Source organism: Lactuca sativa, chromosome 3 (assembly GCF_002870075.4).
Source record: "Lactuca sativa cultivar Salinas chromosome 3, Lsat_Salinas_v11, whole genome shotgun sequence".
Taxonomy (NCBI): domain Eukaryota; kingdom Viridiplantae; phylum Streptophyta; class Magnoliopsida; order Asterales; family Asteraceae; genus Lactuca; species Lactuca sativa.
The window spans coordinates 315,291,180-315,363,268 of NC_056625.2; the positions used below are offsets into that span (position 1 = coordinate 315,291,180).

General features: G+C 37.2%; 3 protein-coding genes across 5 annotated transcripts in view; 2 read left to right on the forward strand and 1 right to left on the reverse strand.

The window, feature by feature from the left end:
- Positions 1-8,899: 8,899 nt before the first annotated feature.
- Positions 8,900-31,528, reverse strand: LOC111900342 (exocyst complex component SEC10a). The gene is made up of 26 exons (XM_023896217.3): positions 31,338-31,528; positions 27,605-27,677; positions 16,217-16,273; positions 15,891-16,121; positions 15,720-15,794; positions 15,232-15,333; positions 15,066-15,116; positions 14,836-14,941; positions 14,372-14,485; positions 14,145-14,236; positions 13,439-13,604; positions 13,255-13,331; positions 12,561-12,659; positions 12,308-12,398; positions 12,117-12,202; positions 11,900-12,046; positions 11,727-11,780; positions 11,024-11,137; positions 10,694-10,786; positions 10,454-10,600; positions 10,092-10,189; positions 9,753-9,837; positions 9,603-9,661; positions 9,419-9,517; positions 9,258-9,341; positions 8,900-9,168 (listed from the first exon to the last, which is right to left on the reverse strand). The coding sequence occupies exons 3-26, from the start codon at positions 16,271-16,273 to the stop codon at positions 9,099-9,101; spliced, it is 2,397 nt and encodes a 798-aa protein (XP_023751985.1). The 5' UTR covers positions 27,605-27,677; positions 31,338-31,528; the 3' UTR covers positions 8,900-9,098.
- A 29,498-nt stretch (positions 31,529-61,026) lies between these two features.
- Positions 61,027-62,975, forward strand: LOC111900341 (uncharacterized). 3 transcript variants are annotated; one of them, XM_042900453.2, is made up of 3 exons: positions 61,325-61,465; positions 61,668-61,909; positions 62,376-62,975. In XM_042900453.2, exons 2-3 carry the CDS (start codon positions 61,833-61,835, stop codon positions 62,788-62,790), a joined length of 492 nt encoding a protein of 163 aa, XP_042756387.1. In that variant the 5' UTR covers positions 61,325-61,465; positions 61,668-61,832; the 3' UTR covers positions 62,791-62,975. The 3 variants fall into 3 exon arrangements, with proteins under 3 accessions (XP_023751983.1, XP_042756387.1, XP_042756388.1); XM_042900454.2 differs by having other exon boundaries at positions 61,330-61,465; positions 61,725-61,909; XM_023896215.3 differs by lacking the exon at positions 61,668-61,909 and having other exon boundaries at positions 61,027-61,465; positions 62,376-62,951.
- An 8,747-nt stretch (positions 62,976-71,722) lies between these two features.
- LOC111900340 (protein ABIL1) overlaps positions 71,723-72,089 on the forward strand; it is a 5,213-nt gene continuing 4,846 nt past the window's right edge. Inside the window, exon 1 of the mRNA XM_052769614.1 lies at positions 71,723-72,089. This exon is cut by the window's right edge and continues 8 nt beyond it. Within this exon, the coding sequence (XP_052625574.1) occupies positions 72,014-72,089 (76 nt within the window). The 5' untranslated portion in view covers positions 71,723-72,013.

Consider the following 72,089-nt stretch of genomic DNA (forward strand, 5'->3'; position numbering starts at 1 on the left):
ATGCCAATTTCTCCAAGTGTGATTTCTGGTTGCGGGAGGTCTAGTTCTTAGGACATCTCGTTAACCAGAAAGGGATATTGGTCGACCTGGCCAAGGTTGAGGCGGTGATGAGTTGGAAGGTGCCGAGGTCACCCTCCGAGATCAGGAGTTTCCTAGGGTTGGTAGGGTATTACCGGAGGTTTATCAAGGATTTCTCTAAGATCGCAGTGCCACTCACCAGATTGACCCGGAAGGGTGTTGCTTTTTCATGGGGCCCCGAGCAGCAGGCCTCCTTTGAGACACTTCGTCAAAGGTTATGCGAAGCCCCGGTATTAGCCCTCCCGAAAGGGATGGAGGACTTTGTGGTATACTGTGATGCATCGATTCTTGGGTTAGGGGCGGTGCTGATGCAGAGGGGGCATGTGATAGGATATGCATCGAGGCAGCTGAAGCCTCATGAGATGAGATACCCCACCCATGATCTAGAGTTGGGGGCAGTGGTGTTCGCCCTCAAGATTTGGCGTCACTACTTGTATGGGGTTCGGTGTACGATATACACGGACCATAAGAGTTTGAAATATTTGATGGATCAGCCCAACCTAAACATGCGACAGAGAAGGTGGTTGGATGTGGTCAAGGATTATGATTGTGAGATCTTGTACCACCCGGGCAAGGCTAATGTTGTAGCCGATGCACTGAGCCGCAGGGTGGAGAGCACCCCGCTGCGGGATGTATGTTTGAGATTGACCGTGGTAGCTCCAGTGTTGGACGCCATTCGTGGGGCACAGGCCGAGGCTGTGCAATCTGAGATGCAGAAGAAAGAGCGGGTTGTTGGTTTGGTTTCAGAGTTCGTTACCGATGGTCGGGGGCTTATGACATTTCAGGGGCGTATCTGGGTGCCGTTTGTGGGAGGAACGCGTACCATTTTGATGGAAGAGGCTCATCGGTTGAAATTTTCGATCCATCCCGGGGCCACTAAGATGTATTTGGACCTGAGAAAGGAGTATTGGTGGCCCTGTATGAAGAGGGATGTTGTGTGGTTTGTTAAGAGGTGCTTGACCTGCCGTAGGGTTAAGGCCGAGCACCAGAGGCCGCATGGTAAGTTGCAGCCATTGGAGGTTCCCGAATGGAAGTGGGAACAGATCACCATGAATTTCATCACCAAATTACCAAGGACTGCCAGAGGAGTTGATGCAATTTGGGTGATTGTGGACAGGTTGACGAAGAGCGCTCATTTTCTTGCTATCAGCGAGAGTTCTTCAGCAGAGAAATTGGCAGAGGTGTATGTGAGGGAAGTGGTATCTCGGCATGGGGTGCCGATCTCGATTTTTTCAGACCGTGATGTGCGTTTCACTTCCAGATTCTGGAAGAAGTTTCATGAGGAGTTGGGTACTAGACTGCATTTTAGTACCGCATATCATCCCCAGACAGACGGTAAGAGTGAGCGGACGATTCAGATGCTCGAGGACATGCTCCGGGCATGAGTGTTGGATTTCGGGGGTAGTTGGGATGCATATTTGCCCTTGGCAGAGTTTTCCTACAACAACAGCCATCATTCGAGCATTGGTATGCCGCCCTTTGAGCTGTTGTATGGGAGGAGGTGTCATACCCCCATTTGTTGGGGAGAGGTTGGACAGCGAGTGATGGGCAGTACAGAGATCGTGCTTCAGACGACAGAGCAGATCCAGCAGGTCAGACAGAGGTTGTTGACCGCTCAGAGTCGTCAGAAGAGTTATGCAGACAGACGCCGGTCAGAGCTTGAGTTTCAGGTCGGCGAACTTGTACTCCTGAAGGTCTCTCCTTGGAAAGGAGTGATTCGATTCCGGAAGAGGGGCAAGTTGGGGCCCCGATATATTGGTCCTTTCCGAGTGATCGCGAGGGTAGTCGGGTAGCCTATCGTTTGGATTTGCCAGCAGAGTTGGGGCAGATTCACGACACTTTTCATGTGTCGCAGTTGAGGAAGTGTATAGCCGATGAGTCGGCAGTAGTTCCATTAGAGGATATTCAGGTGGATGCGAGCCTGAATTATGCTGAGAGACCAGTGGCCATCAGGGATCGGAAAATCAAGGTTCTGAGGAACAAGGAGGTACCCCTGGTTTTGGTTCAGTGGCAGCATCGGAAGGGGTCCAAGATGACTTGGGAACCGGAGCGTTAGATGCATGAGCAACATCCAGAGTTATTTGCAGAGCGAGACTTCGAGGGCGAAGTCTAGTTCTAGTGGGGGAGAATTGTAACAGCCCGGATTCCCAGGTATTATTCATTTATTTATTTTTGGTAAATTGTGAGGAGACTCGGCGAGTTGGAGCCTAGACTCGCCGAGTATGATCGCGAATGCCCTGAGCCGCAAGACAATGGTGGCCCCGATCAGGGATATATGTCTGAGGATGACAGTAATTATGCCATTGTTGGAGCAGATTAGAGAGGCACATGTTGAGGGCCTAAAGGAGGAAAGACAGAAGTGCGAGAGGATCGTGGGCCGAGTAGCTTCTTTTGATTATGACAGTCGAGGATTGTTGACCCTTCATGGGAGAGTTTGGGTGCCGTACTGGGGGGAGTATGGCAAATGTTGATGGATGAGGCCCACAAGTCTCGGTTCTCCATTCACCCAGGGGCGACAAAGATGTATAGAGATCTTCGACCCAATTATTGGTGGCCCTGCATGAAGTGGGACGTAGCTTGGTACATAGAGAGATGCCTGACCTGCAGGAAGGTCAAGGGGAGCACCAGAGACCCCACGGCAAGATGCAGCCATTAGACATTCCCGTGTGGAAATGGGAGGACATCACCATGGATTTCGTCACTAAGCTTCTGAGGACTGCACGTGGAGTTCATTCGATTTGGGTCATAGTTGATCGGTTGACCAAGAGCGCACATTTCATACCAATCCAGGAGAGCATATCGGCCGAGAAGTTAGCCGATACTTATGTGTGAGAGGTTGTGGCACGTCATGGAGTGCCTATTTCGGTAGTATCAAATTGAGACGTCTGGTTCACTTCCAGGTTTTGGAAGCGGTTCCATGATGAGATTGGGACTCGTCTCCTTTTCAGCACCGCTTTCCACCCTCATACAGACGGACAGAGCGAGAGGACGATTCAGACTCTCGAGGACATGCTTCGGGCATGTGTCCTAGATTTTGGTGGCAGTTGGGATACGTACCTCCCATTAGCGGAATTTTCGTATAACAATAGTTACCACTTCGGTATAGAATGGCCTCCCTTTGAGATGCTCTACGGGAGGAAGTGTAGGACCCCAATCTGTTGGGGTGAGGTCGGTCAGAGAGTCATGGGGAGCACTGAGGTGGTGCTTAAGACCACAAAGTTGATACAACAGGTTCATAGACGGCTCCAGACTGCTCGGAGTCGGCAGAAGAGTTACGCCGATAGGAGGCATTCTGATTTGGAGTTTCTGGTAGGTGATATGGTTCTCCTAAAAGTGTCACCCTGGAAGGGTGTCATCAGGTTCCGGAAGAGGGGCAAGCTAGGCCCCAGGTTCATTGGTCCATTTAGGTTTTTGGCCCGGGTGGGTCGGGTTGCTTATTGGTTAGATCTTCCAGCAGAGCTTAGCCAAATCCACAATAATTTCCATGTGTCTCATTTACGGAAGTGTTTGGTGGATGAGTCAGCAGTTGTACCGTTGGAGGATATTCAGGTTGACAGCAGTCTGACATACATCGAGAGACCAGTTGCGATCTTGGATCGAAAGACGAAGACCTTGAGGAACAAGGTGGTTCGGCTAGTGAAGGTGCAGTGGCAGCACCGAAAGGGTTCGGAGTGGACATGGGAGACCGAGGAGGAGATGAGGGAGCATTATCCGGAGTTATTTTCATATTCAGTAGCAGCAGACTTCGAGGACGAAGTCTAAGATAAGTGGGGGAGAGTTGTAACGCCCCGTTCCCGGTACGCATTTCAAACATTATTCCTCTTCTTATTTTAGAAGCTACTCGACGAGTCAGTGGCCCTAACTCGTCGAGTAGCAGCGGGTCAGCACGTGAAGTTGGTGTGGCGACTCGACGAGTCCATATTCCGGACTCGGCGAGTCCGCCAGTCTGGATGAAGCCCTAATTTCAGGGTGTGTACCCTTTTTAAACATCATTATAGCCCCAAGCCATCCTCCTTCACCTCTCAGAGACTTATTCCCAAAATCCTAGCCTCCTTGAATTGTGTGTGAGTGATCTTTGCCCTTGTGAAGGAATTTTTGGTGCATTGTTGAGCAAGAAGAAAAAGGAGAAGGTAGAAGAGCTCAAGGAAGAAGAAGTAGATCCAGATTATACTCCTCTTTGGCCATCCTTTCTGGTAATAAAGCTTTCATCCTGATTATTGTACTACTAGATCTAGTTTGTCCCCAAATCCCTAGTGATGGAGCTTTGTAACCGAGCCATATCTCGGATCTAGCGTCTCTTGAGCTCCAGGAGCTCAAGAAGGCCATCTTTTGGCAGCCATGTCTTTGTTCTAGTCAAGTAACCTCCCATAATAGCCAAGTTTGAGTGTTATTGCTTCATTGCCTCTTAGATACACGTAAAGTTAGCAACTTTACGTGTTCAGATAGTCCCAGAAACCCAGATCTATGAATTGGATGCACTAAAGCTGAGTAGAATCGACTGAATAGAAACTGCATGCAAAGGACTCGGTAAGTCATTCTTTTGACTCGGCGAGTCAGGTCACGAGTCCTAGATTCCCGGTTCAGTAGTAGCAAGTTTGTTTAGAGAGTGGAGTAAGGACTCAGTGAATTAAGTCATGGATCTGAGTGTAGAGGGACTCGGCGAGTCTACGCCCTGACTCGGCGAGTCCAAGGCAATCTCCTTACCCGTAACAACAGAATCGACGAGTTGTTCATACAACTCAGTGAGTCACAGAATGGATGTGTTCTTATGTTGAAGGTGAACTCGACGAGTTAATCATGCAACTCGGCGAGTGGGATGAAGGTTGGCACGATATCAATTAGGAAGGGGAACTCGGTGAGTAGAGTCGGGTAAGGAAATAGAAGGAAAGATAGGGACTCGACAAGTTGGCAACCGAACTCGGCGAGTCGGGTCAATGGGTTGTTGACTATGACCAGGGGTAAAATAGTCATTTTACCCTAATATTAGTTATCAGTGTTTGATTAAGTGTATTTTGGGAATTGTAGCCGGGGAGTTACCGGAGCAGCAGTCAGACAGTTCCCAATCAGCTTTTCAGCAGACAGCCTTACGAGGTGAGTTTTCCTTTTAGTAGGAACGGGTCTCCGGCCACAATGTCGGCCTGTTTAGTTAGTAGTAGTTCCGGACTACGGTCCAATGCAGTAGTTCAGTATGCTTGATGTCTTTGTGATACAGGCATGTTATGTGTTCCGGACTATAGTCTGATGTAGTATGCAGTATATATGTTTATGTTATATGCTTGATTATGTTATGCTATGATCAGTCAGTTACGGACTTCGGTCCGATGAAGTGGGCGAGGCCCTAGTTAGTTCCGGAATCCAGTCCGATGTAGTGGGCAAGGCCCTAGTTAGTTCCGGAATTCGGTCTGATGCAGTTTCGGACTTCGGTTTGATGTAGTGGGCAAGGCCCTAGTTAGTTCCGAACTTCAGTCCGATGCAGTTCTGGACTTCGGTCCGATGTAGAGGGCGAGACCCTAGTCAGTTCCGGACTTCGGTCTGATGCAGTAGGCAAGGCCCAGTATGTGCTTATATGTTATTGTATAGTATGTGGTAGTTTAGGGGAGCTCACTAAGCTTCGTGCTTATAGTTTCAGTTTTTGGTTTTAGGTACTTCAGCTAGCAAAGGGAAGGGCTCTGGATGATGGCAAGGCACACACCACAGTTTAGCTTGGGAGTTAGACTCTGATATTTTGATATGATCTTGAAACTAGTTTTGATTCGATAAATTTATTATGACATTTTGAGATACACGATTCATGGTTTTTATCTTTTGATATTTGATATTATGGTTTAATAAAGTTTTCAAACAAAAATTTTTGGTTGGTATTTTTGGGATGTTACATGAGGGATGTGGAAAGTCATGCACATTAGGGTTTTCATGGTGTAACCCTAATGTAGCCACACTATATAAGAAGCTCTTTGGTTCATGAAATCGGCACCTAGAGTTCTTGTATGAGTGCTAGCCGATTTTGAGTGCATATTATCTCCTCTCAAGTTCTTCCATTTGTTGGTGGTGATTTGTGGTTCCACTTGAGGCATTCACATTATTGGTGCTAGGATCTTAAAGCTTCAAGTTTTCAACTACACTAAAAGGTATGTCATCTAACTGGATTTTTGTAGTATATTTACTCCATTGTATGCTAGTTAGGATGATGCTTTGGAATTTTGAAAGTTTGCATGTATATTAGAGAAAACATAGATCCAAAGCATTTAGGGTTTGCATGTACACTATAGAAGTGTTAGAATGCTCAAAACTCATCACATATATGGGGATATTGACTTGGGTTGGTTGGAATGTGATGTAAGTTATATATGTATGTGATCATTACACACTAAACATCCGGTTAGGTTTCTAGCTTTATTCTATACATTTGTGTATTTTAACAACACGTCATGATCTGAATTTCCTAGTTGATGAAGCGAAGGCTAGATGGTGCTCCATGGACATTTATACCGACAACTTTCAGCACAGATGTAGAGGAGTGACATGACACAGATTATGGATCCATTTACCCAACTTGGCATGAGTGTGATACGATATAATTGTGTTTCAATTACATTACTTGAGTAATAGTCACTTATAAGAAAATGTTATCTGATGATTACTTAATTCCAACATTTTGTATAGATTTACATCCCTATCAATATATCGCATGCCCACTGGTTTTTAGGAGTTTTGGATTTCCATACATTCACATTGACTATATACAATAGTTACTGTGACGACGACTATTTTCATAATCTTTATATTGGTTTATAGTTATGTGATTTGTATCCACAAACCCCTAGTGAGTTCAAATATTAGGATACCAAACTCACTAATGTAATCCCCCTTGAGAGTTTCAAACTCATCATTATGAAGGGTGGAGACGTACCACAACAGTCTAACGATAAAAAAAAAAATTGTGGAATGCTCTTATATTGGTTCCTAGATAGGTTCCTGACAAATCTGTAAGAATAGAGGGTTGCACCAAGACCTAGGCCAATTCATATCGAAGGTGATTTGCAAAACTTGTATGGGATACCAAAAAAAAAGTAAGGGTTCATTTGGACACTATTATTATCTCAACATATTTAAGTTTATGTAATTATTATTTTTTTCAAATAGTTTTAAGGGTTGTTTTCATACAATTCTGTTTTATATGTTTTTTTAAATATCATATAATTGTGGCCACTTTAGAATGTCTTTCCAGGATTTCGGGCTTAACTCTAAATGTGTTGTTTCAGACATTATGGTCATTTTTCGAACACAAAAATATAATTTTTTTTTCAAACGTAACATTTATATTGGTTAGATTATTCAACTACCCAAGATTTAAAATTAACTTCATCATAATAAGTCATTAAAAGTTGATTTGGAGGTGTAAGAATCACGTTGTATAAATCATGGAAGCGTGTTTGTGGCATAATATTGAATTTGTGTTGAGTTGAATATTTGACTCAGCTAAGTAGAAATCTGCCGACACTCATTTGGTTTTAAGGAAATTAAGTAATCTAACCATTTTTTAATGTGTATTTGAAAAAAATAACTTTTTTTTTTTGAAAAAATAACCATTTTATCCGAAATGAGACATTCCAAACCAAAAAAAAAAAAAAAATTGACCAACTCCGGAATGGCATTCCGGATTGTGGACTAAAATTTCGGAATATGAACAGTACCCGGAATGCCTAATTCCAGAGTATTGTTCATATTCCGGACTAAAATTTTGGATTTCAAAAAAAAAAAAAAAAAAAAAAAAAAAAAAAAAAAAAAAAAAAAAACCTCCGGATTTTTAAGAATAATTCCGAAATTTCAAGAAATATATCATTTTTTTTCTTAATTTAACACAATATTAAACAAACATAATAATATAAATTATATACAATATGAGTGTATAAAGTTATATATTTTATTGAAAGACGATGACACTAAATGTTACGTAATGTAGCATTCGGAATCCAAAAAAAACAAAATAATTTCTTTGAAAATATATATATATATATATATATATATATATATATATATATATATATATATATATATATATATATATATATATATATATATATATATAAAGAACCTGAAAAAAAAAGATGAAAATACTCTGAAATATAAACAATACTCTTAGGCATTCCAAAGAAATTGGTTATTTTTCAAAACTGATAAAATATGGTTATTTTCTTTGAAAACCTCGATTATAATAGTTAGTTTACTCATTTTCCCTTGTTTTTATCTGTTTAAACTTTGGTTGCTTCCATTAACCTTTACAAACTTAGAATCATGTAGAATGAGTTTATTTATTTATTTATTTTTTTATTTTTTTTAATACTTTAATTAAGGAAATCAAAAGGTAGTTAGTATAATCACTTGATAAATGTTGAGTTTTTGGTATCAACTAATCATCTAAACTTCAATAGGATTTGAATAGATTGTTTACATCAATTAAGGTGACCTCATTGCCAAGAACACATGTCTCATAATATAATACGTATATGTTCTCATTTTTGTGATTTATTTTACGATGTGAGTACCTAGTCGAAATACTATATGTCAAAAGCTATTGCATTCATGGAATGCGTTTTGTGAAAAGATTTAAAAATGTGTAAAAATTTGCCTGTTTTTTCAATGTCTTTTAATCATGATCACGTGCATCTATATTAGGATGAAAATTGAGACTTTTGTGATCTGGAAACTTGAGAATCACCAAGATATCCAAATGCGAAAGTTGTAAATGATTTCCAAGTAAACCTTCAGATACGAATGTTATGAATAGTTTCCATTGAAACTTTCACCTATGGTTTGGTAATTTATATAGCTTAAAATAATTAAATCAAAATGTGTGCAAGCAATTACTTTCATACAACATAATGTCCCAATCATACACCCAAGAAACTTAATAAAATTAAAACCCAAAACAAGCCGCTAAGAAATTACAAATGAAATAAAAATAAAAAAGCACTTGTTAATTATCATAACTTTATAGCGGCTAATTTTTAAGTATTGAGTTAATGCCAAACAGAACTCAGCTTGGATGCGAGTCTCGCGCTTCTATAATCGTCTCTAAGCTGAACAAACCTAAAATTTGTATCCAAAAAAACAAACACAATTAAATTAGATAATTATACTAAATGTTATGAAATACCTTTTTATGACATATGTATTACCTTTGGGCATCTTTTTTGATGCTTGGTGTCCCCTCAATAAGACTTGCCAAACTTTCAGGTGCAACAATGAAGATATTGGCCAAGCTGAAAATCATCGAAAAGGTCATATTAGTAATTTAACACATAAAGAGAAATATAAAACAAATGTTAATTTAGCTTACATGCTTAATAATTCAAATTTTTCATCAACAGTCGGAGTGTTGAAGTTTCGTAGAAAATCCCCGTATTCAGTGATGTCACGTTTAAGCTTTAGTCCTCCACTAAATAAAGAGGAAAAAAACGCAAATTAAACAAATGTACTTTGATTGATTTGTTAATTATAGCATTATTATTATTGTATTTTACCTGGCATTAAAAGAAAACTTGAGCCAGTGAGTTGTGACTGCTTTGTGCACGCGGTTTCCCTATATAAATTAAGTAATTAATTGTGGTTATAAAAGTCAAACATCTGAAGAGAAGAAAGTCAACGAAACAAGGGAGAAATTTTGTGTTTACCAATTCAGATAGGAAAGATTGTTTGTTAAGACCTTCTAGTGCTGTGAATGCTGATTCAAGCATACGCGACAGATATGCTACAACTCTGTTAATTAATAATAATTGTAATTTATTATAAGAATATAAATAGATAAGGGCATTATTATCGTGATATTATCCTTGTTAACAAACTTTTCATATTTTTCAGAATAAAAAGGGGCAAAATCTAAGGTTTTTTCGTAATAATTTCCATTTTTTTATTAAGGCATTGTACTTTTATACTTTGGTTTTTCTTATAATAGCAGTGAAAATTGTTTTATATAAAATGTTGTTTATTTATTTAATGGAAGGAATATAAACCTTGTACATGCAACTGTAGGCCGATGATCTGCCATGAGATTATCATCTGCTGACCTGTAATCAGTCGGCTTTTGCTCAGCTGAAAGCACCCGATCCACCTACACTCCACAATTCACTCATTTTTTTTTTTTTTTTTTAAAGTTGAAATGAATAAAGATTTAATTCTAAAAGACATACACCTACTTATTTATATTATATACAAAAGTAAACTGCAAAGATGGTCATTTTTGCAGTTTAGATCCAATTGATGGAATCTTTTTCAATGTTTGATTCCCAATTCTGTTAAATTTATGAAAACGACCAATTTACCCTGACTATTAATTTTCATCTTTGGATCGTATAAACAAAGTTATAATCCAGACCTCAACAATTAGAATATCAATGCATTGTTGGAGGCCTTTACAAGCAGAACTTTCTGCACTGGACATAGCTGATGCCATTTCCTCACATGAAGAAGCATGTGCACCATCCACAGGTAACAAAAGCCTTGAAATGGTATTACCAAAATACTGAAAAAAAAAATCCAGATTAGGTTTTTACAATTCAAGATGTTAATTAACAAGGGAAATAAAATAGTAGTGATCAATGATATTAGATTTAACCTGTTGAATTATAGCCACACTGCTTCCACAAGCTTGTAAAGCAACCATGAAAGATTTAAAACTTGTTTCACCAGCAGAAGCTGCACCTTCTGCCTACATGTCAAATTTTGTTTGTGTATGTATTCATACATGCATGCAGGTATATATGTATGTATGTATGTATTTATGTAAGTAGTTATGATTGTGTGTGTAGGTGTGTGTAATTAAGGGATGATATATATATATATATATATATATATATATATATATATATATATATATATATATATATATATATATATATATATATATATATATATATATATATATATATATATAGGGGAGAATTACAGCGGAAGGTGCAGCAGCAACTTTTCGACCCAAATGGAACCTCTGATTCATAGAAGCAGCTTCCCTGAGGCCTTCTCTAGCTCTATCAAGTCCTTCTGTTGTATATTGTCTAACCTAAAACATGGAAAAATAGAAACAAAAGGATAGTTATTATTCAAAATTAATTTAACAACCACATATATAATGTATTATGTATTTGATTATAGGCTTTAATGTCACATTATAAGCTTATAAACATGTAACTGTCTTTACAATTACACAATTATGTGGTGCTGACATCTTTTTTTTTACAACTTGATTAAACATTATAAATGTTTAATATATATATAAATAATTTATATTTTATTTTATTTTAAAACTTAACAAAGATGACCACCATATGATATGACTTTTAACAAATTGACCATGTTTTTTTTACCGATCTCGCTATTGGTCAGTTGCGAGTCATGAACTCGCTTTATTATTGGCCCCACCACAAAAAACCTTAGAGAATTAAAAAAAAAAAAAAATCATATTTAGCAAATTTTATCGTGAAATTGTTAAAAACTGCGAAATATGAACAATTTCACAATTTTCTGGGATTTTGGAAAAAAAGAATTCAGTTCTTTTGCATCTTTTTGAGCCTTTTGTCAATAAAAAATAATTTCACAATTTGTGGTTATGTTAAACCCCCATGATTATAGTATTTATATTCACAACTTACTTGTTGTAGAAGGCAACTAAACACAGCTTTCGCATTGGCTGCAAGAATCGCAGGCTATATAAACACAAACAACCAAAACAATTACAAGTATCACTATCCATATTAGGTAACATAAAAAAGGGGCAAACACCCCCTCCAATTATGTGCATTAATGTGACATAGACATAATTTACCTGAGATGAAAACAAATTGCATCTTGAAATTGCTTCTTCGTTCCAACTCACAAACTCATTTACCACTGTAACAGATATATGTTGGGTGGAAGATGATACTGGAGTTCCTCTTGATGGAATCTGTCCCTCAGCAATCAGTTCCTCAATCTGCCACGTGTAATTCATGATGTCATTCATGTCTAAGAGAGAGAGAACCAGAGAGGTGTTTTAAAAATACCTTTGCTTTGTAGTGTTGTTTCATGGAGGCTTTTTCACATTCAAGGTAGATATCTTTGTGCTCAAGGAATAGAGCTTCTGTTAGTCCTATACCCATAAATTCAATTTTTTTTTTTTTTTTATAATAATGAATTCATCAAGAAATATCAAAGATCCCATAAATTCAAATTTACTAAAACTATAATCGATTACCTTCAACATCCAAGTCACCACATCCCACATTGCGGAGATCTCTGGCAAGTTCCTGTGTCCTCTCATATCCCACTGCTAGAATTCTAAGATACTGAAACCAAAAAAAAAAAAAAAAAAAAAGTATATAACTGTGTATAGTGTTGTGTTATGTGTAATGTGTAAAAGACGGGGATGCCCTCCACATCCTCATCCTCATCCTCATCACGAAAAATAGGCCTAGAAACAAATGTGACAAGTAAGTTAGTATACTTACTAGCAATAAGCCACCTTGTTTCATAGGAGGTGGATTTAATAGAGATGGTTTTACTAATAGCTTCTCTAGAAGGTTTGGAATTCGGTCCTCCATTACTCTCTATCACATTAACAACATCAAGTGAGTTACTTACAAAGGGAAAACACCAACAAGTTACAAGTATATAACGAACCTAAAATCCCTAATATGCCCTTCATAGACACCTATGAGGAGAAGTGAGGGCATTTATTAAAAGGACCAAAATACCCCCATTATATATCTTTAAATTGATAAGGCAAATTATAAGAAAAGCATTATATTTCGGGTATATATATTTGCAGTTTGACCACATTTTTCCAAATTTATCATTTTTACCTGCCACTGATTTTTTTATATTAGATTTCACTTGTAATTTTCCGAATTAACCATCTATCATGTCAAAATGGTTAAATTGAAAAAATGCCTGAAACCATAAAACTTTTATGGTTTTATTGGAGAAAAAAAAAAGTATTAGTAGTTAAACCACAAAATTTCTGTAATTTGTTTACTAATATGTGAAAATTTTAAAATTATGCAATCTTTATTATTTAAGTACATTCCATTTCCTACCAAATAGACACCTGAGGTTACAATTCATTTAAAAGATTCCATTCATTTTATTAAAAACATTCTACAAACCAAATGCACCATATATAAATATTTTCGTTACAATTACCTGAACCAATATTGACATGACATCATTAGGAGAAGGAAATACAGCCCTAATGGTAGCCGATTCTTTTCTGACAGTATCTGTAATAAAACATTCATAGCAATTATAAGTTCCATACATAAAACACCCAATCTATACATTTAAAAAAATTAAAAAATTAAAAAAAAAAAATTATAAATTTCCATACCTATTATCTGTCTGTAGCGTGTTGAAAGTGCATTGTCAACTTCAGTGGAATCACGCGTGTAATCTTGATCACCAAGAACTAACCGCGAGTCTTCATTCATGACTTCAACATCAAACATTGGTCTTAAACCCACATAATGTTGCATCGCACTTGTGCCTCTGTTAAACTGCACCCACATATTAATTAATATTATTACTCAAACTTCCTTTAAAAAACTATTTCATAATTAAATTAAAGGATAATTACTACCTGGAGTTGATGATGTGGATTTTAAATTTACATTCTTGCCATCAGTAATCCAACACCAAAATTGGTGTTTTACTATTATATTTGGTGTTCAACTGTACAATTTGCTCCTTTGGGTTTGAATGATGTGCATGTTTAGTTTGCTTAATTGTAAAATCATATGTTAAATTTAATATTTGTTACTAGTCATATTGTGTTATATACTAAATTGATGATAATTTGTGATATATACTTATAAATTTAACCTGTATGTTTCAACTAGCAATCTTAAGTTATTGTAAATCTCATGTTTTTTATTTAATAAAAAATTTGTTTTAGTAATATGATGATCAATGACGAATAATTTATTTTAGTTATAAATGTCTAATAATGTAATATATTTTGTTATTCTAATAAAAAAAATATGGGTCAAATTTGTAAAAGCTAATAAATTAGGAAAAAAAAAAAACAAATAGAGTACCTGTGAAAGGATTTTTGCACACTCTCCCATATTAGTCAATTCTCTTCTCTGAGATGCAGCATCGAATCGAGTCAACAGCTTGTTCTCCAATTCTACATATATATATTCACCATAAATACACTTCACTTGTTATTGATACAAACAAAACCAAACAAAAAAATCATGGTTTTTCACTTTTTTTTATGGAAAAAAAAAAAGAACTTTAAAATTTAATAACAGTTGGAGACCATTGCAGTATTCTTGCAGATTAGTAACTGCAACCTCCAGTCCTTTACTAGCAGTTGCATTCCCTGATTCAAGGGATACACCATGCCTTCCAATATCTTCCTCAGCAAATGAACCTAAAACGAAAGACAAAAATAAAAACACTCAATTTCCAAAAGAATTTACTACATATAAAGTTTTTAAAGGGTTTATGTCATGTTTTAAAAGGGTGCTGATTTGGCATACTTTGTCCACGTGGCAGATTAGTCATTTTAGTTATTTTTTTAATCTCCGAAAGGATAACCAACCATTTTGTATTTTCACTATTTATTTATTATATATTATCTAAAAAAATATATACTAATTAGTCACTTTATACAATATTATATATTTATTGCATATATATGCTAAATTATGACATAAACCCTTTTTAAAAATAGTTAAAAGGAAATATTGTTAGACAGTTGTAAAAAGAATGTCATCATACGTAATTTTTGTGCAATAGAAGCAGCCTCCCCAACACGCTTGTCATCAGAAAACAGTGACGAAAGTTGTAAGAGGTCGTCTTGGCTACTGTTGAATTCCATCAGATACTGCATGACAAAAATAAATTTAACTTTTAAGGTAATTAAAACCTGAATGTTGAAAAGGGTATATGGGTAAATATTATATATTTAATGGTCAAATGTGACATATATCCTAATCAACTTAATATACCTTTATGAGCTCCATTGTTTGGCTAGCAGTCTCACGTTGTGAATCTGCACTCTGGTAATAACAAAAGAAAGTTGAAATAAATATTTTGACAACATGAGAAAAAAATGTTACATTTATTGAAAATGAACAGAAGCGTTGATTGATTACTTCATCTAATGAACTTCACCTGTAAATGATCCCCAATCTTAGCAGCTGTCTGTCCAACGCTAGAAATACGGGAATCCAATCTTGCAAAACTACTAAATATTGCGTCTACACCTTTTTCTATCTAAAAATCGAGATATTATCAACATCTTAAGAAGGAGTATTAAACTCAAAGATCAAATAATCAGATAAAAAAACATCCCAAAAGGTGGTTTCAATATTGAAGCAAGCTGTTGATAAAAAGAGTCGTACCTATGGTTTGGTTAAAATTTCACGTTTGGTCCCTAACTTTCTTTTGTACTCGGATCATCCCTGTGGTTTGATTTTATTGCGTTTTTCGTCCTTATGGTTTGGTCAAAATTTCACATTTGGTCCCTAGCTTTATGTATAGGGACGATCCGAGTGCAAAAAAAAAGTTAGGACCAAACGTGTAATTTTGACCAAACCATAGGGACCATTCCAGTAATTTACTCTTTAAGAAAGAGAAACAAGGTTAGATGAATAAGTTACCTCACAGAGTGTCTTCGTATGTTTAGATTCTTGGGAAACAACATCCTTCTTAAGCTTATGTAGTCTCCCATCAATCTATAATAAACATGGGAATTTGTGAAAGAAAAATAAACTGGTGTTGTGTATGTAGTACATAAATACATGTATGAAAAGTATAAAGTCAACAATTACCTGTTTCTGAAGTTCGTATAATTGCGTACAAGAATCCTTAAAGATTAACAATAAAGCATCTACTTTAGGAAATAAGGGACTTGAATGCCCTTTAGCTGACTTGCCACTTGGCACTGCATCATTTGTTGTAACACTTATCAATCCTTCCATTGAGTGAATCTCTTCATCACGGAAAGCTGGCAACATCCCATTTACTAACTTTGCATATAATCCATCAAATGAGAAATCCCCCTTCATAAAAATTAAAAAAAAAAATAGAACATTACAACAACATAATTTAGTCAAATAAACTCATAGTCATGCATACACAGAACACGAAGCTTTACCTTGAAGTCTTCTAGGTCTAAATCAAGTGACTCATATTCATCTCGAGCCTCTTTCATCTAAAATCCAGAAACAAACATTTAACATTCAGCCTTTTGTAACTTTATTACAAGAAAGCAGAATAACTGATAGTTTAACTAGATCATCGCAAATGCCTTTACTAATTGATTGAAGAATGAACTGAACAAGAGATTTAGATTCCAAATAACTGATAGTTTAACTAGATCATCGCAAATGGTAACAATTTATAGAAAAAGTATACATTTGAAATTTTGTGGAGTGGTAACACCAACTCTAAATTCAACGTAAAATTGATACTGATTTCACCTCTATTCCACAAATTAAGCGGAATTGTTCACCCAATGAGTTCCTATGTGATCATGGATCAACGACTCCATTTCAGATCGAAACTTAATAACATCAATTACTATAAGCTGGTGAAAACGAAAAACACTGGCGAAATCATTTGATCAGATAATGATCAAATGTGTAATAGTCATGATGTATATCCATTGAACGAGTAGAAAGAAACCAAAAACAAGTTTCATATGGAAATTATGTTGAATGGTTTAACCTCCTGCATGACGGGAGAAGGTGATTTTGATATTTTTTCCTTAAGAATTCTTTTTCGGGTTCTTTGATATTGAGAATTTAGATCAAGGGCGGGTAAGCGAAATGGAAGCAGAACGTCCTGTTCTTGGTGGCGTCGTGACTTTTAGCATGAAGAATGTGATGGGTGTGTGTGACGTTGCACCTCCGAAAATAAGATAAACAAAAAACATTGCATGTTTTAATAGAGAATAAAAGAATTTATTATTTGAATATTTATAATTTGACAATCATATTATATTTTTAAATCAATTAATTTTTCTACTTAAAGAGTTAACTCTAAAACAATATAAGATATGTAACACTCCAATGCAATCCACCCTCCAAGTATTTCATTTTTGCAAAAAGGGATCTTCTGTACGTTGTGCATACATATGTGTACGCTAACATGCAATGGGTGGTTGAGGCTCGTACGTTGGGCGTACGAGCATGTATGGGGGGCGTACGTCGCCAATGACCAAACCCTAATTTCTTGGTTTTGGCACTATTTAAGCACACTTATATCATTTGGACTAAACCCTAATCAGCCTCCATAGCCTCCTTCCGTCCTAAAACCCTAGTTTTGCAAGAGAGTGTGAGTTTTTTTTGTCTTAAAGTGTTCTTGGTGTCCTTTCTTGTGGGTTTTCAAGAAAAAGGAAGTAGTGTTCAAGTCTTCAACGTGGGAAGAGCTTGACGATCCTGCATTTAGAGTATCTTGGGAAGCTTTGGAAGGTAAAAAGCTTTCTCCTTGCTTATCCTTGTTGGTTATTGAGTTAGGGTTTTCTAGAAGTTCTTTTTTGAGTCCATAAATCGTCTCTTGGGAGTTTGGGCAACTCCAGAAGTTAGGAAAGAGAGATCTGAGGTCCTTTGGCTTGATTATATCATAAAAATGCAATCTTGATGACTTCTAAGGCTTCATGCATGAGTTAAGACTCTTGGAAAGGTCTTAATGAGATAGATTGGGTTGTTAGGAGCATATACGACATGCAAAGGCAATGCAGTTTATACGTTGGGCATATTATGTTGTGTGCTGCGCATACAGCCCCTTGACCCAGTATGCTAAGCGTACAGAAGAGGTACGTTGGGCATACGCTCTCAGGAAGCTTTGGGCCTTTGGCAGACTTCAGACCTTTGGGTCCTAATGCTTTTGGGCCTGGACTTGCTGGTATTTGGGCCTGAATTTATCTTTGGGTCAATGTTGGTATGATTGGGCCTATTAGGCCTTGTGGCCTAATATAGAGTTGGATTTTGATGCTAGGCCTATTAGTGAAGGAATGACCTTTGGGCCATTATGGAGGGACTTGGACTTAGGATTTTGGGCTCTTTGATTAGGTTGAGTTATAATCCTAATTAGGTCTATTTGTATATTTATTCAATGTGAGATTTTGGGCTGGTAGTGGAGCAGCTATTGTTTTTAGCAGACCGAGGTGAGTCTTCTCACTACACCAATGGGTCAAAGGAGTTTTGTCATGACGGTAGCCGTCAGGAGTAGTGATGTTTATTTATGGATGGGTGTGTGATCATCTGTCTATGATTAACCGTGGAACATGGTTTAATGGATGCAGAGTGTGGCGTCGACTGGAGAATGAGACCGTAGGATAGTAAGAGAAAGTACTGTAAGGCTGCAGGGAGTTACAACATCCATGAGTTAGTACGAAAGGGTGTGGTGATACTACGGGGAGTCGTAGTATTCACCAGTTAGCAAGAGGGTGTAGTGACACTACGGGGAACCGTAGTCTTCACCAGTCAGCAAGAGGGTGTGGTGATACTGTAGGGAGCTGTAGTATTCACCGGTTAGCAAGAGGGTGCGGTGATTCTGCGGGGAGCCGTAGTATCCACCAGGCAGCGAGATGGTGTGGTGATACTGTGGGGAGCCATGGTACTCGCCAAGCAGTGAGGGAGCATTATGGAACTACGAGGAGCCGTAGCTTTCACTGGTCAGAGGGAGAGCGCTGTGGAATTACGGGGAGCCGTAGTTTTCACCAGCCAGAGTCGTGGTTATCATAACCGAAGGGAATTGGAGAAGTGGTGTACGCATGGATTGCGAATCTTGGGTCACGAGTTGAGTACCAGATTGGAATTGAGTGGTTCCAATTTTGTTGTTGAATTCGACTATCTAGCTTCAGTCTGGATTCGGTCATGTGTTTAGTAGGCAAGATGAGGTTTCGGATTCGTAGATGGGTTCATTCTGAGAAGTATTGTTCTCCATCAGATGTAATAGACCAGAGTGAGTTAGTTTGTCAGTATGGGAAGAAGCGCAAAACGCATGGAATCAGTGGTTAGTAGACGACAGGGGTCGAAGGTGAGACGATTTCAGATAAGTTGTAGTATTCTCTTGGGGTAAAGCGAACTACGTGACTTGTGTGTCACGATGAGCTGAGATAGCTATTGTGAGCAAGAGGTTTGTAAAGTCATTTTATTAGGTGTACAAGGGGTAGCCCTTGGAGGTTCAACCTTTGGGTCGGGAGCTGACCTGGTACTCAGAGTTGGGAGTGTGTTATCCGAGTCTGTTATTCGATGAGCGATTATCAGGGTGATATTCTGCATGGGCGGTCTGTCGGGGAGATAGACCACTATAGTTTCCAATTCTAGAGAGTTAGAGGAGTTACCTTCACGGAAAAAGGGGTCTGTCCTTCTTCGGCTTGGGAAATGTCTATTTGGTTTCGGATGCCTTGGGAGAAGGATCATTGAATGTTAAGAGATTTTCCGGTTGTGCTTCTCGGGTTATTTATTTCGATCTATGCGAAGAAAAGGAACGATTTCGAGGGAAAAATCTAATTTAAGTGGGGGAGAATTGTAACATCCTGCTCCAGATTGTTTTGTGATTTAAGGCCCGTGGGCCTTAATCCGAGTATGAGAAGGTTTTGAGGCTTTAAAGGAGAAAGTTTTAGGCCTTTTTGGGACATGGGTAAGGTAGGTTGTGTGATAAAAGAGTTCGGTTTGTGCTTTAGAGCCCAAATGTATTGTTAAAGGAGCTGGTTCGGGCTTTTCATGAATTTTGGATCTGATTTCAAGTAGGCTTCAGGCGGAATAAAGTTGATAGAAGCGTAGGGCTTCTCGTTACCTTTTTGTGGATATAAGGATCGTCGGAAACAGATTTATAAAGAAGAAGTTATGGCCTTCAGAAGTTTTGAGGTTTACAGGCTTAGCCAAGTACGCTGGGCGTACAAAAAGCGTACGTTGGGCGTGATTTTGGAGTACGCTGGGCGTACTGACCAGGGATGGTCGCGAATGTTCTTCGGAGTACATTAGACGTACTATATGTACGCTAGGCATACGCTGATCAGACCTGAATGCTATTTTAGGGTCTTGGACCCTATTTAAGCTCCTTATCTCATAACCTAACCCTAATATCTTCAGCCTCCATCCCTCTAAACCCTAGAACTCGACCCTAAGCCTCCATTTGAGTGATTCTTTGGCATTTTGGTGATTTGTTGAGTTTTTGGTGCATATTGTGGAAGAAGGAGTTCCTTGAGGAAGCATTGCTTGGCTTGGAGCTTGTGGATCCAAGCCCTAATCATGTTGATCTAGCTCCAGAAAGAATAAAGTTTGAATCTTGGTGGCTTTCTCATGTGGATCTAGTGGGGTGATCACTTGTTGTGTTTGGCTTTTGAAGAAGAAGGAGCTTTGAAAGAGAATAACTTGAGCACCTAGCTTTTGGATCTATGTTCTTCTCTTGTTGGTGCATCTTCCAGCGGTATCAAGTTTTGAAATTGCTTATTGTTGTGCTAGTTTTTTGTTTTGGGTCCATTTTAGGGTTTTTGTTCCCAAAGCTTGAAGCTTTATGAGTTGTTGATCTCCAAAGCATAATATATGTCCCTTTGAGTATAGATAGTGGTGTTATGTCACAAAAATCCAATCTTGGACGTTGGAATCAAGCCATGCATGAGATAGGAGGTTTTTGAGATAAGGAAGTGAGTGTTTTGGGTGTTTGTGACCTTTCCAGGCAAGCAAAGGCTTAAAGTCACTGACTTTATGGAGTAAGTGCCATTAGGGAGTCCAAATCTAGGGATTGAGGTAATGCCTTAACTGTTTAAGACCAAATGAGTAGAAAGAGTGAATCTGGGGAGTACATTGAGCATAATTCATGTACGCCCCGCGTACTGCCCAGTGTCCCCGATGGCCAATATGTATTCATGAGTAACATTGAGCGTACCAAGAGAGGTACGCCCCCACGTAACCTCATTGTGGACTTTTGGGCTTAGTCTCATTTTGGGCCTTGAGTGTTGGGCCTAGAGTTTGGACTTGTTGCAATAGAGTCTTGGACAAGAGGATTATATATATGTGCTTTGGGCCCTTGAGTTGGGCTTGCCATTAGATGTGAGAGAGTTGGGCCTCGGGAGAGCCTATTTATTATTGGGCCTTGGTAGGCCCAATGGGTTTTAGGTCATTGATGGGTTGGTTAGTGGACTACCTTTAGACCTAATGAGCGAGAGTTGAGAATTAGTTCCTAATTGGGATAATTGTGGGTTTGGCACAGAGTTAGAGGCCAGTGTGTGGCAGCAGCGTTTATAGGGACTGTTCATCATCCGAGGTGAGTCTTCTCACTATACTTTACCTAAAGTGGTAATTACGTGTGGCCAGAGGGTCTTTTGTGCTTGCCTGGGTTATGCATTTTATGTGTAATATGTGTTGTATGCTATAATATGTGATATTTAGATCAGACCGGAGGGTCCAACGAAGTGTGCTATATTATGACCAGACCGGAGGGTCCAACAAACTATGAGACCAGAGGGTCCTCACTTAGACCGGACCGGAGGGTCCAACGAGTAGTGAGACCGGAGGGTTCTCACCCAGACCGGACGAGAGGGTCCAACGAGCCATGAGACTAGAGGGTCCCATTGAGACACATTGGACCGGAGGGTCCTACGGAGTTATAGCCTCGAATGGCTAATATGTGTATGTGGTATTTTGAGGAACTCACTAAGCTTCGTGTTTACCGTGTTATGTGTTATGTGTTTCAGGTTCTTATCAGGATCGCGGGAAAGCGGCGGCTCGATTGTACACACAAGAGAAAAGAGTCATGAATGAGGATCCTGGATTTTGATAATTACTTTTGAAAACTATTTTGAAATATGTTATGACATCGACACTTGAGATTTTGAGAATTATTATATGTGATGTTGGTAATTTAAAATCAAAAATTTTGTTTGAAAATTTATGGTGTTACACCTGCATTTGGGGGAGTGAGGCACAATATTTTGGAAGAGGCGCATAAGTCCAAGTTTATTATCCATCCGGGGGCCACAAAGATGTACTGAGACTTGATATTGAGCTATTGGTGGCCCTACATGAAACGGAAAGTTGCTTGGTTTGTGGAGCGGTGTTTGACTTGTAGTAATGTCAAAACCGAGCATCAGAGGTCCCACGATAAGATTCAGTCGCTACCCATCTCCTTGTGGAAATGGGAGGAGATCACCATGGACTTTATCACAAAGTTACCCAGGACATCGCGGGGTGTTGATTCTATTTGGTTTATTGTGGACAGCTTTACCAAGAGTGCTCATTTTATTCAGATTTCCGAGAGTATCTCTGCCGAGAAGTTAGCGGATATCTCTGTGCGGGAAGTGGTAGTCAGGCACGAAGTGTCGATATCTGTAGTCTTGGAGTGTGATGTTCGTTTCACCTCCAGGATCTGGAGGAATTTTCATGAGGAGTTAGGTACTCAGTTGCTTTTCAACACAGCTTACTACCCTCAGACTGATAGGCAGATCAAGCGGATGATCTAGACTCTTGAGGATATGCTTCGGGCATGTGTTTTAGACTTTATAGGGAGTTGGGATACTCACCTTCCACTAGCAGAGTTCTCATACAACAACAGTTATCATGGTAGTATTGACCAATCCACGTTCGAGATATTGTATGGTCGGAGGCGTAGGACTCCAGTTTATTGGGGGGGGGGGGAGGGGGAGGTTGGCCATCGAGTCATGGGAAGCACTAAAGTGGTGCTTAAAACCACCAAGTTGATTCGGTAAGTGTATGACAGGCTGCGAGTTGCGCAGAGTTGTCAGAAAAGCTATGCTAACCGACATTGATCGGATCTCGAGTTTCAGGTGGGAGATTTTGTGTTGCTGAAGGTCTCACCTTGGAAAGGTGCCATCCGGTTTCAGAAGAAGGGGCAAGCTAGGGCCCCAATTCATTGGTGCATTCAAGATTTCTGCCCGAGTTGGACGGGTTGCTTATCGGTTGGATATTCCTTATGAGCTCAGTCAGATCCATAATACCTTCCACATGTCTCAGCTCCAGAAGTGTGTAGCTGGATAAGGCTACAGTTATTTCATTGGATGATATTCAGGCAGATAGGAGTCTGAACTATGTGGAGAATCTCATTCCAGACTTGGATAGAAAAACTAAAGCTCTTTGTAACAAGGTGTTGAAGCTAGTAAAGGTGCAATAGCAGCACCGGAAGGCCTCGAAATGGACTTGGGAGCCAGAGGACAAGATGCGAGAGCATTACCCAGATGTATTTGCGACAATGGACTTCGAGGATGAACTATAGTTCAAGTGTGGGAAAGTTGTAACACTCAAATCCAGGTATTCCATTGTTCACCCTCAAAGTATTTCATTTTTGGCAAAAGGGACCCTCCGTACGCTGAGGGTGCATATGCATACGCTTAGTGTACGCGTGAGCATGCAATAGGTGGCCGAGGCTTGTATACTAGGCATACGAGCATGTACGCGGGGCATACATGGTCAATGACCAAACCCTAATTTCTTGGCTTGGACACTATTTAAGCACACTTATATCATTTGGACTAACCCCTAATCAGCCTCCATAGCCTCCTTCTGTCCTAAAACCCTAGTTTTGCAAGAGAGAGTGAGTTTTGTGTCTTAAAGTGTTCTTAATGGCCATTCTTGTGGGTTTTCAAGAATAAGGAAGTGGTGTTCAAGTCTTGAACGTGGGAAGAGCTTGAGGATCCTACATCTAGAGTATCTTGGGAAGCTTTAGAAGATAAAAAGCTTTCTCCTTGCTTATCCATGTTGTTTATTAAGTTTGGGTTTTCTAGAAGTTCTTTTTTGAGTCCATAAATCCTCTATTAGGAGTTTGGGCAACTCCATAGGTTAGGAAGAGAGATTTGAGGTCCTTTGGCTGATTATATCATAAAAATTCAATCTTGATGACTTCTAAGGCTCCATGCGTGAGTTAAGACCGTTGGAAAGGTCTTAATGAGATAGAATGGGTTGTTTGGAGCATATATGGCATGCAAATGCATAAAGTTGCCAACTTTATGCCTTAGGACCCTTAAAACGTCTAAGATCTGAAGTCTGAGCGAAAAGTCTTCATGCATTAAGGACTTAATGGAGTTGGATGCAATGAAGTTCGCACGCTAGGCGTACTATGTTGTACGTTGCACGTACAGCCCCTTGACCCAGTACGCTAAGCGTGCATACGAGGTACAATGGGCGTACCCTCTCAGGAAGCTTTGGGCCTCCGGTGGACTTCAGACCTTTGGGCCTTAATGGTTTTGGGCTTGGACTTGCTGGTGTTTGGGCCTGAATTTATCTTTGGGCCATTGTTGGTATGATTGGGCCTATTAGGCCTTGTAGCCCGATATAGATAGGACTTTGATGCTAGGCCCATTAGTGAAGGAATGACCTTTGGGCCATTATGGAGGGACTTGGACTTAGGATTTTGGGCTCTTTGATTAGGTTGAGTTATAATCCTAATTAGGGCTATTTATATATTTATTCAGTGTGAGATTTTGGGTTGGTAGTCGAGCAACTATTGTTTTTAGAAGACTGAGGTGAGTCTTCTCACTACACCAATGGGTCGAAGGCACTAATGCCAGCCCATTACCTGACATGAGATTTAATGGTTTTGTTATTTGGTATGTATTAAGTTATGTGAAGACCATAGGGGATCCCATGGCACTTGGTAAGACCATGAGAGGGAGCCCATGGCCCTTGGATGTAAGACCATGGGGGTAGCCCATGGCATCCCAGTTGAAGACCATGGAGGGAGTCCATGGCAAATTTATATGTATATGTGCATGGCATTTTGTGGTTTTGTGTTTTGTGTATTTTAGGAAACTCACTAAGTGTATGTTTATAGTTTTGTTGGATGTTTCAGGTACTTCTGGTTCTAAGGGCAAGGGTCGGGCTTGATGGCGAAGTGTGCACTCTCCAATATTTCCGCACTTATTGTTTAGATACTCTGATCTTTTGGACAATGTGTTTATGTAATAAAATCTTTGAATAACAAATATGGTAGTGATTTTTAATTATTAAATGAAAATTTTTATTTGAATTTTTGGGGTGTTACAAGATATATTGTTTTATTTTAGCAATTGATATGACATATACTTTTTAACCATTTAGTATAATAAAAATATTATTTTCAGTAATTTATGTAATGTTATATAAAAGATAAATATGTTATGCCGTTACGCAAATTTTTAGTTTATTTTTTGAATTTTTTAATTATGATATTTGACAATTAAAAAATTGCTTATAAACTAGTTTTAGAAAACATATATTTACACTAGCATTTCAACCGGTTTGTAGAGTTTTTATAAAATTCTTTCTGGTATCCTTAATTTTAATATTTAAAATTTGGTTAATTAAGTAATAGGCAATTTTGTATTGATATAATTAGTTGAACTTTTCAAACAAATAAATTAGAATGTTATCATTGTTATTTTGACCCTAAATTCATATTTTTTTTAAATGTCTTTTGACTTAATTAACCATCAAAGTTACAAAAACATCATCATTTTTGTCATTTATGCTTAAAACATAATAATTAAGCCATTAAACTTTAGGTTTTTTTTTTGGGTTTTTGGAACTATAGCACAAAAAAGTATGACCAATTTACACAATTAGTCACTCAAGTTTTTTTTATACACAATTAGGCACTAAAGTTATCATTTACGTGTCAATTACACTTTTTGTTCCCTGGTACCAGAAGAACCGATAACTTTACAGATGTGGCACCAATAGTATCTTCATTTCCCCACATCAAGGCACATCATTTTCTCCGGTGAAGGTTAAAACCTATGCACAACACCTTCAAGGAAGAAAACTATGTTGTTGAACCAAAAATAACTTTTTTATTCACAAACTTGTTTATTTTATCATCGTTGACTATGCGATTTGGAAGTAAATTAAAATACACAAAGTAGAGAAAAAGAGTGGAACTCTTGTGCAGATAGAACGCAGAAACAACATCCGAGCAATCGCCATTACATCCAATCACTCAGCCGGCTATCCAGGTCCTTCGTCCAATCACCGTCGTCTTGGTCCGTCATTGCAGCACTCTTCGCATCCTTTCTTTTCATCTTATCGTCAGTCTTTGCCTATGAGTATGATCACAATGTTACGTAACGCCTCTACCCTAAAATCTATATTTCGACCATGAGATTTCGATCTTCTTGATCTTTGATTTAAAATGTCATGGTTTTGCAATTGATTGTTAGATATCTGAACGACATTTGGTTTATTTTGTTAGTAAATCTAGCTCCGGAAATGTGATTTGAATTGGGTTAGGGTTTAGATCTCTCATAAAAAATTGCTTTTCTTGTCTCTCTTTCTGCCAACGCGTCAAAGACAAGATTCAAATTATTATCATACTTCCAATTTGGGAAAAGAAGCACAAAATCAAACGACAATATAACAAGGTTCAAGATTCGAAGTTCAAGTGGGCATCAATTTCAATTTCACATACTAAGGTGAAGGGCAAAGTGTTTATTTTAGATTCGAACTTGACATTTTTTTGTACCGAGTAGTGGTAGAGAGCATCGGAGGTGAGGCGTTTCAGGGAGGTGGTGGCGCTGGAGATGAGGCGTCATTGGAGGTGGAGAACGACAGCGGGAATAAACGAACAGATTTTAGAGCAGAAGCTCCAACAAAGTGTTTTTTTTTTTATATATTATGATTGTGAGTTAAGGAAAAAAACCATATTGATTTAGATTTGATTTTTTATTTTGAAAAAATTAAAAAAAGTCACCTAGATTATAATCTAACCTATAAACCGGATAAAATTTGGTTCGATCCCTTAATTTTACGGTCATTCTTAACTTTAGTGACTAATTGTGCATAAAAAAACTTGAGTGACTAAATGTGTAAAGTGACCAAATTTCGTTGTGCTACAGTGTCAAAAACTTTTTTTTTCATTTTCCCATTAGAACTTTTTATAGTAGGTTTATCTGCTTTTTTTAGAAGAAAGTTTTTTTTACTCTCTCATATGTAACTTAAGAAACCACCCGATATTGATTTCTCCTTTTTTCCTTCTTGAACCCAACTTGTATGTTTCCTTAAAAAATCGATGTGCATGGTTTTGTGAAGGTGATGAAAAAAAAGACCATGGTTTTTTCCTTGCTCGACTATTACCTTTTCACATAGGTTAAGAATAGAAAGGTACAACCATCATCACAAAGCACCATCATTTTTGCAAATCATAGACCCTTTTCACAAAGCACTCCTTTTTTAACAAATCAAAAAACTTTTTCACAAAGTACAACTATTTTTATACATAAACCATATTCAAAAAGCAAAAACCTTTCCACAAATCACAAACCATTTAACACGTCAACCCTTTAACAACTTTGTATATCACATAAGACCATTTAACACGTCAACCCTTTATAACCCTTTAACATGTTATATAAAATATTTAAAAACATTTAACACATCAACCCTTTAACAACTTTATATGCCACATAAGATATAGTAAAACATCTTAACAGATTGCATGCACATAAAATCACGTAGATGTATAGTAACATAATACATGAATAACACATAGCAAATAAAACAAATTGTTTTTATAGAGGATGCGTGTTTAGGAAAATCTATGTACTCACCTTAGCCTCTGCAATATGGTTTCACCTACACAAAGTCTTGTAGTGCCTCTCTAGCTAGCTCGTCAATGAATCCCTATATCCAATTACAACTTTATTAATTTCAAGTTCAACACCCTATAACATCTTGTTTAGTTTACGTCAACTAATTAAGTTAACATTTGCTTATTTTCTGTGTTTATGATCATAACGGTCCATATGATCTCTTTTAGTTGTCGAATAAACTTAAATACAATTATAATTATATCGGGTTTAGGCTTTACCACCTTAGATTGTTTTATTTTTTTGAACAACAAATATAATATAATCCTAAACTACTTCTAAATCCACCTATGTCTCAGACAAGATTTGAACCCTCGAACTCAAGGAGAAAGGGAAATACCTTAGATTATATTTTAATAATCAAAGCCTCATTGTGGTCTTAAAAACTCAAAAGTATTAAATGGCATGGGCATAATATAATCAGGTTGAGACTTAGATTATAATTTTGATAACATAACCCTTGTTGTGATGATAATGCTTAGATTATTATATTCTTCTTGTTATTGATCAAAATTTTGTAATAGTAATCATGATTCAAAATTTATAAACTTCTTTTATGGATTATGTCGATAGGCCCGACCCAATACATGAGGAAGTTAGGCTAAGGCCCAGGACATCAAACTAAAGGGGCATAAATTAAGTCCACTAAGTTATTGCATGTATATTACTTTGGCCCACAAATTTAGTCCAAGAAGCCAAGAAGGCAGTCGACGTTTGGCTCTAGAGGCGAGAGCGGAACTTCTTGAGCGCCAAATAATTGAAACCTAAGAATCACCCAAAGAAAAACGTTTGAGATGCAGAGATCGAGGAGCCCTTTAAGGCACTAAAGTCTAAATCGAGTTGGGGAGATTGGGAATCTGTTTACCATCCTTCTACATCCTATTTCTACTCATTATTCTCATTATATTCTCTTTAAACCTACTCCAGCACTTAATCGACCATCTAAAATTCTTAGGGGGTGTTTGAGATTGTTTTTCAAAATAGCTTATTGATTTATTGGTTTTTTAAAAAAGCTAATAAGTCAAAAAAAAATGTTTGGCAAACTCAAAATCACTTTTCAAAATAGCTTTTCTGTTAGCTTTAAAAAACATTTTTTAAAAAGCATGTAAAACTTGGTTTTTTGAAACTTCTTTTAGATTTTTAATCAAAATAACTTCATAAATGAGTTTTAAAGCCAAACACTGTTTAGTTTATTGGCTCATTGGTTTTTTCACAATAAAAGTTGATCCAAACACTTTAAAAAAAACTATTTTTTACCACTACAATAAGTCAATAAACACTTTTATATAAAAGCATTTTTAGAGTTCAAAAAGCACTCCCAAACACCCCTTTAATAATCTCAAAATCAAAGTATTGCGATTTCAGATTTGAAGTTGGAGTTCGATTTTTGATTTTTCGATTTTCTTAACCAATTAACTATTAACCAAAGCAAACATCTTAGGGCAAATGACAATGAAAGTAGAAATCCAAGGCCTTGTTGGATTTTTCAAACTAATGTCTCTTGAAATGATTTCGGTGAGTTTGATTTTTCTTAATCTTTTTCTAGTTTTTTTCTAAACCTGCTGCCATCAATCTTCGCCTCTTAATCTGGTTTTTGTGGATAGTGGTTGTGGTTTGATTTTTACCTGTTTGAGTTCAATTATAGTAGAAATCTCGATTTCTAATTTCTCATCAACTGACTTGGGTTATTGGGTGAGTTTGATTTTTATTAATGTGATTTTAATTTCTCCCTATACTAGTTGCTAAGGTTCAATTTCTTACTTTTGAGGTTTGTTTTAGGAGTTAGGTTTCTACCTGTCTAGAGTTTGATTACAGTAAAAAGGACCTGTTTGAGTTCGATCAAGTCTAAAGGTCTGATTTCTCATCTTAGTTTGATATTTGTTGGTTTATGTCTGAATTTTGAGATTTGCTTTAGGTAAAACTTCTGGCTGCTTGCTTTAGATATGATTTCTAACGATATTTTCTAAAATATTATCTTATGTTTCTGTGATTTGGGAGTCATAGTTTTGTATCCATTACAAGGGTGTATGAATAAATTTATTGTTAGAAATCAAAATGTTAGAAATTCTAATGATCTCACATTCCGACTCTTGTTCGGTTGAAAAGTAAATTTGAACAAATACAACAATTTAAATCATATTTGGTTTTTTGTTTGAGTGGTCTAGATTAGTTTCATTAGTTGATGATGAATTAAAAAATATTGTTTATTCTTGAGTCCAATTTACAAATGGTGAAGAATCTGATATTGATGGATTAAGTTTATTTAATGAGTTACAAATTTTGCAGAAAATGTTATCGGATGAAACATACAAAGGTGCAAGTCCTTCGGCCATCTATTCAAATAATGGAGTATGCAAGGCGAATGAATATGTTCCCTAATATGTTGGTTGCAAATAAGCATCTATTTACAAAATATTGAGTGTTGTAATGTAAGAGACGTTTTTGCTTAAAAAAAATGCATGAAGACATTGTTTTAAATTTTAGGTGATTTTTATAGGTTTTTGTTTGTATTATTTGTTTGATTATAAAGTTATTGCATTTTTGTATTTATAAATTTTTTATATATTATATATGAGTATAAAATTTCTTATATCGTCCCAAGTATTAAAAACCAATGAACCGGTCATGTACATAATAAAAGATTCCACATACTTAGAACCCTATCGTATTAATTCTAATATTCAGCAGAAGTCATTTAGCTACTTGGCATTGAAAGTATGAATTAGATAGTGAAATTAATAAGGCTCATATTGGTTCAAAATTCGCATGTGTGGCCTTTTAGGGGCATTATGTCCACTAATTTCCAGCACTTAATTAACAATACTCATTGGCTTGGTTTATCAATGCTAATAAGGAGCAAGATTAATAGGTTTGGCAGCAAAACACAAGTACAGAATTCGTAAAACATGGCAAGAATTTGAAGTAAAGTCACATGACAGCAGGGTATAGCAATAAAAACATTTAACTAATGCATGAACTAACAAACTATTCTTGGTGTTTTTCATGACTGGAGAGTAAGAAAAAAAGTGTGTGTGTGTGTGTATGTATATTGCTGGACATGAAAGAACAGTATGATACACAGGGCTGGACAGAAAAGAACATCCATGCCTAAACAATTAACGGGTTTACATGACTGGAATACTAGGTACCAATAACCAATGTCGGGGAAAGTTATATATATGGACAGAAGTACATGCGTAACAAAAGAAAGAGACAAGTTTTGGGATAGCGACCCTAACATGCACGAGAAACTGTATATAGCAAGAATTCAAGGGCAGCAAAGGTCTTCACAATAGATAAATCGCACAAAAACTTGCATAAAATTAATTGTTCACTCCGAAAGAAAGAAAGAAAAGAAAGAAACAGAAGCTAGGAGAAAATAATTAATTCGTGAAATTGGATGCATGTTAATTATTCCATGACTAGACATTAATGGTTATGTTGGAGCAACCAACTAGCAATGAACAAGAAAGGTAGAAGCCAACAGCAAAACCGTTTCAGGGGAAGGAATTAAGACACAAGTACAAGAGGCTAATCTTTCTTTTTTACCAACTCCAGAACGTGCTTCCAACATGAGAGAAAACGATGCATGATCTATCGATCAGGGAAGGAAAGAAATGTACAGCAAACAATATCAACATGATACATGATCGAGGAATAGATTGAATCATGTACGTAAGAAGAAGAAGCTTACCAGATTAATGTCGATCGTTGTCCCCTGCTTCGATCCAAGGCCACGCAATCTCCGTATAGTATGACCGTATCTCTCTTCCAATTCTCTCACACGTATCTTTCTGCCTCTCTGATTTCAAGTTTGCTTCTCTCGATTGAATGTGTAAAATTGATATAGGGTCGTAATCAACTTTGCAGTGGGATTCGATCAGAGGCGAGAATACGGAATAAACTTGGAGGATATTACTGAATACGTACACCACTGAGTATTTAAACCTAATTCTAGAATTTTTCGTTTTGGCGCTAAACTGTCGAAAGTTTGATGGTTCCTACCTCATTCTTGTTTTCTATGAACTTGTTGATGCTTCTGGGAGTGGCAAAATACCCCCTCTACTTATCTTATTTAGTTTCAAATAATTTAACTATTTAATTTGTTTAAGTTTTTCCCATTTTGACAATTAATACCCTATTATTATTTTAATTTTCAAATAAATCCCTATTAGCTATTTAAACCTCAACTAAACTCTTTTAATATTTAAGGAATTCTATTATTTAAATTAATTACTTGTAACATTTCATTGCATATTTTTTATTCTATTTAATGTCAAAATACCAAACCCGTAATTTTAGCCATTTAATTGTTTCATGACCATGAAATTTGATAAGATCAAAATAATTTCAGCCATTCAATTGTTTCATGACCATGAAATTTGATAAGATCAAAAGAGTTTCCTTGAAGTGATTAGAAATTTAAGATAGGAATCGATAATGTTGTTTGTTGAGAAATTTAGACGAGGTTCGATAAAATAGTAATATAATTATACAAAATTTTGAAATTACAAATATAACCCTGGATAGTAGAGATAGAGTTATAAAATTGTTTTCAAAAAGAAAATCTAAAAAACCAAGTGGATGTCATGTCAACACAGCGTGGTTAAATGTGGATCAGAAATGCCTATGTGTAACATTAAGAATGAGCTTTTTAACCGAAAAATCACACTAAAATTAGAACCGAACTGAATTGATTAGTGGTATTCGGTCCGGTTTCTGGTTCTCCCAATCCATCATTTCTGGTTTTCGGTTATTTTGATTCTTGTCTGATTTAGACCGGTATTGATACTGAACACCTTAGATAACACATTTCCTAGTAGAACTGAAACGGAACCGGTTGGAACCGGTTAGTGGCCGTTTACGGTAGTCACACCCGATTTAAACAAATAAAGTAATCACTGCTAGTTGCACTAAAAATATAACACAAGGAAGTAGGATCGAATCCTCAAGGACACAACCTAATAGTCAATGCCTTTTGGTATCAGGCACATTCTAGTCAACAAACAAAAAATATAAAAGGGGGTTTTAACATTAAACTAAAAACTAAAATTGCAGTGATATTAAACTAAACGAAAATCAATATATAATAATAATGATTTCAGTTCTGCAGCGACTTTCCTAATCATGCAATCAGTTCAAATCTGGTTATTTGAGATGTGTTCTATCTAAGTTGATACTGAGAAAAACTAATAAGCTCTAGTATAATCTCTTTTACCTAAATTAGTTATCCAAAACAAGCTCTTTGAATTAACCTAACTTTTTACTATCCAATTAAACAAGCTCTTAATTAAATCAGAAAAATGCATTACGTTTTGTGTAAAATTCCCAACAATATCCAATACTTCTTACAAGCTCGGAAGCATAGAGATATGATTGTTTAGTTTATACTAGAGTTAAATCCCAAACGGAACCAATCTGATACTTATTACTTTTTACCAGTAGACAAGAAAAATTATGTATTTTATTAATTGATTAACTGGAATGATAAAACCCTAGCTAGGTGATCAGACTAACAAGAATTAAAAATCAAACATTCATTAACCTCAAACTGAAAAACCTATATAGAAACACAAAACGAAAATCACATCTATAAAATAATCACATGAAAAGTGCTAGTCTATGCAGAACTGAAAACTAAGGTTTAGCCAGACATGGCTAAAAACAAAACAAAAGTATATAAAAGAAACATTTATTGATCAATCTTCTAAACTAAACGAATGAGATGATTTGTAGCCTTCCGATCTTCAGAAACCATTGAAAGTTATCAGAAATAGTCTTCAAAAGGTTATTATGTCGTCTGGAATCGTCTAACCCTTGAATATTGATAATGAGGGTTGTATTTATATACGAGACAAAAACTTTCGGTGAAACAAACCGAAAAATGCGATCGCAAGTTGGTTATATGCAATTGCAAGTTTTTGAATTTTTCCAGATTTGCCCCTAAATGATTCAGGGTGCTTTTTTCGACGTTTCTGGAACTTTGGATCATCCATGTGATTGCAGATTTCCAGGTTTTTATATTTTTTCCAGATTTCTAGGTTTTTGAATGTTTGTTTGTCGAGAAATGTTCCTTGACAGAGAATCTTATATGTCAAGAGGTCAGTGGGAGTCTTAATGATCTTGAATAGTTTCAAGAACTAATCAACAATAAACTTATTATTTATCACTAGCACACGACTTGAGGTTTGTAACCTATCGTGTTGACATATTCTTGTTTTTATGCCTATTCCAGTTAAGTTAACTATGCATGTGAGTTCTATGAGTTCTCATTTGATTGCATTAGGCAAAGCACCTTGATCAGTGAAAGTACATTGACCAGTATAGGTGGGCTACTAAATAACTTAGAAGCAATGGTAGGACCTTGTGCGACCAGAAGGCGAGGAATTAAGATTAAGCAAGTTCAGTCCACAAGAGTTTGGATTTGTCATAAACCTTGTCTTATGAAAGTGGTTGGAAATGACCAATTTACATGGATAAGAACACATACACCATAAAATCTAAGTGGCAAGAGGTTTCTCTCTACTTCATGAAAATGATTGTGAGGAAATGCTTTCACCAAGTAGATTTTGAAGAGTTGGCAGTTGTGTTAATTGCGTTCTCAAATTCGAGTATGATTACGACATCCATTTTCATAGTTCGAATTGTGAGAAATGGCAAAAAGTTTGAACATTTGGGACTTATCGCTATAAGTTCTGAAAAGGTTTAGACACACACATAAGTTGTCTATTAAAAGGTGTATGAGTTTGAGAAGCATAGATAAAGGCTTATCGAACCATCTCATATAAGGAATCTGAACTTTGGTAAGAAAGTCAATAGGTATTGATTTCTAGAAGTCCAGTTGATTTCTACGTATATGCCAAAGCTAGTGGGAGCATAATTATTATGCTAGTAAGAATATAATTATCAAGCTAGTGGGAGCGTGATTATTATGTTAAGTGTTGCAGGTTAGCAATGCTATTTATAGGAAACAAACTTCTAAAATTGCAAAGTCGCAAAATTTAGAAATTGTTTTGTTGTAGTAATGCTTAATGGATAGAGCATTAATACTTCATTTTGAATCTAAAAGTTTAGATTGAAATTTTAATAGGACTTGGTCATGGATATATGTGAATATAGTGTTGAAATGTTTTAACATTGGAAATTCTATATATGGAAATATTATATCAGGAAACCGATCAAGTATCATGTCTTTATGTAAGACATTATGAATCGTATCTCGTAAGCTTCATGTATAGGATCGATTGCATATGCTATAATATTCGTATGTTCTATTTTTTCAAATGTCTAGCGCATTAAGAGGGAAAAGGGACCAGAACCAGATATGACTAAAATTATTGAACAATTGTCAAGGACAATCTGAGGTTTACCAAAGATTGGTTGCTTGTGGACAGTTTGAAGTATAGTAATGGATGGACCATATTGATATAATTCTGAATATATAGGATTCTATTTGGAATGGATAGTCATATAGCAATTATGGAAATCTTTCCATAATGGGATGGGAGTTGGATATTAAGAATTTATGTGTAAGTTAGAAACTTTCATGCAAGAAGGATGTTCAAGGTATATACCTTAAATGTGAGACTTCATTTCCATAGAATTGTTTTGTAACAAATCTCCAGTGGAATGTTTTGTAATATCATTGGCAAAGTATCTGTGACTTTGGTGCCTTGACATTACAAAAGGAACATTGCATGTAAGTTTAGATCTAACAAGATTCTAGTAGTGGCAAGAATTTGGTATTCTTACACTTATAATAAGGATTAGGGAATTGTGAAATGAGCATCATTGGAAATGTGTTTAGTTGATCTGTTTCACAAAAGGAAGGACCATAGATAAACATAGTGTGCATGCTTGGAACATGGGATGACTATTGTTTTAATTCAAGTATCGAGTTGATTGATTGAAACATTATACAATGAGTAAAGTCTAATTAATATGGTGATTAAATAATAAGTGTTTTTGTAACACCCCGAGATTCAGGTGCATTTCTTTCATCCTTGTTCTTTATTGAATTGTCATGTTTAGTCCTTCAGTGGAGGATGTGTAGCAAGTGAGTACGCTGGGCGTACCAGAGGGGTACGTTGTGCATACTCACGCGCTTAATTTGGACGCGGAGTCGCCAAGGTACGCTGGGCGTACCTAGAGTTACGTCGGGCGTACCCGGCCCAGGTGCAAAAACCCTAATCCTCCTTGTGCACTATTTAAAGGGTGTTATGGCTCATTCCTTAGCCTCCATATCAGTGAGTGAAACCCTAAAAGAGAGCCCCATCGTTCTTAGAGTGAAAGAGTGTTGATTTGAGCTTGTTGGTGCTTTAGTGGCTTGGTGAAGAAGGAGGAAAGGAGATCTTGGAGGCTAAAGCTTGAGGTGCCATTTTGGATCTGAGATCTACAGAGGAAAGAGCTACTCTTGGAGGTATAAAGTTCAAAACTTTCCTCTTCTTTTGGTTGTTGTTGTATGTGTCCTTTTTAGGGCTAAAAACCCCAAAGGTGGAGACTTTATGAGTGTAAAGTGCTCCATGGTCCGAGATATGTCTCTTTTCAGTGTTATTAGTGATGTAGACCCATAAAGTTCCCATCTTGGATGTTACTTTGGAGTCATGCATGTGTTTTAAGCCTTCTAGAGTTGAAGGTTGGAACATTTTGGGAGTTAGTGACTTGTTCAGCCATGCAAAGGCTTAAAGTCATCAACTTTATGGATTAAGGGGCTTAGAAGGGGTCAGATCTAAAATATGGACGTAGGTCTTAACTGTTTAAGACCTCAAGAGCAAAAGGGCTGAAGCAGGGGAGTACGCCAGGCGTAATCCCTAGTATGCGCCGCGTACTGGGTGGCGCTCCCCGATTCTGTGGTGCAGCCGGGTACGCCCAGCGTACACATCTGGTACGCGCAGCGTAACCCGGAGAGTTGACTTTTAGGGTATGGTCTAATGTGGGGCCTTTGAGCTATGGGAGGGGTAAAATGGTCTTTTACCCTTCTGAGAGTGTTATAAGAGAACATAGTCTAGCCTTGAGAGTTATATTAAATAGAGTATTATTTTCATATGATTAGGCGGAGGCTAGGCCATCGTTTACCGAGTCAAAGATTTACCGAGATACCCGAGGTGAGTCTTCTCACTATACTTTACCTAGTGTGGTAATAGAGTTCAGAGACAGAGTATTATAGAGTTATATGCCAGTGTGATTGCATGTTATTATGTGTTGTGATTTGTTGTGATATGTGATATGCATGATTCAGAGTTACAGAGTTGGGACTTTCGGGTCCCTATAGTTAGGGCCAGAGGGCCCACAGAGAGTTGGGGCTGGAGGGCCCCACTGAGACACATTGACCAGAGGGTCAACAGAGTTACAGCCTCGAGTGGCTATTATGTGATTAGTGTGGTATTTTGGGGAACTCACTAAGCTTATGCTTACAGTGTTATGTGTTATGTGTTTCAGGTACCGGTGATGACCGCGGGAAGGCGTCGGCTTGATTCGTACACACATATGGGATTGGATGTATTTTGATCTTGGGAGACATTTGTGATTTAAAAACATGATGTTATGACATTTTATGAATGAATGGTTTTATTTAAAATATGTTTTCAAATTGAAAAATTGTTTTAAATTTTACGGTGTTACAGTTTTATTTATATTCAAAAGTTTCGAGACCATTTTGGATTAGGTTATTCTTCATTTTTATTCCGTATGTTTACTTCCCGAGTAATAAGATTATTCAAACATCCACAGTCAGTCATACTTTGGAAGTAAGTAATGAGGTAAGATTGTCATGAATCCGACTGTAGATTGTCTAAGTGCTTAAACATAGCACAAGTTTGATGCAGTGTTCATGAGTACTCCTGAAATAAGATTTGAGTATTGGATTAAACCCATGCTCATTTGAACCACTTCATGGATTTTATCAAGAGTGATTATGAGACGATAATATCTTATATTCTTGAAACGGAGACATATAGTTGTTGTTTACAAATCGGTTGTGCGTTGATAATACGTAAACGCATTAATAACTTGATGTTATAAAACGTATTATTGTGTGTGATTTGATGAGTAAATAGTACAAGCATATGAGTCAAAGTTTATCCGTTCCTTTTACCCTAAGGGGATAAAAGCCATATGTGTAGGCCCCTCGATGATTTAGTGATGACACCTGAAGTGCTTGTGTAACATCCCAAAAATTTAAGCCAATTTAAAACTTTTCAAACAATCCAAAAACCATTAATTATTACAAAACTTGTTTTCAAAAGGTGCAATATCAGAGTATCCTAGAAACATAAACATAAATATGAGGAGTTGTACGATCACGCCTTTTCCTTGTCGTGATCCCCTGATGTACCTGAAACAATAAACTGAAATTGTAAGCCCGAGGCTTAGTGAGTTCCCCAAAATACCGCTATACTACACATAATACATATACAAATAACAACATGTCCTGGGTCCACAGTTTTACAGACTGGATTACCCCTGGGCCCATGGTGTGAGTCTGGATTGCCTTTCGGGCCCACAACTCACATCTGGATTGCCACCGAACCCTTAGTACGAGTCTGGAATGCCTAGCGAGTCCTCAGCTCATATCAGGATTGCCACCAAGCCCTCAGTACAAGTCTGGAATGCCTACCGGTCCCTTAGCTCGTATCTGGAATGCTCACGAGTCCTCAGCATGAGTCTGGAATGCCTAACCTGGCCCTCAGCTCATCTCTGGCATACTCTAAGGTTTGTTGGACATCGCACGGAGCAGTACAACCTCAACCCATCCCATATAACATATAACATATAACATATAACATATAACATAACTACTGAGCATGCAATAATCATATAACATCACAGGTAGTCCTACAGATCTACCTAACTATCATAACCACTAGCATGCAATACTAACTCATACTCAACATCCAACACTGCTAAGATAACATATCCAATGGTCCGGGCTTGGTACCTTAGACCCCTTAGTATAGTGAGGTAACTCATCTCGCAAGTAGTGCTGAGATACTACAAATCTCTTACTGTTGTCTCATCGAGAGTCCCGAACTGTCACATAATAATAAATACTAGGTTAATACCCAACGTTACTCCCTTGACTAAGTGTCCTCATAACTCATTAAGTCCATTCCCCTTTTGTTGGGCCAAGGTCGCACACCAAGTCCTTCACTTGAAAGTCCATACACATAAGTCCACTAATGGCCCAATTTACTAAACTGGGCCAAAACTCCTTATTGGACCTAACCCCATGATTCACTACCACTAACTGGACCAAAACATCTTATTTACCAAGTCCAGCAAAGGCCCAAACCTTACTAGCCCAAAGAGTATCCCAACCCCAAAGCCCAAATTACCAAAAGTCCACAGAGGGCGTACGCTGGGCGTACCCCTAAGGCTACGTGGGGCATACCTGAGCCTCGCATTGACTGGAAAATTGTAACATCCCGAAATTCAGGTAAGCTATTTAACCCTTCCACTTTGTCAAGTTATCAAGAGTGGTCCCTTGAGAGAGAGTTCTTGTAGCAAATGAGTATGCTGGGCGTATTGGGGAGTACGCTTCGCGTACTCATGCGCTTAATTTGGACGCGGACTCGCCTGGATACGCTGGGCATAACCGGTCCAGATGCAAACCCTAAATTATTGGCTTGTGCACTATTTAAAGGATGCTAAGGCTCATTTCTCAGCCTCCATACTAGAGAGTGAAACCCTAAGAGAGAGCTTTCCATCGTCCTTAGCTTGAGTGTGTGTGTTTTGGAGCTAAAAGTGTCTTGGTGTGTTAATGAAGAAGAAGGAGAAGAGCTTGTGGAGGCTAGGACTTGAAGTGCAAGTTTGGATCTGAGATCATCAGAGAAAAGGAGCTTCATCTAGAGGTATAAAGTTCAAAACTTTCCTCCTTATTTGGCTAGATGATTGCATGGACCATTTCTAGGGTTAAAAGTCCCAAATGTGGAGACTTTATGAGTGTAATGTACTCCATGGACCTAGATCTGTCCCATTTCAGTGATATTTGTGTTATAGATCCATAAAGTTTCCATCTTGGTCGTTGTTATGAGGTCATGCTTGAGTTATGAGCTTTCTAGAGTTGGGAAATGGAATGTTATGGGTGTTAGTGACTTGTCCAGCCACGCAAAGGCTTAAAGTCACCAACTTTATGGATTAAGAGGCTTAGAAATGGTCAGATCTAAAAGTTGGACGTGGGTCTTAACTGTTTAAGACCTCAAGAGCTTAGAGTCTGAAACTGGGAGATACGCGGGGCGTAATCCCAGTACGCGCGGCGTAAGGGGTCGCGCACCCCGTTTCTGTGAGGACGTCGGGTACGCCCAGCATACATGTTTGGTACGCGCAACGTAACCCGGAGAGTTGACTTTTGTTGACTTTTAGGGTCTGGTCAACTTTAGGGTCTTTGAGCCATGAGAGGGGTAAAATGGTCTTTTACCCTTACTGAGAGTACCAAGAGAGGGAAGAGTCTGGCCTTGAGAGATGTCTTGATTTAGAGTATTTATTTCATATGATTAGGCGGAGGCTAGACCAGATTTTTACAGAGTTCGAGATTACCGAGTTACCCGAGGTGAGTCTTCTCACTATACTTTACCTAGAGTGGTAATTAGAGTTATGTGACAGAGTATTTTGTATGCTTTTGCATGATGTGATTTCTATGTGATTTATGCTATGTATGTTCAGGGTTCACAAAGTTAGGACCAGAAGGTTCACAAAGTTAGGACCGGAAGGTCCACAGAGTTAGGGCCAGAGGGCCCACAGAGTTATGGGACCGGAGGGTCCCACTGAGACACATTGACCAATGGGTCAAACAGAGTTGTAGCCTCGAGTGGCTAATATGTGTTGTGTGTGGTATTTTGGGGAACTCAATAAGTATTTATGCTTACAGTGTTGTGTTATGTGTTTTAGGTACCAGTGAGGATCGCGGGAAGGCGTCGGGTTGATCAGTACACACACGAGGAGTTTTTACATACTATGATCTTGGGATGTGATGTTATGGATTGTTGTTAAGTAGTGATATTTTTATAACAATTATGAATGAAAGTGTGTTTTAAATTGTGAAAAAAGTATTTGAAAATTTTGGGTGTATCAGAGCCTTGGTTTGAGGGATTCGGATACACCTTCGGGCGTATATGAACTCAAACTAAGGATTTGAGGGATTTTCAAAATAAAATTCACAAATTTTTCTCAAGAGTAAAAAGTTTTTGAAAGAGCAGAGCAGTGTGTACGATCAGCCAGCGCCCGAACAGTGATTTCCCAAAATACCCTTACATTATGAGTTATGAGATATGTTATGATATGATATGCATGCTAGAGTATGCTAGGTATTCTTATTAGGACTAGAGTGGCCTGATTTGTGATGCCTTAGCCTAGGGGTTTTGCTACTAGGAGATGCTTGAGAGTGAATAGATAGCAGCGAGGAGCTTATGAGAGATGTGCTAAAGAGTAGACTATGTATAGAGAGAGTAGAGTACTTGGGACTTGGGATCCTAGGAGGAGGACTTGGGGTGCATATTGATGCGGTGTGGATGGTAGTATTGGGCTCGTACTACCGGAGACACCGGATCAGTCCGCAGCCCAAGTAAGAACCCTTAGGGTATCAGGGATCAAGTAGGAATGGGATATCGAATGTGTGTACACTCGAGCGAGTCTTTGATATCTTGTGTTGTATTTCAGAGAGACATCATGGTTGGGACACGCCACAGGCCAGGGACTAGCGAGGGGGTGTGAGCGATAAGGAGCTCCGCCCGATGATTCATGATGAGGTGGCTGCTGCCATCCGCACTGAGATTCCAGAGATGTTCGGGTCCATCAAGACCACACTAATTGAGACTTTTGATGAGCGGTATTATGCTCTTACTGATATTGCTATTGCTGCAGCCACTGCAGCCGTTGCTGCTGCCAGGCCGCAGGGGGTGATGTGTTGTTGTACCGGGAGTTCAGCAACACGAAGCCACCAGAGTTTGATGGGACTCAGGATCTGATAGCCGCGATGAGGTGGATCTCTGATATTGAGGGGTGCTTCTACACATGTTCGTGTCCGGAGCATCAGAGAGTTCGGTTCGCGCTGAACCAGCTTCGCTTGGGGGCGAAGGACTGGTGGAAATTTGTGACAACACACTATTCTGCTGCAGAGCTTGATGCGGTGACCTGGGAGAGGTTCACCGCTATGTTTTGTGATGAGTACGTTGTTGGCCTGATTAATGTCTAAGTCCATAACTGTAACTGGTAAGACTTGACCCGACCTGGCATGGTCCATTTGGGTTGCATGGCATCATGCACTTGGATAGACTATAATGAGAGAAATAAGACACTTATGGTTATTAATATATTATAAGTTCTAGTATATTAATAATAAGAATAATAAGATTATTTAATTAGTATTGATCAAGAATTAATCTAGGATTAATTAAGTGATCAAAAGAAGACTAATTAAATATATGGGTTGATTGTGTAAATCATCCATACATGTATAGTGGGCTAATGCTCCATGGATAATCAAGTTGGGCTAAAACCCATAGGATGGTCCATGGATGCTCCATGGTGTATTGAACCCATGGATCCAAAGAAATGGAAAGTCATGACAATTAGGGTTTACCCTAATTGTAACACTATATAAAGATCTTATTCTTGACAAAAATCGCCCACTAGTGTGTGAAAAAGAAGGGCTAGCCGATTTCATGAGTTGTGGATTTCTCTCAAGTTATTCCAAGTGTATTTGGTGTTGTGTGAACCATTTGAGGTGTCACACTTGGGGCACTAGGCACTCAAGCTTCATGAAGACTTTCTACATCAAAGAGGTATGTATTCTATCTTGTTACACTCATTGTTTTGTATGCTAAATTAGGATAATACCTTGGAAGATCTTATTTGCATGTATAATAGATAAAACATAGATCCAAGGTATTTAGGGTTGCATGTACACTTAGGAGTGTTAGAATGCTCAAAACCCAACAGTGGTATCAGAGCCTAGGCTTGTTTTCTTGTTATACTTGCAAAAGAAGCTGGAAAATCGAGTTTTGATGTTGTCTGCCCAGCAGACTCGCCCAGTCCAAGGCAAAATGCATCCAACTCGCCGAGTTGGTTCGTGCACTCGACGAGTTGGACCCCCAGACAGCATAAATTCGACTTTTTTGGCTGGAATTGGACTAGGAACATTACCCTAAGATGTTTTTGGACTTTTAAACTTGTTTTTGATGTGGTAATGTTCATGCTAATCCAATTTCAAAGATAATTGTCAATAGATTCATGTTTTGTATTAGTTTAAGGTTTAGACTAATTACATGAAAAAGTTTGATTTGAATTATCTTGTTCTTATGAGTTGCTTAGATTAATAGAAAAGTTGAGTGAAATAGTTGTTTTCAATCCAAATTAATCTAAGAGTTGATTCTAAAATGTGTTTTTGTAACTTGTCCTCAAGTTATATGAAAAGTCACATTTAAGTTTCATAAAACTCATAAAAGTTGGCAAAGGTTACAAAATGAAGAGTCTAGTTCTAATTAAATGGTGTTATGACTCCATAATTTGTCCTCAAGTTATGGAGGACCAAGAGTCTCTTCATTAAATAATAAATTAAAAAAAAGTGTAACTTTAATTAATTCCATAAGTTATAAAATAAAGAAAAGTTAATTCTTTTATTAGTTTAAAGTCTTCCATAACTTGTCCTCAAGTTATGGAACTTGAAGAGTTTTTGGATTAAAACTACTTTAAACACATAAATTATGGAATTAATTAGTTTTGAATAGTTTCAAAACTTGCCCTCAAGTTTTGGAATTTGAAAAGTTTTCTCTTATGAATACTTTAATTCCAAGTTAGCCCTTAGAATTTTAAAGAGTTAAAATTCAACCCTTATACTTTATAATATTATAAGTGAATAATATATATATGTATAAGAGTAAAGTCAGTCTTATCGCTAGTACGCCTCATTCACGAAGCCGGTCTATAAGGTGGGTATAAGGTTGTTGCCTATAAAATGGCAACTTAATGGGTGTCCACTCTCACCCACCGCTTGCTTGACTGGTGGAGGGTCGTTAGCCGAACGGGTTTGACAGGAGTAGAATTCTCCCTTCATTAAAAGTATTAATGATAAATACTAAGTAACTAAACTCTTAATAATACCCAATCTTAGTTACTTAGGAAAAATGTGAATAAGGTGCTAATCCATGAAATTACACTTTGCACTTTGTTTAAGTCGGTTAGTGAAGCGTGTGTGGTTAACCGGCACACTAACTCGTATTTAACAAGGTAGGTAAAGGGTAACTTAATGTTTATCATAGCATCGATGGAGCGTGTGTGGTTAACCGGCACATCGATTGAGGGGTAAACACTTAAGGGTACTAAGTAATTTGCATGGTTACTTCACACCTTGTTTTGTGATCCTCGGCATCCCAGTCACAAAACCTGAAGGGCACACTCGAGATTGAAAGATGCCATTGAACAGTTCAATGAATCTCAAAGATCTAGGAGTTTCAAAAACCAATTAAAACCTAATAATACATTTCGTTTATCTTAGTGGAAATTGGTGAATCGTCATTCACCTACCTTCAAATATTTTATAGCTTGGATTACGGCATACCTCTTCTAAGTTATAAAATAGTTTGTTGGGTCCTAGCCTTAATATTTCATATTGGGTGTCATATTAAGGACTTAAGATCAACTATCTTGAATATCTCCCAAAAAGATGTCTGGTTTAGACATTTATGATCTTCCCAAATCTCTTGAAACAAGCTTTCCTAAATGAAGATGATATCCCATGGAAATCATACTTCTTTCACCTCCTCCAATTATTCTCCCCAACCCACAAGTTCTTGAAAACTTTAAGGTCACTCAAGCCCAATTGGCAAGGCAAGGTCTAGGTGTGGTCACATCTTGGAGATGTAGTCACATATTGACAAGTCGGGAGAGTTGGGTGTCAAAGTCTTGAGAAAGTTGGTGGTTCAACTACTTTCTAAGTCACATAGTGAGTTCTTTTGGAACACCTATGAAACAGACCATGACAAGACCCTTAATAATCTTATCTATTTGATAAGATCAACTTTCTAAAACTTTATGGACATTGACAATGATGACATTGGATATCTAGTAAAGCTCTCTCTTCCCAATGGAAAGGGATCGGCCATAGTCAACTCGGTTGACCAAATGGTAAAGAGAAAAGCTAAGTCTGTGATAGTACCATGTACCATTATCAAAGGGTTCATATGTTTATATTGCCAAAGGAAGGGACATTGGTTGCGAAGCTGCCAAATTTACCTAAGGACGTTAAAGTCAATAAGTTTGACTCTAATTCAGGTAAAATCCACTATCTAACTCTGTTAAGTTCTATTCTGAGATTCCTGATACATGATGTGACTGGGTCACATGGTGATGTTTTAAGAATCAAAGAAAAGTGAAGAAACTTAAAGAAAGAACATGCTGAATCTGATCGCATAGATGGATTTCTATCGCATAGTTTGAAGATCGGATTCTTGAGCTACTTCTTAGGAGTTATGAGATATTTCTTAGGAATAGATAACAACAAGTTTTCATATGGATTGTAAGGATAAGTTTTTCCGCAAAGTTTTAAAATAAAAGAAAATTTTTATTTTATTTATTTTAAAATATCCTTACAATGGCATTTGAGGAAAAATTGTTGCTTATATGATTCCATTAATAGCAAGAGTGGAAATATGAAATTGATTCTTTCATTTGTGGTAATGTCTAAATTTACCAAATAAGGAAAGATTCTCATCACCCAAGTTTCAATTGGACCGGAACTTGGAATCATGCAAGTTGTATAGCATGATGAATGAGAACTTTCAAGTATTGGAAAAATTAAGACTAATTACTTGTTCACATGGATGTGTGAGTCAAGTAACGGACTAAGGGATCGAGTACACATTCTTGTGCACTGATTAAGTCCACCACAAAAGATCAATAAGATTATTCGTCATAATTTACTAAAGCTTAGTAAATATGGTTATACTTACAGGCTAAAGTATAATTCTGAGACATTGGAAAAGTTTCAATGTAAGGTAGAGCGAATAAGAAGAATCAACTTAGGCAGAAGGATAAAAGTTTCTCAAATCTGAAAAGATGGGAGAGTACTTTAGTATCAGTTTTTTTGATCATCTTAATGATTAAGAAACCATATCAAAGTTAGTTCTCTAAGGAAATCTTAGTGTATTCTTATGACTAAGAAGAGGAACTTGAATTGTTGAAATGGTTAAATCAAGAAGATGAGTCATACTTCGTTCCAATACAAGTCTTAGAGTCATACTCCAAGATTGTAACTTGAGTGACATTTCTTAAAGAAGGTTTAAAACACTTGTCAAATGTAAGAGTATGAAATTGGTAAGTTGTGATGTTTTGGATAAAAAAAAGACCAACTTAGGCCAATTTTGTGAAGTGTTTGTCTTGATTAGAATCCACACTATCTCTTGAATAACTGACAAGAAAGTCTTATATGTCAAGAGGACAGTGGGAGTCTTAAAGGTCTTGAAAGTCTCAAGAACTAATCAAGAATAAAACCTGAAGATCTTCACTAGCACACGACTTGAGGTTTATAACCTATCGTGTTGACATATTCTGTGTCCATTCCAGTTAAAGTTGGCTTTGCATATGAGTTCTTAGAGATTTCAATTTGTTGCACAACAACTTGGAAGCAATGGCAGGCCCTTGAGCTGCCAGGTGGCAAGAAATTAAGATTGAGTTCAATCCTTTTGAGTTTGGATTGTCATTATCCTTGTCTTGTGACTATGGTTATGACAATTCACATGGATAAGAACACATACACCAACAAATCTAAGTGTCATAAGGTTTCTCTCTGATTCATGAAAATGATGGTGAGGAAACACTTTCACTAAGTAGATTTTAGTTAGATAGCAATTGTGATATTTGCATTCTCAAAGTCGTTAGTTGAGCGTGTGTGGTTTACCGGCACACTAATCTGGACTTGTGAGAAGTGGCAAAAAGGTCTAACCATTATGATTACGGCATCCCTCTTCATAATTGTTTAAATACACAAGTGTGCTATCTAAGGGAAGGTGTATGATTTTGATAAAGTTTTATCAAAACAATCTAGCATCAGAAATTTGAACTTTGGTAAGAAAGTCAATGAAGTATTGATTTCTAGAAGTCCAGCTGATTTCTGAGTACATGTCAAAGATAGTGGGAGCATAAGTGTTATGCTAATAATCATCATGTTAGTGGGAGCATGATAATTATGATAAGTATTGTAAGTTAGCAATGTTAATTATAGAAAAACAAAGGTTTCAATTGGGAAAAGTTGTTTAGCTATAATTAAGGGAGAGGAAATTATACTTCATCTCAAGTCTATAAGCTTAGATCGTGAGGTTTTAATCGTATTTAGTCAAGGATATATATATATATATATATATATATATATATATATATATATATATATATATATATGAATTTCATGTTGGAATGGTTCAAAATAAGGAAATTCTGTATATGGGTCCATTATTTGCGTTCTAAAATTCTATTATGATTACGACATCCCTTTTCATAATCTGAATTATGAGAACTTGGCAAATAGAAATGGAAATGTTATAGCAAAAGACTGGTTTAGTCTTTATGTGAGACATCATGAATCGTGTCCCATATGCTTCGGATATAGGATCGATTACATGTGCTATATTCATCCATTCTAAAATTTTCCGAATGCCTGGGTCATTAAGAAGTGAAAAGGTTTAGAACTGGATGTGACTAAAAATGATTAAACAGTTGTCGAGGACAATCTAAGGTTTACCAAAGATTGGGTGCTCAAGGACAGTTGGAAGTATAGTGATAATTCTGGAAGGACCATATTGACATAGTCTGTAAGGAGGCAACTCTTGTTCAGAAGTGATAGTCAAAATGGAATCTGAAAATGTTTCAAAGTTAGAATTTTCAATCTGTTTAAGATTAGGAAACTTAATGCAAGAAGGATGTTTCCAAGGAGCCGATCTCCTTTGGAATACTCTGTAATGATTGTTGTCAAGTCTTTCTGACTTTGTGCATAATCATTACAAGAGGATCAATGCATATAAGTTTAGAATCTAACAGATTTCAGTAAATGACATGAATTTGGAATTCTTGTATTTGCAGTAAGGATTTGGGAGTGTGAAAAGAGAATCATTGAAGTTATGTTCAATGGATCTACTTCACAAAGTAAAGATCATAGACAAGCATAGTATGCATACTTGGTGTATGGCATGACTAGTGTTTAGAAAACATAGTGTACATGCTTGGAGCATGGGACAACTATTGTTTTAAATTCAAGAATAAAGTTGATAGCTGAAATAGTATACAATGAATAATGTGTAATCATATGGTGATAAATAAAAGGTGTTTTATTTATGTTCATAGGTTTTGATACCATACGGGATTCAATTATTATTGTGTTTCACTTTGCATGTTTTGACTTCCCGAATAAACTGGGTTATTCTTCCGAAATGACTAAGTTATTCAAACCATCCACAGTCGGTCATATGTTGGAAGTAGATATGAATTAAGACTGTCATGGGTTGGCTTGTAGAGGTCTAAGGTGTTGGACAAAGGGCTACAACACTCATGAGTGCTCATAAGTTCTGAGTATTAGATTCAACCCGCGCTCATTGGAATCACTTCATGGATTTTATCACGAGTGATCATGAGACGATAATATCTTATACTCTTCAAACCTAGAGATATGAGTTGTTACTATGAGTTGGTTGTACATTGATTGCACGAAAACGCATTTGGTAACTCGGTGCTATAAAAACATGTCTTTGTGTATGATTCAACAAGTAGTAAAACAAGCCATATGAGTCGAAGTTTATCCATTCCTTTTACCTTCGGGATAAAAGCGATATCTTTGGGCCCCTCGATGATTTGATGATGACAAATGGAAGTGCTCGGCCGGGCCAGGACTGATTTGATTTGTTTAATTAGTCAGTCGTCATAAATCGGAAATCGAGAAACAACAAATGGACAGAGAGAATGATTATAGTCCATGTCTCAGTTCATATGATATCTAGAATGGAGGAATATATGATCCCTTATCTAATGGACAAGTCATTGACAAAGGTCAGAGTTCATCTACAAGGTCAGAGTTCGACAAAAGCTTTTGAGAGCTACGATTACCAGTTGGTTCCTAAAGTCATACTCAATATTAGTTTTAGACTTATCCAAGTGGGAGACTGTTGGATTAATGTCTAAGTCCATAACTATAATTGGTAAGACTTGACCCGACCTGGCATGGTCCATTTGGGTTGCATGGCATCATGCACTTGGATAGACTATAATGAGAGAAATAAGACACTTATGGTTATTAATATATTATAAGTTCTAGTATATTAATAATAAGAATAATAAGATTATTTAATTAGTATTGATCAAGAATTAATCTAGGATTAATTAAGTGATCAAAAGAAGACTAATTAAATATATGGGTTGATTGTGTAAATCATCCATACATGTATAGTGGGCTAATGCTCCATGGATAATCAAGTTGGGCTAAAACCCATAGGATGGTCCATGGATGCTCCATGGTGTATTTGAACCCATGGATCCAAAGAAATGGAAAGTCATGACAATTAGGGTTTACCCTAATTGTAACACTATATAAAGATCTTATTCTTGACAAAAATCGCCCACTAGTGTGTGAAAAAGAAGGGCTAGCCGATTTCATGAGTTGTGGATTTCTCTCAAGTTATTCCAAGTGTATTTGGTGTTGTGTGAACCATTTGAGGTGTCACACTTGGGGCACTAGGCACTCAAGCTTCATGAAGACTTTCTACATCAAAGAGGTATGTATTTTATCTTGTTACACTCATTGTTTTGTATGCTAGATTAGGATAATACCTTGGAAGTTCTTATTTGCATGTATAATAGAGAAAACATAGATCCAAGGTATTTAGGGTTGCATGTACACTTAGGAGTGTTAGAATGCTCAAAACCCAACAGTGGTATCAGAGCCTAGGCTTGTTTTCTTGTTATACTTGCAAAAGAAGCTGGAAAATCGAGTTTTGATGTTGTATGCCCAGTGGTATCAGAGCCTAGGCTTGTTTTCTTGTTATACTTGCAAAAGAAGCTGGAAAACCCAACAGTGGTATCAGAGCCTATGCCACTGATGTGATTCGAGGATGTGTACTCGAGATATTCGGCGTTGAGTTTCCGATTGAGTTGGTCCCGATTGCTATGGGAGATGTCTGTGTCATCGTGGGCATGGACTGGTTGAGCAGATTTGGAGCGGTTATCGACTACGGGCGACAGCTAGTGGCCTTACAAGACCCTAGTGGGGGAGTTCTTACGGTTTATGGCAAGGGTACCCGTTCTGGGTCAGCATTTTGTTCAGCCGCGAGAGCGAGGCAGAGTCTACAGCAGGGTTGTAGTGGGTTTGTGGCTTACGTGGTGGATATGAGGGTAAGTACAGAGAGACCGAGGTCGGTCGATGAGGTCCCGATAGTGCGTGAGTTCCCAGATGTTTCCCCGAGGAGTTTTCAGGTGTGCCTCCCGAGAGGCAGGTAGAGTTCCGTATCGATTTGGTTCCGGGGGCAGCGCCTATCGCCTTGCACCTCCAGAGATGCATGAGTTATCCTTGCAGCTTTAGGAGCTGCTGGGAAAGGGGTTTATACGGCTGAGTAGCTCGTCGTGGGGAGCGCCGATCCTTTTTGTCAAGAAAAAGGATGGTTCACACCGGATGTGCATTGATTACCGGGAGTTGAGCAAGCTGACGGTCAAGAACCGTTACCCCTTACCGAGGATCGATGATTTGTTCAATCAGTTACAGGGAGCGTCTTGGTTCTCTAAGATTGATTTGAGGTCTGGATATCATCAGATAAGGGTAAGTGATGAGGATATCCAGAAGACAGCGTTCAGGACTCGTTATGGACATTACGAGTTCGTGGTGATGCCTTTCGGGCTCCCCAATGCACCGGCGGCGTTCATGGATCTCATGAACAGGGTGTGCAGGCCGATGTTGGATCATTTGGTGATCGTGTTCATTGATGATATATTGCTATATTCGAGGTCCAGAGAGCAGCATTTGATGGAGATCCTCGGAGTTCTGAGATCAGAGAGGCTTTACGCCAAATTCCCCAAGTGCGATTTCTGGTTACGAGAGGTCCAGTTTCTAGGACACCTCGTCAACCAGAATGGGATATTGGTCGATCCGGCCAAGATTGAGGCGGTGATGAGTTGGGAGGTGCCGAGATCCCCTTCGGAGATCAGGAGTTTCCTGGGGTTGGCTGGTTATTATCGGAGATTCATCCAGGATTTCTCCAGGATTGTTGTTCCTCTCACCAGACTGACCCGGAAGGGCGTGGCTTTTAGTTGGGGACCGGAGCAGCAGGCCTCATTCGAGACACTTCGCCAGAGATTGTGCGAAGCCCCAGTGTTGGCCCTTCCGGAAGGAATGGAGGACTTTGTGGTATATTGTGACGCGTCGATATCGGGATTGGGTGCAGTGCTAATGCAGAGAGGGCATGTGATAGCATACGCATCGAGGCAGCTGAAGCCTCATGAGACGAGGTATCCTACTCACGATCTGGAGTTGGGGGCTGTGGTGTTCGCCCTCAAGATCTGTCATCACTATTTGTATGGGGTTCGGTGTACCATATACACGGACCACAAGAGCTTGAAGTATCTGATGGATCAGCCCAACCTGAACATGCGTCAAAGGAGATGGTTGGACGTGGTAAAGGTTTATGAGTGTGAGATCCTGTACCACCCGGGCAAGGCTAACGTAGTAGCCGATGCCTTGAGTCGCAGGGCAGAAAGTTCCCCTTCGCGAGATGTTTGTCTGAGGTTGACAGTGATGACTCCGGTATTGAACACCATTCGGGAGGCCCAGGTAGAGGCCATAAGACCGGAGAACCGCAAGCGAGAGCGGGTGATTAGACAGATATCTGAGTTCATTGCCGATAGTCGGGGGCTTATGACCTTCCAGGGCTAGATTTGGGTACCATTTGAGGGCGGGGAACGTGCCATTTTGATGGAGGAGGCGCATAGGTCGAGGTTTTCAATCCATCCCGGGGCCACTAAGATGTATTTGGACCTGAAAAGACACTATTGGTGGCCCTGTATGAAAAGGGATGCGGCGTGGTTTGTAGAGAGGTGCTTGACCTGTCGCAGGGTTAAGGCCGAGCACCAGTGTCCACATGGCAAGTTACAGTCACTCGAGGTTCCCTAATGGAAGTGGGAACAGATTTCCATGGATTTTATCACCAAATTACCGAGGACTGTGAGAGGCGTCGATGCAATTTGGGTGATCGTCGACCGGCTAACAAAGAGCACTTATTTTCTTGCTATCAGCGAGAGCTCTTCCACAGAGAGGCTGACAGAGGTGTATGTGAGAGAGGTGGTATCGCGGCATGGTGTACTGATCTCGATTGTGTCAAATCAAGATGTGTGTTTCACTTCTAGGTTCTGGAAGAAGTTCCATGAGGAGTTGGGTACTAAACTGCATTTCAGTACTGCTTACCACCCATAGACAGACGGACGGACAGAGTGAGCGGACGATTCAGACGCTCGAGGACATGCTTCGGGCATGTGTGTTGGACTTCGGTGGGAGTTGGGACACGTATCGGCCTTTGGCTGACTTTTCTTATACCAACAGCCACCATTCGAGCATTGGTATGCCTCCCTTTAAGTTGTTGTATGGGAGGAGGTGTCGGACTTCCATTTGTTGGGGAGAGGTAGGGCAGTGAGTGATGGGCAACACTGAGATAGTGCTTCAGACGACAGAGTAGATACAGCAGGTTAGACAGTGGTTGCTGACGGCCCAGAGTCGCCAGAAAAGTTACGCGCATAGGCGTCGGTCCGAGCTTGAGTTTCAGGTTGGAGATTTTGTACTCCTGAAAGTGTCTCCTTGGAAAGGAGCGATCCGATTCAGGAAAAGGGGCAAGTTGGGGCCCTGGTACACTGGACCGTTCAGGGTGATCGCGAGGGTCGGTAGGGTAGCATATCGATTGGAGCTACCTATGGAGTTGAGCCAGATTCATGATACCTTCAACGTGTCTCAGTTGAGGAAGTGTATAGCTGACGAGTCGGCAGTGGTGCCATTGGAGGACATCCAGGTGGACGCGGGTCTGAATTATGTTGAGAGACCGATCGTGATCTTGGACCGGAAGGTCAAGGTTCTGAGGAACAAGGAGGTGTCTCTGGTTTAGGTCCAGTGGCAGCATCGGAGGGGGTCCGAGCTGACTTGGGAGCGGGAGTCAGAGATGCGGGAGCAACATCCGGAGTTTTTTTCAGCATGACACTTCGAGGGTGAAGTCTGGTTCTAGTGGGGGAGAATTGTAACATCCCGAAACTCAGGTAAGCTATTTAACCATTCCACTTTGTCAAGTTGTCAAGAGTGGTCCCTTGAGAGAGAGTTCTTGTAGCAAATGAGTACGTTGGGCGTACTGAGGAGTACGTTGCGCGTACTCATGCGCTTAATTTGGACGCGGACTCGCCTGGGTACGCTGGGCATAACCGGTCCAGATGCAAACCCTAAATTATTGGCTTGTGCACTATTTAAAGGATGCTAAGGCTCATTTCTCAGCCTCCATACCAGATAGTGAAACCCTAATAGAGAGCTTTCCATCGTCCTTAGCTTGAGTGTGTGTGTTTTGGAGCTAAAAGTGTCTTGGTGTGTTAATGAAGAAGAAGGAGAAGAGCTTGTGGAGGCTAGGACTTGAAGTGCAAGTTTGGATCTGAGATCATCAGAGAAAAGGAGCTTCATCTAGAGGTATAAAGTTCAAAACTTTCCTCCTTATTTGGCTAGATGATTGCATGGACCATTTCTAGGGTTAAAAGTCCCAAAGGTGGAGACTTTATGAGTGTAATGTACTCCATGGACCTAGATCTATCCCATTTCAGTGATATTTGTGTTATAGATCCATAAAGTTTCCATCTTGGTCGTTGTTATGAGGTCATGCTTGAGTTATGAGCTTTCTAGAGTTGGGAAATGGAATGTTATGGGTGTTAGTGACTTGTCCAGCCATGCAAAGGCTTAAAGTCACCAACTTTATGGATTAAGAGGCTTAGAAATGGTCATATCTAAAAGTTGGATGTTGGTCTTAACTGTTTAAGACCTCAAGAGCTTAGAGTTTGAAACTAGGAGTTACGCGGGGCGTAATCCCAGTACGTGCGACGTAAGGGGTCGTGCACCCCGTTTCTGTGAGGACGTCGGGTACGCCCAGCGTACATGTTTGGTACGTGCAGTGTAACCCGGAGAGTTGACTTTTGTTGACTTTTAGGGTCTGGTCAATTTTAGGGTCTTTGAGCCACGAGAGGGGTAAAATGGTCTTTTACCCTTCTGAGAGTACCAAGAGAGGGAAGAGTCTAGCCTTGAGAGATGTATTGATTTAGATTATTTATTTCATATGATTAGGCGGAGGCTAGACCAGATTTTTACAGAGTTTGAGATTACCGAGTTACCCGAGGTGAGTCTTCTCACTATACTTTATCTAGAGTGGTAATTAGAGTTATGTGACAGAGTATGTTGTATGCTTTTGCATGATGTGATTTCTATGTGATTTATGCTATGTATGTTCAGAGTTCATAGAGTGAGGACCGGAAGGTCCACAGAGTTAGGGCTAGAGGGCCCACAGAGTTATGGGACCGGAGGGTCCCACTGAGACACATTGACCAGAGGGTCAAACAGAGTTGTAGCCTTGAGTGGCTAATATGTGTTGTGTGTGGTATTTTGGGGAACTCACTAAGCATTTATGCTTACAGTGTTTTGTTATGTGTTTCAGGTACCAGTGAGGATCGCGGGAAGGCGTCGGGTTGATGAGTACACACACGAGGAGTTTTTACATACTATGATCTTGGGATGTGATGTTATGGATTGTTGTGAAACAGTGATATTTTTATAACAATTATGAATGAAAGTGTGTTTTAAAATGTGAAAAAATTATTTGAAAATTTTGGGTGTTACAAAAATGGGTTCATTGACTCAATACGCTAGGCGTAAATAACCTTACGCTGGGCGTACGCGGGGTTTCACCAAAACCCTAATAAGTGCTTAATGGATTAAGCACTTAAGCCCAAACTCCAGATCCAACGACCAAATGTGCCTAGGACTCATAAAGTTTCGAACTTTATCACTTTGGACGTCCATAAAGTTCTAAATGCCTGGTCTTAATCCGTTAAGACCTTATTTCTCTTTGCATGGGACACCTACAGCTAATGGGACCTTGTTTTTTATCACCCAATGTCTCTTGAAGAGCCTAGAAGGACAGCTCTTTTTGTCCACAACACAACATGCACCAATTTATGGCTTTTGGGACAAGAAATGCTTCTAATAAAGTAAAATGATGAGATATAAGCATATATGCATAAAGTTTGGAACTTTATACCTTCTAGAGCTTCTTGAGCACAAACTAACTTCAGATCTACAAACTTGATCCTCTTCTCCAACACTTTGATGCAATACCTTCCTCTTGAAGCACTCAAAAACACATTAAATAAGCTTAAACACACAAAGGAAGAACTAGGGTTTGGGGAGAACGAATGTAGGCAGTGGAGGCTGAGGATAATCAGAGGAAATGATCTATAAGGGTGCTTATATAGTCCCAATACCCTAAATATTAGGGTTTTCACCTGACACGAGTATGCCCAGCGTACATGAGTGTACGCCCAGCGTACTAAGGCGCGCCTAGTACGCTCAGCGTACTCCTTCTTGACTTAAAGTTGCAACTTTAGTACTTATACTCCTCATGGCCCAACTCAACCAACTCCTGGGACTACAAATGGCAGCCAAAAAAGAGGAGGGATTTGAAATGTACCTGTGAAATTCGGGATGTTACAGCTTGGCCAAGCCTGGACTAAGTTGATGTGATCAATTGTAGTCTGTTGTCAATTGTCATAAATCGGAAATCAGGAAACAAACCTTGGACTGTGACAACCCGGAACTTCCATCTTGTACGATTGGTCAGTTGTATCAATATAAAACTCGATTATGTCACCATTTAACACCGTTTAAGGGTTGATAAATCATTATAAGCCTCATACAATCAAAGTTTGGGTTCTAGGTCGAGAAATACCAAGTCGTAGTACAACATCCGGGAATACACCCTCTTGGGAGGAGTGTACGGTCGTACACATGGGTGTGCGGCCGCACACCCACCCCTCAACCGCACACCCTCCTCTATATAAAGGAGGAGACCCCTTCATTCATTCTTTTTCCCTTTTGGTTGCACACTACTTTCTCTCTCTAGAATCTTCACATAAGGACCCTCCAAAGGCTTCAAAAACGTAAGTATTCCATCATCTAGCTTGTTATACATGTAAGAATTATTGATTTAAGCCTTAATTCATCATGTTCTTCATCCTTTGAAGGTGTACGGCCGCACACCTTCATAAGGTGGCCGTACACACCTTAAAGGCTCTCCAAAGTGAGAGTTTGGCCCCTATTTTCAAGATTTGGACTTGGTATTAGCCTTAAAACACCTCAAAATCGACATTTTGGACATGTATGAAGAGTGTACAGCCGCACACCCCTCTGTACGGCCGCACACTCATCCTCAAGGCCGCATACTCACTTTAATGTCCATATTTGGCCTTAAACTCGCAAAACCACTATATGGGGCCTAGAACCACTCCTTGAATGCTTGTAGAATCTTGGAAACACCTCAAATACATTCATGGGCCGTACACCCATGGTCGTACACACCCAAAGGGTGGCCATACACCTCCTTCATTTGATTGTTTATGGATCCGACACTTAGTTCTAGTGTGTTCCCAGGTCATTAAGATGGTTTCCCGTCATGATTAGTCATGAAATACCCTAATCTAATACATATATGTGTTACCATATGTTAATAGGATCTACTTGCATATGAAACATCAGTTGACTCTCAGCATTCACCCCAATCTTATGTTCGAATCCTACGTCAAACAGTGAGTTCATACCCATACGCTTTTATGGTTTTAAATGTTTTTAGGGGGGGGAATACAAGCCAAACTCAAAGGATTTCAATGAATCAAAAACTTATGCAGTTTATACAAACCCACGGATTTCATAAAGTTTTTAGGTAGATATCCCTTTTGTATTATGCGGAGCATAAGGGTCATTTTCTAATCATAATTGCACAGATTTCAGAACAGTTTCACAAACATAACAGTCAAACTATAATAGGTATAGTTTGGGGAAATTCATTACTTAAATTCATAGATACGAACTGTATACACGATTGAACACATAAACTATGACAAATTTAGCTTATAATATTACTACGAGAGTACAACAGTAAATAATTATTTTAGTATAATTATTTTAAATCTACAAAGTATAAATCGGGTTTTCATACAAAGATACAGAACACTTATATACATTATTATTTTGTAAAGTCGTCAACTTAATTGGGAGACATGTCCTCATACACTTTAATAACAAAGGGAAAGGACTTCGTCCTCGGGAACGTACAACATAGTAAAGTGGAGGACTTTGTCCTCGAACACTTTCAAACATCAGCTAAGTGGAGGACTACCCTTATGAACCAAAATTTTCTGGAGGGAAAGCATGGCTTTTGTGTATAGATCTATATGGGACTGACTATCCCGTACCTGGCTGCTAGCTACAGTCGGACCGACAGGTCTACGGGTGACAAATGTCATAAAGGATATCGACGTCCGCTTCCTGTCATATCAAGTTCGAGTATGGTCATAAAACTCATCAATCGTACAAATCTTTTACGTAATAATATACCTCTTATAAATAATTGCTTTAATAACATAAGTGTGATACTTATGCCTCACAAGTTTTGGAACCATTAAAGCAACAAACACACGTATACCAGGGAAAATAAGGGATTTTCCCAGTCAAGCACTACATACTGGTGGTAGCCAGGAATTTCAAACTAAACATACTACATACCGGCGATAGCCAGGGTTTTCAAAACAGAACATACAACATATATATACTGGTGGTAACCACGGCTTTCAAACAGAATACAATTCACGTACCAGTGGTAACCGGGGTTACCGTTACAAATGATATTTACCTATAATGAAAATGAACTATTTTCACAAATTCAATGACTAGTTTTCATTACAAAAACATGCTTATGAACTCACCAGCTTTATGCTGATATGTTTTCAAACTGCTTGTATTCTCAGGGCAACAATAGACAGGTACCCACGCGAACTTTTGGTGAAGACGGAGCGTATTAGGAAATCTTGTCTTTTACTTTTGTTTCATTTCGATGTATACAAACTATGTTTTCAAACACATGTAAATATTCATATTACAATGTAATGGTTGTGTTTACTTTGATTACTATGTTACAATTGTTGTGATACTACGCATGACGTCATCCGCCCCTGGACGTTTCCGCCATTCTGGTTTGGGGGTGTGACATGGACAGAGAGAATGACTATAATCCATGTTTCATGTCCATACGATATCTTATAGAACGGAGGAATATTTGATCATTTATCTAAAGGACGTGTTACTGATAAGATCAAAGTTCGACAACGACTTTTGAAGCTATGATTGCTAATCAGATTCCTGAAGTCGTACTTGCAATAATAGTTATTAGACTTATCCAAGTGGGAGACTATTTGATTAGGTGTCTAAGACCATAACTATATTTGGTATGTACTGGATTTGATTATGAGCATGGTTTTTTTTAGTTGCCTTCACTCATGCAACTTGATAGGATGACTAGAGGAAAGAGGGCAAATTTTATTATATGAATAATAAATTAGTACTTAAAATTATTTTATTAACATATTACATGATTGATATATTATTTGAAAATCATATTATTAATTAGTAATTAATCAAAAATTAATTTGATATTAATTTTAGGATTAAAAGGAACTCATAAATAATGGAGGGACTGTTTTGCAAATCATTGATAGTTGCAAGACTTGGTTGATGGACTCCATAGAGTGGAGTGGACGAAATCTATGGGTAAGCCCATATGATTTCGTCCAAGGGCTCTAATGGGTTTCTTAGGTCTTAATTAGGAATTATGGTTTCCTCCAGAAACCCTAACAGCCCACACAACTATATAAGGAACCCTCTATGCATTAGATCTCAGCTCCTATGCTTCTCGGTGAAACCCTGACCGATTTCTTACCTCTCTCCTTCTCATCCTTTGTATTGGGTGTTTATGACTCCATTAGAGGTGTAACACTTGGGGCACTAAGCTTTCAAAAGGTCAAGGTGCCTTGTTATTGCTACATAACAAGTGAGGTAATGATCAAACCCTATTTTACATGTCAATTTCGAAATTGTGTATGCTAGTCTTAGGTTTGTTGCTTTGGAGTTTGTATTTGCATGATCAATAGAGAAAAAACTTAGATCCAAAGCAATTAGGGTTGCATGTACACAGTAGGATTGTTGTAATGCTCATAACCCAACAATCTCAACTCTTCACAACAACCCCACTCCATATCCTCTACAACCTACTCTACCCCGTATTCACAAATAAAATCCAAAATATTTCAACCCATCCTTTGTCAATTTAGCCATACTACCCCCAATTCCAACCACTGATGAACCTACTACTCATACTCAAGCTCTCAAAGATCCACAATGGCGTCATACCATGGATAAATTATTCAATGCCTTGATCCAAAATCGCACATGGGAACTAATTCATAGAGCCTCTCATTCTCTAATTAGATGCAAATGGATCTTTAGAATCAAATGCAACATGGATGGTTTCATCTCAAAAAAACAAAGCTCGTTTGGTTGCCAAGGGATTTTTTCAACAATATGGTAAGGATTACTTTGACACTTCCAGCCCTTTCACCAAACCAATCACTATTTGTGTAGTCCTTTCCATGGCCCTTTCTCACCACTAGCCACTCTGACAACTGGATGTTAACAATGCCTTTTTACATGGCACGCTTCATGAGGAAGTCTTTATGACTCAACCCCCAGGCTTTGTTCATCCTCAATTTCCCTCTCATATTTGTAAACTAAAAAAATCTCTTTATGTCTTTAAACAAGCCCCACAAGCATGGTACATTGAGCTCACCACCTTTCTTTCTTTCTGTTGGTTTTCGTAAATCTAGGGTTGATCCCTCTCTCTTTATCTACAACCATAATGACACACTTAGCTATCTCCTTGTCTATGTATATGATTTAGTTCTTAATAGCAACAATAATTCCTTCCTAGATTATTTTATTGCTAGCTTAGCCAAACGTTTTTCCATCAAAGATCTTGGTTCTCTTCCCTACTTCCTTGGTGTTGAAGTCATACCCATACCCAATTGTCTCTTTCTCTCTCAACATCGACATATTCAGGATCTTTTTAAATATTTTCACATGGATGGAATGAAGGAGGCAGCAACCCGTTAATCTCTTCAGTTCTCAAATTTCAAGACATGTCCGCAAGTATTGATCCAATACCCTATCGGAAGTTAGTGGGCTCCCTCTAGTACTTGGCATTCGCAAGACCAAATATCTACTTCGTTGTCAATAAGCTATCATAGTTCATGCACTCTCCCTTGGAAATTCATTGGCATTCGTTAAAAAGAGTTCTCAGATATTTAAAAGGCACAATCCATCATGGTCTCTTTCTCCGTCGTAGGTCATCCATGGATCTCAAATCCTTCTCTGACTCTGATTGGGTAGGAATTGAATGTGGAGGTCGCTGCACCACAACTTACTTGTTGTATCTTGGCTCCAACATTATCTCATGGTGGTCCGCTCGTTAAAAGTCAGTTTCTTGATCGTCCACTAAAGCAGGATATAAATAATTGGCTAATGCAATATTTGAAGCGTATTCAACGTAATAAAATACACCTTAGATATATGACACTATTGTATGCGTATTCAAAGTAATAAAATACACCTTAGATATTATCTCTCTCTATTCAATGTAAGAAAATACACCTTTAATACTTTCTCTCTGTAGTATGTAGATAATTTCCTCAAGGTCATGGTTGTAGAGATTAAGAGAATGTGGTTAAATCATTTTTTTTAAAAGTATTGTGCTTTCATGGTGCATCTATACTCTTGGGTTTGGGTTTGGGCTGTGCTTATATATAATAGGAAAAAAATAATCCAAAGTGAAATGGTTGCTTCCTTTGCTTTTTTGTTAGTATAAGTTTTTTGTGGTATACAATTTTCTTTTATCCCAAATAAAGGTAATAATTTCGATCCATTATATTATTAATAAAGTCGATTTTAATCAAACTGGTCATATAAACAAACTTTGCTAAAACGAAACTTAGAAAAGTGACCAAATGAATTGAATCGCGTATTCAAAAGCCGTCCTAAGTCAAGGAATTATCGACCAAACGAATTAGTGATTGTTCGTCGACAATAGTTGTTACTTGGAAAAAGAAGAGTTGGATTAAAAGAAAAACTAAAAATAGTTCAATGGTTGAACTTGAAAGTAATAAACTTCTGGATTCTAGAATATAATATATAGGGGTTAAAATGCAATTTATTAAAGTTTTTGGAATGAAAATAGAGATATTCTGTTTTTGACTTTTCTATCTCTTCCCCCAGAAATAAAAATGACCACACCCCCTTAAAATCAAATCCGAACCTCGCCGGAAGTTTTTCTCACCTTTTCCGATGGCCGTTCTCTTACACTCAATCTCTGGATTTTTCCATGCCAATTCGCCGACCAAGTTTCAATCGATCACAAATACTAATACGATTAGTCCCGATCCTAACGGACTTCCGAAAGCTAGAAACAACAGAAGAAGAATTAGGGTTAAGGTTTGCTCGAGGATCAAGGATTTGGAGCCCTGGGTTTTAACTGATGTTAAAGGGACGCGTAATTCAGCGGCGACGTCGGTGAAGCCGAGTAAAGAGGATGAGGAGAAGCAGAATTATTATGTGAACACTGGACATGCGATTCGTACGCTTCGAGAGGAATTCCCGGAGTTGTTTTATAGAGAGCTCAGTTTTGATATATACAGGTATGATACTATGATTCAGTTTGATATGCTTTTGATAGGTTTTGAGTTCGTTTTCGTCGTGTAAAATCTACTTGATTATTCTTCTGTGAACAAAGAATAGAATCCGTGCTGAATTTTGGTAAACAGCTAGCCCTAATTCGACAACAATTCAATGCGAATTTTCAAAAGTTCCATTTGAATCTTTCTAGTTTCAATCTTGCAGTAGTTACGAACATACAATTAACGAATGCATTGGGTATTAAGGATCATCCTGCTGTAGTTTTCTAAGACAGTGTTTGCGGGATGGGATTCATGGATTGGAACCGAACTGGTGCTTTTTGTTCAATTTTGAAACTAATTTCTTGTCCTTTCTCCAAAAATGCTGTAAATGGCATGTGAGGTGTGCAAACGTCCACATATGCATCATCTTGTGCCTGTCAGGTGTAATTATGTCTTCCATGTGAGGTGAGCTATTTTCATATTTCCACAACACAAAGAAAGACAAGTTCTAATTGATAACTACTTCAAGATAATTGTGAGCAAGAACACACGTCACACTAGACATATATGTTGCCAACTGTTCAATCTTCAATTTACTTGTTGATTTAATCAATTCTCTAATTTTTTATGCTTGGTTGATTGAGTTGTTCATGATTTTGATATTCTGTTTTGTGTTTTAGCTTTTCCTATGTTCCCATGGATTTTTAAGCCTGTTCAGAAATTTTATCAAATCTTTGCAATGTATTTAAATTTAAGAAAATTGCTATGAAATGACAGCCATTGCCACATCATCATGTTTATAGTTTTCATGTTACATATTCCCTAAATCAGTAGAAAATTGCAAAACAGTAAATATTATTTGTAGGTAAAATAAAAAGTAGGTTGCTATTTTACAAGTTTGACCTTAGTTTTTGTGTGTGTGTGATGACAGGGACGATATCGTCTTTAAAGACCCACTGAACACGTTTTTTGGAATAAAAAACTACAAATCAATATTTTGGGCATTAAGATTGAATGGGAAGATCTTGTTCAAAGCGTTATGGGTTGACATAATAAGTGTATGGCAACCAGTGGAAAGCACAATCATGATTAGGTGGACAGTTTACGGGGTCCCGCGGGTCCCATGGGAGAAGCGTGGAAGATTTGATGGTACCTCAGAGTACAAGCTGGATAAGCACGGTAAGATTTATGAACATCGTGTCCATAATATTGCCTTAAATGCCCCTCCAAGGTTTCAAGTTTTATCAGTCAATGAATTAATTCAGTCACTTGGTTGCCCTTCAACCCCAAAGCCTACTTATTTTGAGTTGGAAATGGATTCCTCATCATCATCACATGATAATTAGTGCCATGTCAGCAGGGTTTTTTTTTTTTTTTTTTTTTTTGAAGTTTTATTTTATGTTGTCTGTATGATTATGTATAATGTATATATTGTTGTATAGTATGAAATGGTTTTTTTTTTTTTGTTAAATGTTAGTTGGAAGAAATAGCAATGTTACTTTCATATATTTGTGTATTATAGCATCCGACTTTCATTTCTCACGACGTTGTATAATTAGGTTTTTCCTTTAATGGTATTTTTTTTGTTCAAATTAAATATTTGTGAATACTATAACAAATTAACAAAATTAGAATTTATAAATTGAAAATATAAAAGAGTTGCAAATGTATATGATATATATTCATGATGGGTTTAAAAACAAACCCTGTATCCATTTCATCTTTCAACCCAACTTTTATATATATATATATATATATATATATATATATATATATATATATATATATATATATATATATATATATATATATATATATATATATATATATATATATATAGAGAGAGAGAGAGAGAGAGAGAGAGAGAGAGAGAGAGAGGTTCAAATGTTTTTGACAACTATTGTGTGCATAAATGCACCAATAGGAATTCAGGAAAAAAATTAATTCTTAAATAATCAAGATAAGGCTAGATATGTAATTTTGCATATAAATTAAATAATAACCAAAATTAAATCCCTTGATTTATGGATCAAATCCCTTAAATTAGACCACCGATTCTCCCTTTTCTCTAAAAATCATCGTCTACACCGCCGGACTCTCTGGATTAGTAGCAGCAAGGCAACTGATTTTTCTAGGGTTTAAAGTCGTGGTCTTCGGTTGATCGTCCCAAAAGCAGAAATTAAAACGAAACTAAGGAGCTGTTCAAATCGGTTCACTTCATCTTCAAGTTCTTCATCGTCATCTTCAGTTGATCGTCCCAGAAGTCATGGAAGAACTGTTCTCCCTTCATCATCGCTTTTGATGCTTAATTCCCCATCTTCTCAGGCAATAATAGTCTGTAATGGTAATCATATGTAATCAATCTTCCTTCTTTTTATTTTTTTTAAGCTTTTGGGCTTTTTATGAAGTTGAATCTACGAAGCACATGAACGAGTGTTTGGTAATGGTTGTTAACTACTCAGAATTCGTACAAGTTACAACTAATTGATTCTTGATATGAGTTATGACTACGATGATTTAAATAAAGATTTGTGCATCTGATTTGCCCGCCAAATGTTTGTTAAAATGCTTGAATCAAATATTTCAGCCAATTTTTTTTTAATATTTGAGCTATCATATATCTCTCATAGTAGCTTGGAATGATATGAAATTTGTTTCTGCATATTCTCCTTTGTGTTAGCTCCAAGTTAGGTTCAGAAGTCATTTAAATTTGATTAATATTGGTTTAGTTATAGTCCTTCGAACATGCAATGTTACAATTGTATTTTTAGCACTCTTTGTTCAGAAACATTTGTGATCTTTGAACTGTCATATTTACCACATTCTAACTTGTAATAAGTTGACTTTTTTCCAAAGTATTGTCCTCTTTGTTAGCTACAATGTAGTCATTGTAATTAGATTAAGTCGATAATTTGGATCAGATGACTCAAGGAATACTTGATCAAGTGACTCGAGTACATTCTGTTAGAATAAATTAAAAGTCTTTAATGTCTAACACATTCTGTTAGAATTATAGTTTTATTCTGTTAGAATATACTGAAAGTTATACTATTTTAAAGTTGATTATGTTTTTTTTTTGGATTTAGGCTTTAAAGGGGCTGCCATTGATGTGGAAAATGAAGAAAACATGGACAACGAGAGTATTCTAGCAGAATGCTGTTATTTTTTAAGAATGTTAATCATTTTTGTTGATATTCTTTTAGAATATTTATAATATATTAAAATGTATAAGACTTTTAATCTGTAAGAATATATGTATGAATTTGTATTTAAGTTCGGATGTATAAGAATATATTAGAATGTTTGTTATTATTCAACATATGATTCAAGAATTTTGTTTTTCATCAATAATATTCTATTAGAATAAAATTCTAAAAGAGTATCATTCTAACAAAAAATATTCTGGTAGAATAAATCGGTATAATTTAAATTGAATTAATTAAAAAATTCAGATTTTTTTTTAATTAGGAGAATTAATCATCCCTAAAAATCCGAAAATTTCCTTTTATAAATATAGTTATTTGTCCAAAATACCCTTTTGCTAAAAATTGTGTGATTATATGGTACATGTTACCCCATTGTAATATCATACACTCTCAAATCATGTCCATTGATTAATTTCATCCGTTGGTCCAGATCTGTGCATTCTGGCACACAATACTTAATAAAAACAAAATAACCTAGCCCTATATATATATATATATATATATATATATATATATATATATATATATATATATATATATATATATATATATATATATATATATATATAGGGAGAGAGAGAGAGAGACCATTCACCACTCACTGCCCTCTTCATCGCCTCCATCGCCTGTCGCTTCCGGATAAAATAGCCTCTTCATGTTAGCGTTTCATTTTTAATTGCATCTTTTTCTGCTTCTGAGAAACCAATCACCACCATTATCGGATCATTATCCACTCACATTGATCTGGAACTATAAGAGAAAAAAGTTACACTTTCTTCATCAACCTCTCTCTTCCTAGGCTTTCTTCATCTACGGTTTTTACCAAAGCATACCTTTCTATGCAGGTAGAAACAAACCACTAATGTATTGAGGAACATATGTAACAAGGAGTATAAGATTATGTGGTTTTTTTTCTAACAATTTCAATTTCTTGACAAATACTGTTTCGAAGATGTAGGGATAGATATGAGCACCATGAGAGCCAGTTACAGAACAGATATAAGGTGAGTAAAATAAATGAAGGTAATTTTGTAAAAAGTTAGTACGTTAGCCTTATGTGTATTAATGTTTTTTTTTTTTTTTTTTTTTTTTTTTTTTTTTTTTTTTTTTTTTGCAGATGAGAAGAACTCTACCTCCGGCGAAGAAGCAATAGCATGTAAAAGTGTCTTATGATAAATACCACTTTTGAGAGTGAGTGATGTCATGAACACTAGCGAACAGGCACCATCCTCCTTCTCCGACTCTTCATAACCTTCTATCTCCTTTTTTTTTCTCTGAATATTTCATGGGGACGTAATTTATCTTTTCTGTCTCTATCAATTGAATTTCTTGTCTGACACTCTCGATCAATTGTTGTCTCTATCAATTCAATTTCTTGTCTGACACTCTCGATCAGTTGTTGTTGGTATTAAGAAGGTATTCAAATTCCTTCTTCTTCCTACTAATTGCAGGTAGTTTCTCTACTAATCAGTTTAAAAAGGTTCGATTTTTTTACCTTTCTATTTGTTCTGTTTATTTTATCTTTTTATCTATATGAAGATAAGCAGATTGATGTGTGAATGTATACAATTTTACCTCCTTTCAGGATTTTTTTGTTGATGCTTTGGTTTTGGTTTAAAGGACGCATTTAATTGTTTTATAGGCACTCTTTTCGAAGATGCATACCAAGTGTTCGATAGAATGCCTTAACGAAACCGATTCCATTTTGAACCTTAGAAGCCACTTATTTTTTATCTATATTGAAATATAGTCCATTGAAACACCAGACTACTGTTATTAGGACTTATTCCATGTCTTCTCTCATTTTTATTTTTGATTGTTTGGGATAACCATCTTATATTTCCTTTTCAATATCGGGTTTGATAGAGTATTAATTATCATGATGGGTTGTGACCGGCAAGATAGAAAACTGATGAGAGGGATTAAATTCATGTATGACATTATTTTTTATACTTTGTTGTCTGTGTTAGTTGATCGATGAGAAAAGACAGAAGAGAAAGACCATTAAAAAAAGGACAAACATAAAAAGAAGTTGAAACAAAAATTGTATAGACCAGTCTCAATGTTTCTTATTTTTCGGGCAAGTTTCATGAGCTTCCCGATTTCAAATTCGTGAAACTATTGGTATGTTGCGTTATTGTATAAAATTTGCTTTAAAATTACATTTTATGAATAAAATATTTGTTTCATGATCATAAATTGGCGATTTTAATTATATAACACATATTTTCATAATCACATCTATTCATTTCAAAATTTAATTAGTCTGACAAACATGCACTTGCACAACCATATATACACACATAGTCACTAACAATATATACACACATAGTCACTAACAGACATTCTATAGAAAAGAATAGGACTTTGGCATTGTATATCCTTTTTTTGGGCTTAATTTTAATATTAGGTAAATATTAGAAATTATAGTGACATTTCAGTCATTGTGCAATGACTGACATAACTAAAAGCTTTTTAATTTTGGTTCTTAGTTCAAGGTTGCATATTGAATTTGATATTTGGAATCTTTAAAATAAGGAGCACGTTTGATACTAGACTTTGAAATAATGAGGAAGTTTGATACACGAATTTGAAATAAGAACCAAAATCAAAAATTCTACCAACTCCCCCTCCCTCACACGAAAAATACAGAAAGTCCAAAATTTAAACATTTTTATCGAAATTAGTCCCCACATAGACACACTATGTGGCGGCTTAGGTGGAATGACATATTTTCTGTCTGACTTTTTTTTGCTTATGTGCAACCAGTGTAAGCATACAATGTGGTAGATGATTGGAATTCATCTAGGTTTGATCACTATAAAAAAATAGCTAAGTGGCTGCTAAGTATGTTTTTAATTAGTACTAACGGCAAATCCAGGACTTTACTCAAAAGGGTAGTTTTGTATTTTTCACATGTTGTTGGGTTTTTCTACCAATCCCACATATTTGTATATTTATGTTTGTTTTGTAGTCTCTACACTTAACAACAAACTAAGGTTTTGTTTGTTTTTTGGAAAAAAAAAATTCTTCAAACCTCTTATTGTTGTGCGGCGCAGCACACGCGCAACACTTTTCATCTCGCAGTTGTTTGTTTTTTAGAAGTCTTCAGATTAAAAAACCTTTGCACATATTCTTCTTGGCGCAACACTTGTTTTGTCTCTTTCTACCTCTTCCAACCTCCTCTTCTTCTTTTTTTCTTGCTAAAATATTTGATTATATATTGTTGAATTCTTATTTCAATTTTTTTTGGTTTATTCTTGTTGAACTTTTTTTTTCTTTTTTTTTATATTGAATAATAATAATTTCTTGATAAAATATCATTATTTTATGCTAAAATATTTTTATTTTTTGTTAAAATATCATTATTTTTGTTGAAATATCATAAATTCTTGCCGAAATGTCATACATTATTAAATTTTCGGTATTAAAACACTATTTTCGGATTATAAAATCAGTTTATTTTAATTTTTTAATATCTGTAGCAGCATGCAGATGTTAAAAAAACAAGCACGCTTCTTATTACAGTCTGCAGTTGTAACATCCGGGTTCCCAGGTATTCTATATTGTTCATTATATTTGAGTTAGAGAGAAGGACTCGACGAGTTGGCGCCTAGACTCGTCGAGTAGGATCGCAATTTGATGACTAGATTAATGATTAGGTTTGACGAGTCGGCTTGGTGACTCGACGAGTCTGCGCTGGCGGCAGAAACCCTAAATCTCGGGGTCTGTGCCCTATTTAAAGGCCTTTATGGCCTTCATTTGCGGCCATTACACCCCTGAGAAACCCTAGAGAGCAGAGAGAACGTTTGTAGTGCAAGAGGAGGGCTAATTCATCATTATTTGGTGTGTTTTAGTAAAAGGAAGGGAGGATTTCAAGCTAGGCAGTCTTGTGGGACTTAAATCTTCCATCATCTCGTGCAGAGCTGTTGTGGGAGGTATGGATTCATGTCCATTTTCTTTGAGTAATAGATTTCATGAATCTAGGGCTTTTTCTCTTCTTTTTGGTAAGAGATCTAGTGTATGTGATGTCCCCTTGTGTCAATATCATTAGATATGGACCTTGGGAGGTCCCGAGAGTCCCTATTCTCCAGCTTTATGCAGTCCTTTATGAGTTTGGGGCTTAGGTTATCATATTAAGGGTTATTTTGGCATTTTGAGGTGATAGTGTGATGCATGGGCCTAAAGTTCAAACCTTTACGTGATTATCATGCTTGGAAAGGTCCGATCTATAGGTTAGAGAAGCATATCTGACCTCAGAAGGTCATTTGAGTATGATCATGGAAGCAACTCGCCGAGTTCACAAGTGGACTCAACGAGTCAAGTCGGGGTTGCCCCGCGATTCGTGACAGGAGGAACCCGTCGAGTGAAGGGATGACTCGACGTGTCATGAGAGGCTAGAAGGATTCAGAGGACCCGCATGGACTTGCCGAGTCGCCCATGTGCACTCGACTAGTCGGGTCAAAGTTTGACCGTTGACTTCCGTTGACCTTAGGGTTTTGGTCGAGACTGATTTAAGAGAATTCAGGGAAGGGTAGAATGGTCTTCTACCCAATCCTTAGGGATGATACTATGAGAGAGTATTGATCGGGGATGTTATTTGAATGATAGGAGGAGGCTAGGTCGGAACGTTGAGCACGAGAGTTTATCCGACTTCATTTGAGGTGAGTCTTCTTACTATACTGTACCTGGAAGGGTATCTATGAGTGACCGGAAGGTCTTATATGCTATGAGATGTATGTGATGTATGTTGTTATGTGATGTATATGTGTTATGTATGTTATGTATGATAAGGACCGGAAGGTCAAGATGATATGGGCCGGAAGTGTAACGCCCGTAGATCCGGGCTAGTCAATTTAGAGATAATAGGGGTCGAAAACGACTTTTCAACAAAAGATTATTTAGAATAAATAATCTTAACCAAGTTTTATAATATGTCTCAAGGGTTCCGTACATAATCTTAACCAAGTTTTATTAGTTTATTGATTTTGTTTTTTTTTATATACCTTTCTTTAACATTTAAGAATACGTATCAATTCATGAATGAGCAACCACCAACTAATACATAAATTGAAGGATACATCACTTTAAAAAAGTTTTAATCAAGTCTCAGTTCTCATTTTTTGGATCATCATATCTTTATGTTTATAACTTCATTATGTTGTTTATTATGAGTAATTGAAACCATTGATAGTTTTTTTTTTTTTTTTTTTTTTTTTTTTTTTTTTTTTTTTTTTTTTTTTTTTTCTTTTTTGTGTGTGTGTGTTTTTTTTACTTTGCATTAATGGCCTTCTATGGTCTATGGTCGAAGATTAATAATTTCATTTTCTATTGTTTTTGTGTTGCTTTGACACTTTTTTTTAATTTTTATTTTGTTTATATATGTCGATTTCTTCGAAGCATATGTTGATAAAGTTCTTAAATTCTCAAAAGACTATTTTCGAAAATCAAATACATTTATTTGCATGCATTATAGATATATTTTAAAGTAACCATATAAAACAATATATATTGCATGCTCTTTAAAAGTAATGATATTTGACACTGTATATTGCATGTTCTTTATATTATTACACATGTAAACATGTTTACTAAATAAACTAATTGTCTAAACGAAACTATTCGACAAAATGTAACTATACGTTTCCCGTCTAAAGGATACTAAATGCCGAATTAAAATTATTCACCATCCTTCGAAACACAACTGTCAACAAAAGAAATTTATTCGCCGAAAAAAAAGAACTCCCAGTAAGATGTTATATTATGCAATGTTGTATACAAAAAAAGTGATTGCAATATATGATTTATAGCAATTATTTTATTTTTTCAACCTGTATAGTAGACAAATTATAACCAGGTATGAAAACTATGTATTATATGAGTTTATTTAAAAGAAAAAACTAAAATTAAAATTCTAAACATTTGACAAATTTGAATTTATAAGAAAAATAAAAAAATATCGAATTATAAAAATTAAAACATTTTATTCTCTAAATTAAAAAAATAAATTAGATAAATAAATAAATGAAATTAATGAAGCTTTAATTTTGTAATATTGAAATTAAAAGGAAAGTTCATTAAGAAAATTAATATGTATTTATTATTACATTTAAATACTATGTGAAATTAATAAAATAAAAAAACCATAAAATGACCACAAAATAACATTTGACAAATTGAATGAAAGTGTTACAAGTGGTAAAAAAAACATTCATTTATTATAGTAGATGTTGTATACAAAAAAAGTGATTGCAATATATGATTTATAGCAATTAGTTTATTTTTTTCAACCCGTATAGTAAACAGATTATAACCTAGTTCTTTATATAACAATTTTAAAATTCTCCGTCGTTCAAAATTTATGTAGCTTTTAAGTATAGGGCAATGTTTTAAAAATCGATTTTTTAGTTGAATCGGTATGGTGACAGGTTCCCGGTTCAACTGGTTTAACCGGTTCGATCGCCAAGTGAACCAGTTTCTATATTTTTCATGTTTTTTTTCCTATTTTCTACACACACACACACACACATATATATATATATATATATATATATATATATATATATATATATATATATATATCATGAATCTGATGTTTACAAGTTCAAACATTAAAAATACATATAAAATTAAGTTGTAGATAAATCTAAATACATTAAAATAACACATAACTATAAGTTTTGGTGTTTTACATCAATCCATATACTTCAAAAAGAAAATAAAATATAATACCGAAACTAAATATGGTTTTGGATGAATAAAAACACATTTAAAAACTTTATAACATTTACCATATGTTTTTATTTTGAGAAAACTAAATAGATATAAAAAAATCACCAATGTAAATGGTTCTTTTTCATGTTTTTTTATTCGGTTTAACCGTTTTATTTTGACCGGTACGAGTTTTTTTCTAAAAACCAGCCGATTCAATCCGGTTTTTAAAACATGATCCCACACTTCAACTAGCGTCTAGCTTAAAGTATAGGGACCTTGATGCAAAATAAACCCAATTTCAATATTTTCACCTAGCTTTAATGATAGTCCCGTTGATTTCGATTTCAACCACCTTTCACGACTTGCAATAAATTCTTTCTACATTTAACACTTTCCCCGCTCTACTTCACACTTCCCCCAAATACTTTCTGCCTTTTTTGCTTAACAAACACTCCTCTAATTTCCAAACTCTAAAATCCAATCAAAACGACAAACATTTTTGATTCGTAGCCCTACGCATAAGATTCCGAACTAGTTTTCGTACGCATATTTCTTGAATTTGCGTTTTTACGATTACACTAGGGTTTTTGCCCAGAGTTTGGTGATCAAATGTTCTGGATTTTATCGGTATATCTATTTTGAGTGAGCGATGGAAGTGGAACAATCAAATCAAGGAATGACAATTGAAGAGGCGTCAATGGAACAAAGCATTGGATTTGTTAAAG

Coding starts and splice junctions, on each gene's coding strand:
- LOC111900342 (XM_023896217.3), bottom strand. CDS start 16,273: ATGAAAGAGGCTCGAGATGAATATGAGTCACTTGATTTAGACCTAGAA. Junction 15,117..15,231: donor AGATTGGGGATCATTTACAG/GTGAAGTTCATT, acceptor TGTTATTACCAG/AGTGCAGATTCACAACGTGA. Junction 9,169..9,257: donor ATCAAAAAAGATGCCCAAAG/GTAATACATATG, acceptor TACAAATTTTAG/GTTTGTTCAGCTTAGAGACG.
- LOC111900341 (XM_023896215.3), top strand. CDS start 61,116: ATGGCCGTTCTCTTACACTCAATCTCTGGATTTTTCCATGCCAATTCG. Junction 61,466..62,375: donor CTCAGTTTTGATATATACAG/GTATGATACTAT, acceptor GTGTGATGACAG/GGACGATATCGTCTTTAAAG.